This window comes from Panicum virgatum, chromosome 1K (assembly GCF_016808335.1).
Source record: "Panicum virgatum strain AP13 chromosome 1K, P.virgatum_v5, whole genome shotgun sequence".
Classification (NCBI taxonomy): domain Eukaryota; kingdom Viridiplantae; phylum Streptophyta; class Magnoliopsida; order Poales; family Poaceae; genus Panicum; species Panicum virgatum.
In genome coordinates this window covers 16,535,158-16,601,890 of record NC_053136.1, presented here as the reverse complement: position 1 = coordinate 16,601,890, position 66,733 = coordinate 16,535,158, and the positions used below count along the sequence as shown (strand labels likewise).

General features: G+C 41.5%; 3 protein-coding genes and 1 pseudogene across 4 annotated transcripts; 3 read left to right on the top strand and 1 right to left on the bottom strand.

The window, feature by feature from the left end:
* Nucleotides 1-5,250: 5,250 nt before the first annotated feature.
* LOC120651628 (D-3-phosphoglycerate dehydrogenase-like) lies at nt 5,251-9,828 on the top strand. The gene is made up of 9 exons (XM_039929197.1): nt 5,251-5,678; nt 6,835-6,979; nt 7,064-7,191; nt 8,275-8,346; nt 8,454-8,568; nt 8,647-8,750; nt 8,837-8,878; nt 9,038-9,250; nt 9,528-9,828. Exons 1-9 carry the CDS (start codon nt 5,553-5,555, stop codon nt 9,594-9,596), a joined length of 1,014 nt encoding a protein of 337 aa, XP_039785131.1. The 5' UTR covers nt 5,251-5,552; the 3' UTR covers nt 9,597-9,828.
* A 24,893-nt stretch (nt 9,829-34,721) lies between these two features.
* On the top strand, nt 34,722-36,712 carry LOC120697500. The gene is made up of 3 exons (XM_039980754.1): nt 34,722-34,925; nt 35,052-35,170; nt 36,509-36,712. Exons 1-3 carry the CDS (start codon nt 34,813-34,815, stop codon nt 36,526-36,528), a joined length of 252 nt encoding a protein of 83 aa, XP_039836688.1. The 5' UTR covers nt 34,722-34,812; the 3' UTR covers nt 36,529-36,712.
* A 6,298-nt stretch (nt 36,713-43,010) lies between these two features.
* LOC120697488 lies at nt 43,011-47,983 on the top strand (annotated as a pseudogene).
* Nucleotides 47,984-49,342: 1,359 nt separating this feature from the next.
* Nucleotides 49,343-55,903, bottom strand: LOC120697473 (TOM1-like protein 9). 2 transcript variants are annotated; one of them, XM_039980727.1, is made up of 10 exons: nt 55,454-55,903; nt 54,007-54,085; nt 53,336-53,434; nt 53,142-53,255; nt 52,750-52,901; nt 52,141-52,222; nt 51,900-51,985; nt 51,521-51,700; nt 50,608-51,092; nt 49,343-50,245 (listed from the first exon to the last, which is right to left on the bottom strand). In XM_039980727.1, exons 1-10 carry the CDS (start codon nt 55,552-55,554, stop codon nt 49,626-49,628), a joined length of 1,998 nt encoding a protein of 665 aa, XP_039836661.1. In that variant the 5' UTR covers nt 55,555-55,903; the 3' UTR covers nt 49,343-49,625. The 2 variants fall into 2 exon arrangements, with proteins under 2 accessions (XP_039836661.1, XP_039836668.1); XM_039980734.1 differs by having other exon boundaries at nt 49,343-50,239.
* Between the last annotated feature and the right edge of the window lie 10,830 nt (nt 55,904-66,733).

Here is a 66,733-nt window from a genome sequence, read left to right as displayed (position 1 = left end):
ATCATGTGGTGACACTAAGGCAAGCTTGCCGGAGCCATCGAGGCTGTCGTGAGGCTTGTGGCTGCCAAGTCGCTATTGGCGCGTGATGGGATACGAAGAAATCTTATTGCTCTAGTCGGTGGTATGAGAGCGGTGAATAGGTGGAGTCGTGAGGAAGAGATCAAAGAAGATGGCTGTGTGCAGCACAACCATTTGCCGAAAATGCTACAAGTCGTGATTGTAACTCTCCATGGCGTATTAATTGAGCTTCTTCCAACGTCTGATTTCATCCATTTTCTATGTTGGATAGTATACAATGGCCTTTGTTGAAAGATTAGGCAATTATATTATTAAATTCCGAAATAAATAAATCATGAACATGAAAAGATCTAGCATGAACAACTCTGTCATACTAGAATCAAGACACAACATAATCATGATCTCAAAAAATATGATTAAAGAAATGATCAGATCACAGCACACGTACTTAGGGTTTGTAGGTGGAGGGACCTTGACGATCACTACTTGCAGTGGTGCAGATGGAGTGACAATGGTGTTGCCAATGGAGCGCAGCAGACGGTGTTGAAGACAATGGTACGAACATGATTTGGACGGAGGACCAGCCGTGGTGCTGGGTGCTTCCTAAAAACCATATTCTCCCTCTCTGGAGACATGATCTCTCCCATTCACTGGTGTACGCTGACGCTCGGGATGGAGTCGGCTACAACGGCAGCGCAGTAGCAAGAGAAGGCAAAACCCTAGCTTGAGTAGATGTATGTCTGGCGGCAGCCTATGGCTCAGATATATAGGAGAGTCATACTGTCTCGCGTCGCGATCCCTATCTAAACCGATTAGGTTCCCATGTCCCGCAGACTTAAAGGCTAAGTCACCAAAAATAAAAACTGCAAAAGGAACCCACGCCCTTGCAAAGCGAGAGGCCAGATTTCGGCAGACCATGTCCCGCAGACTTAAAAGTCACCAAAAATAAAAACTGCGCAGACTTAAAGGCTACGTCACCAAAAAAAAAACTGCAAAAGGAACCCACGCCCTTGCAAGGCGAGAGGCCGGATTTTGGCAGACCATTCACGCAGGTGTCATGCGCCTGCGCCCTTTGCCCTACCCGGCGAGGTGTGTGTGCGGTGTTCTTCTCTCCCCCATCACATAGCTTGAAGGAGCAAAGACAATCTCCATATTTAAGCTTGCAATTTTCCACTTCCACTAGCAGTATGAGACTAAAGACTTGCACCATTTGCTCTTGCTCACATGGACCTTTGAGATTTACCAGTAGGGTGCACATGCGGTACACACGTGTTTGAAGAATCACTTTGTGATCAGAAATTGCATGAAAATAAAGTAGCACACACAACATTCACCTGTGACTCGATCAACAACAAAAAAATAAGATAGCCCAACATAATGGTAAGTGGATTCTAGTTTAAAATATAATATAATATACTAAAATAATAGTAATAGGTAATTAGATTGTTGATCTCAAGTTAGAAAATATATAAATTTATTTATAAAATTATACCCAATCAAATTACCAAAAACATCAATTGTTTGGCTCTTTGTTGGGCATCCTTTCTGAGTTATGGAATTTGCCTTCCTCCACTGTTGATAATTAATTTCTCCCTTCACTGTTGATATCGGCTTAACTCAAATTTTCTTAGAGGCTAATAATAAAAATAAAAACTTAGACAAGCCCACGCTCGTAATAAATCCTTACAAGAACGGTCATGCCCGCACGGATGCAAAACGTAGCATGCCAGAGCTACAAAGGTTAATCCTATAACAATTTACTAGGCAGCTTCAGTAACTTCGACTCCAACTAAAACCAGCTTGAGGTTCGAACACGAAGAAAAGCTACCGGGCAGACCTGATGGCACGAAAATGAGTCAAAGCGAGGTGAGGCCAATTTTCTTCTTTTTTAATTATATCTATATCTATATCTATAACTATTACTAAAACGAATAAAATTTCCACCCAAATTTTTAGTTTGGTACGTTGGTTTGGTCTGACTATGTTATTGATAGGTGGACCTTAGTCCATCCCGTATGCAAGTCGGACTAACCAACTCTGTCCACGACTCGATCACGTAGATCTCTATAAATTAACACACGGACACCAGTATGTATCCGATACTTACGACAACTTCGTCCGTAGCAACGCACGGACATAATTCCCTAGTAAAATATAATGAGTATATCAAGTATAGTTATATACTAGTAGGCTTTGTTTTAGTTGTATTTTAGCCCAACAAGAGACAAATTGTGGCCCAAAAAGAGGAAACGTCGATCCCATCCGCACGTCGTGCGGTCCTTTCCGCTTCCCCGCCGTCACCGCTCGCCGGGGACCGACGCGAGTCGCGACGCAGGCCTGTCGCGACCGGCGACGTCAGGTTCCCGTTCCGCCCAGGCGACGTCGCAGGCATCGAGCGACGCAGCCGCAGCGGCCTGCATCTCTTACACAATGTTGCTTTTTAATCACTAGTTCCAAGTGCATCTATTTAATTTTGTTGGTTCTATTGTTAGTCATGTCTTTTAGAAAATATCCGTCTAGTAGTTATCAAAAGCGTCAAAAGAAACAAAGGATAGATGAACTAATAATTTAATCTCAGAAAGGGGCAATGGAAAGATTTATTAGAAAGGAACCACAAGTTTCTCCTCCTCTTAATCAGACACTTGATCAGGGCATTGCACCAAATACTAGTGATGCCAATGAACCTAATAATAATGAGATAGACAAAGAATGACGTTCTTCAAGCTAAGTGAAGATCATGCAAAGAAGAGTTGAATAATCAATAGGTATGATAATTTTTAAAATATCTTGTTTACATGCACTATGTTATAACATATATACCATTTTTATAGTAGTTATTACTAGGTCACTAGGGCTCAATTCATAGTTTTGTACATGGCCTCCGAGTTTGCCGGTACGGCCCTACCTCATGGTCTCTCAGGCGGCGGCGGCCCTAGCAACGAATCGCTTGCCACATATTTACAAACGAGAGGAATCGTAATCAACGAAAGAGTGTTTGGCGCTTGCCATATTCCGGGTGGGATTGGGAGGTTGGGTATAGGGGGCGGGTACAATGTTTTACGGCGAAAAAAGGAATGATAAAATCTGGGAAACATTTTAGAAAGAGAGTTTTTTCCCTTGATCACAAAACTTTCGCCTCCCTTCAACATGTCAAGTGGGTCTGTGAGAGGAAAGGATTGGAATATTTAGGTGAGAAGTGTTCTGAAAAGTTTTGGATTTTTATAGTATAGATAGATAGATAGATAGATTTATAGTATAGATTTGGAATAGTTAGGGTATTACAATGGGCCAAGCCCAAATTCAAACAGGCCTACCGTTCACACTTCTCATTTCTCTTTGCTGTTTCAATTTATTTTGTTTTGTCCAATTTTCTAGTTGATTTGGGTTTGATTTTTACTCATTTTTTCCGCTTTGCATTGGTTTAGGAATCGACTGATTTTGTTTCCTATTCATTCAATTTTTTTATCACCAGAAAACTGCTAAGAGGTATGTTTATATTGTTTGCAAAGTCGAGTGAGATAACAACGAAAATCACTCAAATGTTACCTAGTCACTCCACATTTAGTTTAGGGCTTGTTTGGATAGAAGAGGATCGGAGGGGAACGAAGGGGATTAAGTCTTATGTAATTAAACTTGGTTGTGAGGAATGAGACGCTGTCATTACTCCATAAAAAAAAAAAGAGAAAAAGGCTGAGCCCAAGCCCAAGCAAAATCGAACCGGGCTGAAGTCTCTCGTGGAGAAAAACAAGAATAAATAAAAGAAATAGGCCCGTTACAGCTTAAAGGACAAGGACAGAATTGCTTTACTAGTAGTATTCTTCAGGCCCAAAATCACTTGCCAACTATGGCCCTACAACTAAATAGCCCTTTCTACCCAATCGCCAAACAGGAATGTAGCCCTGCAACTGAATTGTCACGACGCCAGTCAATTCGATTTTTGTGTGGAAGAAACAGTCAATTCGATTATTTGTGCTATATATAGATATACATGCACTGTATGTATGGCTCAAGAACACGATCAGCAGTCATAACATCTGACTTCCTTTTCAGAAAAAGTAGCATCTTGACTGACTCCATCCGACTCTCACGCCGGTCGCACGAGCGGCACCGCAGCAGCAGCACATCTGATCGGAGACGCTCGCGCGCGGGGATTCCCCTCTCCTCCGGCAAGCAGGTGCTCCTCGATCTCGCTTTCTTGCTTGGTTGCCTCCCAATGTGGTTGGTGATTGGCTGCTGGTTTGATTTGTCCGGCCCTGGTTGTCCTCCCGATGTGATGGTCATTGCCTTTGATCCTTAATTTGCAACCGCGAGAGGAGTAGGGACCAGTGACAGTGCTGGGAAGGCTGTGGAAATTAAAGATCGAGATCTTCTGGATCAAACAGATGGTGGATCCCGCGTCGTCTCCCTCGCGAGGCGACTAACCCCGCCTCCCACCCACCGCCGCTGCCGGTGATGTGCCGGCAGCGCCGGCCGAAGTCGGCCCCGTTCGCGACCCTCTCTCCCCTCCCAAACCACCGTTTCTTCTTCACAAATCTCAACCTAGCATTGTTAGATTAATCTTGTTGTTTACCCATTTGTGTGAGTTAGTCGTGTCCAGTATTGATTTGTGCTAGTTGTGTACGTGCTCATTATCTCACGTGGTTTAGTGCCCGAGAGGGGCAGCCATGATGTGAGCAAAGAGGTAGCTAGCTTTGCAGGTGTGTGTGTGCGGCCAGGAGCAGGGGCTTGGTCTGTCAAGGCTTGGCGCACGTTCAGGAGCAGGAAGAGGTCAGTTTGTTTGCATGGGTGCATGCATCATCGGTGGATGGAAGCTTGCTGTTAGACGTGTACGAGTTGTTAGCGTGTGTTGTGTCAGTGGTGCTCTACATGCAAGGAGATGTGGCCTGCATGTAGGGAAGTGCATGCTTAGTGGTTAAACCATGTGGTGTTTGGCCGGGTCGTGCGGCTAGACATGGCTCAGGTTGTGCTATTTAAGTCCTGTAATCAGTGGTGTATGGGGGTTGGGGGCAGTGTGGTGAAGTGAAATACAAGTCCCTGTGTTGTGTTGCGCTGGTGTGCAGTGCCGAAATTCCCTTGCGTGCTGTTCATCTTCTTCCTCCGTCATTCGTGTGTGTGTGTCTTCCATTTAGTGAGAAAGCAGAGAGAGTTGTGTGTGTGTGTGTGTGTGTGTGTGTGTGTGTGTGAGAGAGAGAGAGAGAGAGAGAGAGAGAGAGAGAGAGAGAGAGAGAGAGAGAGAGAGAAGCTGATCGGCTTGATCAGTTCCAACAAGCAGCATGTGCCTTATTTGATTCTAGGACAGCTACAATAGTGTTCCAATCAGACAAGATCGAGAAGATCTTTCCAGGACGTTCGTGGGCGTGAGCCCGGTCCATCGGGTTTAATTTGGATAGAGAGCACGAGCGAGGGTCCAACGGCAAGCTCTACATCTCCAATTGATTCGTTGCTCATCTGCCTTTCGTATTGGTTTATGTACGCGCTCTCACAATAGGATTCACACATCTGTGCTCTTTCGTTTTTGAAGGTTAGTTGCTGAAATGGTTGATCCAATGGGAAGCAATGGCTGCAGCCGCACCGTTACCAGGGTGTTATTCTGTGGCCCTTACTGGCCCGCTTCCATTGTCTATACCAGGGAGTATTTGCACAAGTATCCATTTATCCAGGTCAGTTGAGATGTTACGTTTGAGAATGTATCCAAGCATATCATCCATTAAGTGTTACAACTCCAAGATGCATGATTTATCTATTTCGACTAGTTGTTTCTAAGATGGAGTAGGTTCGCTTATTAGCTCAGACATGAGAGCAACCATGTGATGGCCAGACATCAATTAAAAGAACCCGAACAGAGCATGCTGAGCTTCCCCCATTTCAGTACCAGAGCATCTACTGGCATATCAGAGCATCTACTGTTCTGAGTACCAAAGTAGCTTTCCCGTTGTATTTGTGCTCCAAATACAACTATTGGCCATTTGAAAAGAGTTAGAGCGCCCCACCTATCCAATCCGACCATAAAACCCAGGTGTTATAGTGGGAGGGGTGGGAGCCTTTATCCTTAGTCCAACATTCCCCCTACGGCGTGCGAGCCCGGCGTAGCCCGCAGCAGGTCTCAGCACACGAGAGACGCAGGGGAAATCGCGCAGCGGAAATGCGTGGCCGGGAGGGATCGAACCCAGGACCTCGGCTCTGGTACCAAGTTAGAGCGCTCCACCTAACCAACCCGACCATAAAACCCAAGTGTTATAGTGGGAGGGGTGGGAGCCTTTATCCTTGGTCCAACAAAAAGCAAATGACGAGTTGATTCTTCTCCCCCCAGCAGTAGCAAGGTCCAACTGAGTGTCCTCTCTCCACCCTCTTTGTAGTAGATTTCCCCTCGTCAAGTTAACAACTTCGGCTTATCAACTAAAGGAATATTCTGTTCTTTGATGGCATCTTTATTTCTACATGTCCTTACAATGTTATTTCAATGATCTAAATGCATTGTAGGGTTCCGTATTCCACTCCTTTAAGACAAAGCCAAGGGATTTACTTCTCATGGTTGATTTTTTGTATTTCAAAGATTTTACTGGACTGGTTCTTCTTTTTGTCATGCTTACATGGGGTTTTTAGGTGTACTCAGCTGGCCTTTCATTTTAATTTCCTACATATGAGCCGTGGGAAAATTCTCGATTTTCATACTCTAGACTCTAGAGTGGTACTTTGACCATAAATAGTATATGTAGTTCTGACAGTGAAGTATTCAGCTTGTTTATTGAAAGAAATAAAACAAAATGTAAATAAAAAACAAGGGGTATGCCAGATGTGACCCTTTTTATTTTACAGGTTGATGAAGTAGGTCTTGAGCAGGTACCTGATGTTATTCAAAACTACCATATATGCATTGTAAAAAATCGGCGCATAGATTCAGATATCATTGCACGAGCAACACAGATGAAGATTATTATGCAGAATGGTGTCGGGTTAGAAGGTGACTACAGATATGCTATTACAGGATCTCCTTAAGATCTCTTGAAATGACTAGATCCTCATACAAGTGCGCAATTTTCTGCAGGTGTTGACATAGGTGCTGCTACAGAACATAAGATTAAAGTTGCAAGGATACCTGGGTGTACTACAGGAAATGCTGTCGCTTGCGCAGAAATGGCAATCTACCTCACGCTAGGTGTTCTACGAAAGCAAGTACGTTGTATGTCCACCAGTTTACACCACTTGGAAGTTTAAAATGCTCCTCAAATACTCCAGTTATTAAAGCTTCTCTTTGATCAAATTTCAGTGCAACATTCCATTTTCATTCAACCATTTACGGTTGATTTTACATAGTTAAAACTTAAAAGAAATAATTTTCCCAATATAAAAAGTCTAATGCTACCTTGGATCAAAATAGTTGATGTTGTTGACTTTCCATAATCGTCTTGGTCCAACCTGGACTATTATTTTCCACTCACTCCATTTCTAAATGTTTGACACAGTTGCCTATTCATCTTATTCAAAATTAAATGCAAATAAGAAAAAAATATAAGTCATGCTTAAAGCACCCCTAATATCTAAATAATTTACAATATATGATACTTGCATAGTAAGAAAAATAGTCAAACGAAATTTCCAAAAGTCAACAATATTAAACATTTGACAATAGAGGGAGTATTATATATACTTTTAAAATCTAATAAACAAGATTACAAAATTACTCTTTAAGACAAACACATACATATGTTTTTAAGTTTCTAAACTGAATATTTTAAAAGTTGAATGCTCAAAGTTTCAAAAGTTTGACCAGAGTGTGATCAAATAAAGTGTTTCGTATTTATAACCGGTGGTTGTAAATTTTCATGAACATTGTAAAATTCTATGCTCTAGCACTAGGTCATTGTCTGGAAATAACATGTTGCAGTTCCGAGGAGTACATGAAAGCCTTAGATTTTTTTGTAAATATTTATTTTTCATGTCAGAATGTAATTTTATGACTTATCTCCTATTCCATCCAAACTAAAGCAGTTACAGTAAAATATGTTACTCTTCATTCACCGATGATATAATTCCTGAGTACTTTTTGTAATACTTCGATTGACATGTGCAGAAATTTGGTCACAAATGCATGATGACCATACTAATTTTTCTTTCAAGCAGGGTCCTTAGTACATAAAAGCTTATGCCATTGGACTTAAACATGATTCATGAAAAAGTTACCATAAGTAAGCTTAATAAGCCTAAGCTTGTTGTTCTCATACTAATTAATATTTGATTTTGAGTATTACCTTGCAGAAGGTGATGGATCGTGCTGTCAATCAGAGAGAACTGGGCACTCCAGCTGGAGAAACAATATATGGAAAAACGGTATGCACGTAATGTATACGTTTGATCCATTGTTAATCTTTACAAATGGAAAGTGTCTCATTCGTGTTCTTTTGCACTACTTTGCATATTTGTGATTTACTGCTTAGATCTTTGTACTGGGTTTTGGAGCCATTGGCTATGAACTTGCGAAGAGGCTAAGGGTATTTGGAGTTAAAATTCTTGCTACCAAAAGAAATTGGTCATCAAACACGTTGCCTTGTGGTAAGCCTAGGTACTTTTTATGATCATGTTATCATACATTTTGTTGTCTTCCTATGGCTTCAAACATTGCCCATGCAGATACTGAAGTACTAGTTGATAAGAAAGGTGGCCCAGAAGATATGTACGAATTTGCCAGAGAAGCAGACATAGTTATAACATGCATGGCCCTCACCAATGAAACAGTTAGTACTTCTCATTGCTATTTATTCATTAATCTCCTGTTGACTACTTGTATTTTACTTTCATTACTAAGTGACCAAATTTGCAGATTGGTATCGTAGACAAGAAGTTCCTCACAGCAATGAAAAAGGTAAGTGCATTCATTGACCACATTTTTTCTTTCATGCTGTTAGATGATAGTGATTTTGCATAAAAAGTCTTTGATATTGCACTGTATATTATAAAAATATTCGTAAATTAGATGCTATGGTACCTTCATGGAATGTAATAATTCCCCCTTTCCATATAGGGATCATGTCTGGTCAATATTGCTAGAGGACGCCTACTGGACTACAAGGCGGTGCTTAGTCATCTTGAATCAAGTCACTTAAGTGGTTTAGGAATGGATGTTGCTTGGATGGAGCCATTTGATCCAGATGATCCAATTCTAAAATTCCCAAATGTTATTATAACACCCCATGTGGCTGGAATCACCGAGTACTCTTTAAGAAGAGCAGCAAAGGTAGGCAGTATGACAGTATGAACTGCACAGCTAGCAATCTTTTTATATTTATCTGATCATATGTTAATAGTGCTTTAAAATTGAGCAGTATGGAAGCTCCATCGACTTGAGTCAAAACTTTCTAATGCACCTATTTTGCATAAATAGAAGTATTACTGACCCAGATACATTTTGAATTGCTTACTATGAAGTATGTCATTATAAGATACATTATTGTTTCCCATTCTGGACATCTTCATCTTTACCTAGTTTCGCTTTGCCTTGTGGTGTGGTGCAGATTGTTGGTGATGTTGCACTGCAACTTCATGCAGGGGAGCCATTCACTGGAATAGAAATTGTGAACTAGATCCAAAATTGGCAGGTGGATGTCATAATTTAATTAGGTCCCATTTTGAATGTCTGAATGATTTCCAAATCCTAGTGAGAATTCACACACTTTCCACATAATCCTACATCTACATGTCATCTTAGGGCTTTTGTGTCACCAACATGTAGACATAGTAGAGCACATTGAAGCCCTAAGATGACATTGATAATCTTGAAGACTATGAGGACATTGTTACATACACAGAAATAGCCTAGATAAAATTTTGTGGCTACTATTTTGGACTTGTGTCTTTTTGCCTACTTCATCCTTGAGCTTCCAATTTCCTTTGGGCCCAGTAGGTGTCTTGTTGTTTTTATGTTTTACATTCTCCTAAATTTTCTCTTACTATTTCACTTCTACTCTGTTGTTTTTGCTTTTACTATTAATTAGTTCCATATATTTAGTACCACTGACCTTTTTTATGTTGAATGATTGTTCTCTTTGATTCTATCCGAATCTGCTTTGAACAATTGTATCTACAAGTTTAGCCAGTAGCATCATTAAGTCTGGCTACTCCCTCCGTCCTGAAATGTAGGGCATTCTAAAGTTCAAATTTTGTACTCAAATGTAAAGCATCCTAGATAGTAGACCTAACCATCTTAATGGATCTTCTCAATAGAAAGATGTGCATGCCCCCATGTAGGGGGAGGTGCATATGGGGAAGTGCATGAGAATATTTAGTTATCCAAATAGAGTCCCAATGTTTAATAATTAGGGATAGGAGAGTCTTTTCTACACAGCCATAATCTGTCCTAGAAACTCCAAAATGCCTTATATTTGGAGACGGAGGGAGTACGCATAGTAGATAATTGCTCGTAGGGAATCGCCAAGATCAAGAACACGATGGTACAAACAACACGAGGTTTAGACAGTTTTGGGCCACGAGTTGTGTAATACCCTACATCCTGTTTGGTGGTTTGTATTGCCTGAGGTGAGTATATGCTTTGGAGGGGTGAGCCTAAGTTCTTTCTGAGTACTATTTAGGTGGTTTCCTTCTATATCGACTAGTTCTAAATCTATACGAGTAAAACGAGTAGTTACATGATGTATGGGTATAGTATATGCCTCATCTCGTATCTCGTGCCAAACCCTGCCACATCAGGTATCTCGTGGCCCCGGATCCCGATAATAAAAAACCCCGCGGCATGATCCACGCTCACATACGGAGCTGACACAGTACCAATGCATGGTATGCTCTGCAACAGCCAAGTTCAAATGCATTTTTCATTTGCCAGTTCGCCTGTTCTCGATCTAGAATGTTTATGAGCTTAGTTTTATTTTAAAACTCTTTTCCTTCTCTGTCTTCCATATGCTAGATGGAGGATTCGAATTAGCATGTCCTCCAAACAATCACGAATTTTTTTTCGCAGCCATTTCGGTAAGTAATAATCTGACAGAAAAAGCTGGATTATTTCTTTTTTTGAGATTGATCCTAGATCCGATTTGGCCTTGGAGCTTGATGTATCCGTACAACTATTTGGATGCCTTGATACTTGAATTGGGGCTGTTTTATTCATCTGTTCTCATTTTACTCACTTGAGTTGTTGCCTCACCGAGTGTTTGATTATGGCCTAATCATCCACGGTCTCATTGGTGTGGTAACGAGGCTCATTTCTAGTGCCGGTAGCATGGCATGGATATCTATCATTTAGGACTATGAGTACTTTTCAATTTTCACAATTGTTCTTACGATGTAAGCAATGAACGAGAATATAAAATGTCTCCGGCTTTGGGGTGATAAGAACAGTTCAATGGACAAAAGCAATTGAATTATTTTCTTGTTGTATCCAGCTATACCTAAATTGGACATCTAAATCCCTAAACTTGTTAAGTATGTCACTTGAGGTCCAAACCATCCTGATCAGCAAGTAATTACATATGTGACACTCTGATGTGCAGCTTGAGATGTGTTCATGCTCAAGTGCATGTTCAGATTCACTACTAACATCATGTATACCATATGTTACGGTGCTTTGTTTGTGTACCACATAGGGAAATTTGTGCCAATTAGTTGCTCAATAAATTTGAAATTCAAATATGCATTTAAAAGTTTAGGAACCTAGATGATTCCACAAGATAAGTTTAAGTATCCCTAGTGTATTTTATTCTATCTTAAATTAATTTTTTTAGACTTTCTGTCTTAAATTAGTAGTTGCGTATGTTTCAATCTTGTTATGTATGTTTTGATACAATCTTGGAGATTGGGCTGGAATTGGCTCTAGAATGCTAGAAGTGAAATGTAAATGAACAAGTGATTTGGAAACAATTGTTATCTGTTATTGATCTCATGAGTTTTATACATGTGAAGGGTCGCGTCGTACGGACGCGCCTGTACAAGGATATGGAACTGATAAAGAGACATGCCCCTTCGTAGTACTAACTACTAATCTAATCTCTAATCCTAATTGCCTTGTGGATGAGATCGTCAATGAAGGGATGCCTGTTGGTGTACAGTCACCGATTCACAACACTCCCCCTCGATCGAATATTCCTTGAGATCAATGTAGTTGTAAGCTTGGATTCCTCTAAAAACCTTGTGGGAAAAATACGAGGAATATGTATATGTGTGTGATTTAAATAAATCACTATGTCATTGGTATCCCACTAAAAACCCCAGTGGGGAAAAATATTGGAGATATGACATAAAGTTAACTCCCCCAAAAATCTTCCGGGAAAAATATGAGTAATATAAATTGATATGTCGCTAAAACTCCTGTAAAAATCCGGTGGGAAAATTAGGAGAAAGTATGAGGACATATTATTGGTATTGCTTCTTGAATAACCCACATGAAAAACCTTTTCAGGAAAAACCATAAATGAGTTGTGACGGCAATATGTGTCTTTGATATTTCCTACAAAAACCCCGGTGGGGAAAATATAAAATACGACATATGCTTATGTTAATATTACCTCGTTAAAAATTTCAACAAGAAACCTCATGAGTAAAACTTGTTAAAGAAAATAGTATAATATAATCCAGATATAGGTTAGCATCTATGAGATGTCTCCCCCCTGATTCTTGCAAATCTCGAAGTCGTCGCATACCAATATCATGTACAATTTTTTTTGAAATATAGAAGTTAGTAAGGACTTAGTAAAGAGGTCAGTGAGATTATCACATGACTTAATTTGCAAGATGTTTATTTCTCCACTTTCTTGCAATTCATGGGGATAAAACAGCTTAGGAGCAATGTGATTGGCTATATTGCTCTTTATGTAACCTGTTTGCATCTGTGTAACACAAGCAAAATTATCTTCATAGATAATTGTAGGTGATTCGATTGAACCAATACAACATGACTGTTGTATGTGGTTAATCACTTTGAGAAGTCATACACACCCACGTGATACCTCATATAGTGCAATGATTTCAGAGTGATTAGTAGAGGTCGTTGTGAGAGTCTGCTTAGAAGACTTTCATGAAATAGCAGTACCTCCATATAGGAATACAAATCCTGTTTGGGATTTACAATTATGGGGATCAGATAGATAACCAGCATTTGTATATCAATCATATTGGGATCAAGTTTTTTCTTAAATAATAAACCTAGATCCTTTGTGCCATTGAGATATCTGAAGTACTCCCATCCAATGACGCTGAGTAGGTTGAACACTATGTCTAGCTAGTAAATTTACTGCAAATGCGATACCGGGTCTGGTGCTATTTGCAAGATACATAAGTGATCCAATGGCACTGAGATATGGAACCTCAGGTCCCAGTATCTCCTCTCCCTCTTCTCGTGGTTTAAATTGGTCTTTCTCCATTTCTAGAGAATGAACAACAAATAAGGTTTTAGATGGATACGATTTATCCATATTGAATTTCTCCAATATTTTCTGGATATCAGCTGATTGATGCACTAGTATTCCTGAGGGAAGGTGCTCAAGTTGTAAACCTAAGCAATATTTGGTCTTACCCAAATCCTTCATCTCAAATTCTGTCGTGAGGTGATTGCATGCTTCTTCTATATCCTTTGGGTTGCCAATGATATTCAAATCATCAACATACAAATATAATACAGAATCCCGTTGGAGATTTCTTAGTGAAAACACATAGGTGTATGTGTATCCCTTCTTAAAAAGGAACTCACTTAGTCAGTTGTACCACATTCGTCACGACTGCTTTAAGCCATATAGTGACTTTTTAAGCTTTACACAATACATGTTGCAATTTGCATTTCGATTCGGAATTTGGATTCCATCAGGAACGTTCATGTATATGTCCGAATCAAGTTATCCGTAAAGATATGCTGTCACTACATCCATCAACTACATAGATAGATGATTTTGAACTGCCAATGATATCAAGTATCGGAAAGTAATTCCACTCATTACTGGAGACTAGGTTTCATTGTAATCAATGCCAGGTCTCTATGTGAACCCTCATGCTACTAGTCTCGCTTTATATCTCACTACCTCATTGTTGTTTTCATTCTGTTTTAGGATGAAAACCCATTTGAATCCCACAAGAAAGACTTTGGGAGGTGTAGGTATTGCAGATGTGAATACCTCTCTTTTAGTGAGCGAGGCAATCTCAGCTTGGATTGCTTCTTTCCATTGAGTCCAGTCTGAGCGTTTTTGTACTCTGCCATGGTCTTGGGATCTGGATCCTTTAGGAAGGTTTCTACAGTTGTTGCAGAGAAGTATATGTTTACAACAGTAGTCTTACGATCGTATGATTCTCCAGAGTCAATGTAATTGATGGAAATTTCTTTCGCCCATTTTTGTGACTCGTCATTTCCTAAGACTGTGGAGTCAGGGTGTTTCGATGTCCCAGGATCAGTATTTGGGTGTACCATGGATCTGATTTGTGGATTTGGTCCTAGTATGAGATCTGTATCCACTTTTGGGTGTCTACCAACTTTAGGTTGGCTTGTATTTATTGATTTTGTAGATCTATCCGCGGAATCCTCTGACGCTTCATTTGAGCATCATCGTTGGGAGCAGCTGTACTTCTCCCCCTCTTCTTTGGAAGCGGGAGGAGTTGAATGTTTTTGTTCGGTACCTCTACTCTTTCGGGTGCATTCCGTATAGGATAAGAGGACTTTGTGACACCCTTATAATCAGTAGATACTTCTGGCAGATTATTTGCAATATATTGCAAATTTATGATTTTCTGAACTTGTTGTTCAGTTTTTTGAGTACGTGGATCTGAGGAAATGCCTTGGGCATCACAATTGATTTCCTGGCATTCACTTTGGTACTTGTAATTTCCCCCTAATGCCGGGAAATGGTCCTCATTGAATATGTGTTGACACTATTTTTTGACACGTGTCAAGGAAGGTGATATTGTAAAGGAAATGTTGCCGATTTGGAAGAAACCAAAACATGTATAGGGTCAAGATCGGCTGATGGAGTTGTAGCCGATAGGCTAGAAGAATATTCCGTGAAGATGCTGATCCGCACGGTTTGGTGATTGGCCGATGAAGAGTTGCCGATGAATCAGGAAAAGAAAAGGAAATCCGAGTTTTACGAAGATTCTGATGATTCGGTTGTAATTTTTGGTATAGTTTAATTAGGAAGTCTTTATCTTTTAGGTCAAGTAATATGTTTGCCGTAATCGGCTAGGACTTGTTAATGTAGACTATATATATCGGTTGTACGGGACAGGAAAAAGTTGATAAACAATACAACAACCCTTTACAATTTCCTTGAAATTTACTTTTCTATCGGCAACTTCGCTATTTTCTTTTCGGCGCGTTCTTTCAAGTTGATCAAAGACGTCTCACATTCGAGCGACTTGATTTGCTGGTAAGTTTTTGTTTAACCGAGTATATTTGAGCTTTAGTTACCGGGCGCATCGTTGTAGTTATCTAGGCTTTGATCTCGGGCGCATCGCTGTTTTCTCATCTAGATTTATTCACAATTTATCGATATCGGCTACATTTGTAGGTTTTTCCTATATTTTTGGCCATTATCACAATTATCTACTTAGAAACATATTAGATTAGTTTTAGAATCTGTAATAACACCTCGATATCATAAAAGCCGGTTTAGATCTATTTCGAGCAACATTATTTAAGTTACGCATTTGTAGCTTAGATTTTGTTACACACGTGCAATCGGCTGTTGCAAGCTGATCTTGTCGTTTTCCGCATTAGCTGAATCTGCCGATGCGCTCGTTTATTATGCACCCGCCTTTAATATCCTTTTGTCGTTTTCCCTATCGGCAAAGTCTGCCGATACATCTGTGTGAGAGATATTTAGAATCCCAGCCGATACACTCTCGAATTTAACTTTGTTTTTTCTCTTGTCAATTTACAGGTCAAATTGGCTTGCACGCTTGGTTAACTTTCCGGAGCTTGGCGAACACTTGCCCTCGGATTTCAGTGTGTTGATTTTTTCGTCAACACATCTTTTGGCACGCCCGGTGGGACCAGAAGCTTCAACATGGCAAAAATTAGTACTAAAACTGAAGTCCATGAAGACAACTATGTCCCCATCGAAGAGGACAAGCTCAAGGAAGATCAACAGAAGGAGTATCTTGAAGCTGTAGAGAAGTACGAGCGTGAATGCCTCAAGTCATACAGCATCACCAGATCTGGTGACGTGATCAAAAAGTTTGATCTTCCATCCTTCTAGCCATTGACAGAGACACAACATGAGAATAAGATGATAGATGCAGTGTCTCAAGCTGTAGCACAAGTGTTTGTCAAGAGCTCGACAGTCATGGGTACCGCGGTGCACAATGCAGTAGTTAAAACTTTCATGGAGGGTACATTCCCAGGCTGTGTGGGTCCTTATTATATACAGTTAGATCAGATGAACTATGTTCCTCTAGAGGTATCTATGACAGCAGCTCTGTCGGCTCCAAATAGCCAACCAGAAGCGAGTAACAGTCAAGCATCAACGCAGGCTACTACTGCAACATCAACAGCTCCAACGACTCCTATCTATTCAACTCCCAAGCCTACTCCCACAATTCTACAAGGAGGATCTGTATCTGGATTTCCAAAAGGATGGAATACGGCTACTGGATATGGTATGCCACCAGATTTCTTTATTTCATAGCCCAATGCACAGTTTAATGCATCGGTTACTCAACCGATGGTTCCTCAGTCTGATGCATCGGCTACTCAGCCAATGGTCTCCCAGCAAGGTGCATTGGCAGCACAGCCGAATGCTCAGAATACATGGAGTCCACAGATGGCTACACAGCCCAACACATCGGCACCACCACCGATGACCCCACAGCAGCATCTTGCGATTATGCTCTAACCCCAATCTCCTTCAGAAATTCTAACTTCAAAGTCTCCTCATCAGGGTGGAGTCAATTGGGTTTTCCATGATCAGGCAACTGAAATATTGCGATATGTCAACGTGCCATACATGGACTCTACTGGTCAGTAGTCAGCTAGTCCGTCGGCTCCACGGCCGGCGACCACTTCCGCGCTAGCAATGACTCAGTAGTCACCTAATCGGGTGGCTCAGCAAGCACATCAGATGGCATCGGCGGGACGGTCGATGACCCCTATGTCACCGCAACCTACAATGGCGACGAATCCAACGAACATGGTTTCTCCTCAGTAGATACCGGTAGTTGATCAGCAGGTTGATTGGACTTCTAAGATAGCTGAAGTAATGAGGGAGCAGTTTGGATTAAGATCAAAGCAGCAGTCTGTTATGTACAAGACTCCCTATCCTTCGGCTTATGATCAGATTCCTCTCCCACACAAATACAAGATGCCTGATTTCACCAAGTTTTCAGGGCAGGTGGAAGTTTCTACGATGGAGCATATTAACAGATTCCTTCTGCAGTTGGGAAAAGCAGCCAATCAAGATGCACTCAGAGTTTGGTTGTTCTCCTTGTCTTTATCTGGATCGGCCTTTGCGTGGTTTACTACTCGGCCAGCAAATTCCATATTATATTGGGATGATCTAGAAAGGCAGTTCCATCAGTTCTTCTTTTCTAGAATCACCGAGTTAAAGTTGACTAATTTGACTAGCTTGAGGCAGAGGAATGATGAATCGGTGGCTGCTTTCATTCAGAGGTTCAGAGATGTCAAGAACCGATGCTATAGTTTGATACTGTCAGATTAGCAATTGGCCGACACATCCTTTAATGGACTCTTGCCACACATCAAGGACAAGTATGCATCGCAAGAGTTTGAGAGCATCAGCCAGATTGCAAGTCGTATGACAGGAGAGACTCTGGCATACGAGTCTAGAAAGCCTTTTCAGAAGAAAGTAAACTTTGTGGAGTATTCTACTGATCATGATTCTGATGAAGAGCAAAAACCGGTTGCATCGGCTGAGTGGATTCATAACAACAAGAAGCCATTGACATGTCCGTTTGGAAAAAGGGAACCCGAAACATATGGGTTTGACATCACCTTAACTTGTTATTGTCGGAAGGGTTGATCAAGTTAAAGCCATATCACAAGATCCCGTCGGAAGAAGAGCTGAAGAATATGAAGTACTGCAAGTGGCACAACACCACGTCGCATCATACAAATGAGTGCAAAGTCTTCCGACAGCAGATACAATTGGCCTTTGAGCAAGGGAAGCTGAAGTTTGAAACTCCTAAGAGGACGATGAAGATTGACCAGCATCCGTTTGCCACTAACATGGTGGACATGGCTAAGGACAAGAGTTTTCCTCAAGCCAAGATCCTGACGTCATCATCGACCAAAAAATCTGGAGTTGTTGATCCCAAAACACAGATAACGGACGATGAAGTCAAAGAAAAGAGTCCACAAGAAGAGGTCGAACATTCTTCGGCGCCACGGAGGCATGTTACGTCTCAGATGCTATTGAACAAGTTCCAGCGTGACCATGAAAGACAACAGCGCAGAGAAGAGGAGGCACGTCGTGAGAAAGAACATTGGAGGTGTCCTTTCTTTGTTTACTGCTAGGAAGAAGGATTGACATTGCCATCGGCAAATGATTGTCCCGAGTGCAATGGTCAAATCAGTCGATCATATAAGAAGTCACGTCATGGTGATGAGTCTTACGGACGTGAGTGTACTCCTATGCATGATCAGCTAGGAAAAAAGGTATCGGTGCATGATCGACTGGAGGGCAGAACCATGCTACGTGACCCTGCTGGAAGAAGAGTACCTGCGCATGATCGGCTAGAACAAATGGCCGATGACAGGGTGCAAGATGATCAGCCGATGCGTAGAGATCCAGAACGAGAGCCTGATATAGATCGCACTAGTCAACCTCAATGGTGTCCATGGGGTTTGACCAGGTCACAAAAGAGGCATGTTTAGAGATTACGCCAGCTGGAGATCATAGAAGAAGAACAAGAGCAGACTCTAAGCAAGAAAGGAGTCAAAACACAAGTTTGGCGTGTTAAGACCAAAGCCAATGGTGAACATGATGATGGTTCATCGGCTGGTGATGAGTCTACACCGATCCAAGCAGTCGGTTCTTCATATTCTTAATTGATGAGTTCCTAGAAGAAGAATGGAAACTAGGGCATGGGTTTACATCGGCCGATTTGCTAGAAGAGATATATATTGGAGATGGTGATAGACCAAGGTCGACATTTATTAGTGCTAATTTGGATCTCGAGTACAAATAAGAGTTGAAGAATTTGTTAAAAGAGTACAAAGATTGTTTTGCTTGGAAGTATTATGAGATGCTGGTTTGGATAGATCTATTGTTGAGCATCGTTTACCTATAAAACCAGGATATCGGTCATATCAGCAAGGAGCAAGACGGTGCAATCCTAAAAATTTGCCAGATATAAAGGCCGAGATCACACGGTTAATTGAAGCCAACTTTATTCAGCAGTCTCGCTATGCCGAATGGATTTCTAATGTGGTTCCTGTTTACAAGAAGAATGGAAAATTGCGAGTTTGCATTGATTTCAGGAATCTTAATAAAGCCACACCGATGGATGGTTATTCTATGCCGATAGCTGATATGTTGGTGGATGTTGCCGCTGGACACAAAGTAATCAGTTTTATGGATGGCAATGCTGGGTATAATCAAATCTTCATGGCAGAAGAAGACATTCACAAGACTGCATTTAGATGTCCAGGGCATCTTGATTTATTTGAATGGGTAGTCATGACCTTCGGATTAAAGAATGCTGGTGCTACATATCAGAGAGCTATGAATTATATTTTTTATGAACTTATCGGCAAGATTGTGGAGATATACATTGATGATGTGGTTGTGAAGTCAAAGGGGTACCAAGAACATTTGGCTGATTTGCGTAAAGCTTTGGAGTGTACAAGAAGGCATGGCATGAAGATGAATCCAAATAAGTGTGCCTTTGGTGTGTCAGCTGGCCAATTCTTGGGTTTCATGGTGCATGAGCGAGGGATTGAGATTAGTCGGAAGACTATATCAGCTATTGATAAAGTTGAAGCCCCTACGACAAAAGTTGAACTTCAGTCATTGATCGGCAAGATTAATTTTATTCGGAGATTTATATCTAATTTATCTGGAAAAATTCAGCCGTTTAGTTCATTACTGAAGTTGAAGGCCGATCAAGAGTTTGTGTGGGGAGAAGAACATCAAAAAGCCTTGGATGAAATCAAACATTATTTGATGAATCCTCTGGTGTTGGTTCCTCCCCAAAAGCACAAGCCGTTTAAATTATATTTATCTGCTACTGAGCGTGCTATTGGATTGGCCCTTATTCAAGGGTTTGAAGGGAAAAAAAGGGCTATATATTTTGTGAGTAGAAGACTACTGGATGCTGAAACCAGATATTCTCCGGTTGAAAGATTATGTCTTTGCTTATATTTTTCCTGCACTAAGCTTAGACATTATTTATTATCGGCTGAGTGTGTTGTCGTGAGCAAAGATGATGTGATTAGATATATGCACTTGTTGTCGATTTTAAATGGGAGAATAGGGAAGTGGATTTTAGCTCTATCAGAATTTGATTTGAGATATGAATCGGCTAAAGCAGTTAAGGGTCAAGCCGTAGCCGATTTTGTCGTAGCCGATTTTGTCGTGCAACATTGTGGATCGGAACTAACCATGGTAGATCTTGTTCCTTGGACTTTATTTTTTGATGGATCTTTGTGTGGAAATGGTTCTGGAATTGGTGTGGTGCTGATTTCCCCTCGGGGGGCAAATTTTGAGTTCTCATTTCCAATTGAAGCATCTACAACCAACAATCAAGCTGAATATCATGCTATTCTCAAAGGAATTTAATTACTTCGAGAAATCAAAGTCAATGCAGTTGAAATATTTGGGGATTCTATGCTGGTGATTGTTGGTACTTTGTAACATCACGAATAAAATCTGTAAGCACACGGATACCGCTGTAGCTTTCACCCAAGAGTATTCCAGGGTATCATACCCACTGGGAAACATGAGTACACTATCTACGGGTTCAGGCTGTCCAAGGACACACACACTGGTGTAGGAGGATAGGAAAGAGAGAACTTTCTAAGATCAAGAATCTATGCCTAGAAGAACAGATCACGTCGCCGTTATACTTCGAGCTACCGGTTTCGCCAGGCTTATACAAGCCGATAGCTCCAGTAATAGTGTTCTATCCAATATCCTAACGTGGAGGATTACTTAGGCTCGAATAGGGCTGTCACCACCTGCCGGCTACCTCTACAAACCATGGGACTATCGGACAACTAAGTGGTATAGTCCAGCCTAGACACCATGTCTACGTCTTTCCCTACTAACTCTAGAGGCGTACAGGGTTATCCTTTTCTATCCGAAGCCCAACGCTAGAGTCAAATGCTACTCTCTAAACATACACATCAACTAATATAAGGTAGAGATGATAACTTACGATCTAGACTCTAATTCTAAATAAACAGAGAAAGTCTCGAACACTTACAACAGAATAAGCATCCGTCGAGGTACAAGCGGAGAAGAGTGCTGACATGCCCGGCACTTCCCCCGACTCCTCCTCACTCTCGTGTAGAGGTACAAATTGGAGAAGAATGCTATTACCGGCGACTGTCCTGGGTACCTCTACTCCTAACTCCCTAAGACAACTCTCACTCAAGTGAGAACTCAAGAGAAGAAGGTGTGATGTGTGAGTGTGGTGTGTCTTCATTTGAGCCCCATCCCCTCATATATATAGGAGGGAACCACCAGCCATTCGCCCGGGGATTGAGCCAAACCACCATTGGGGACCAACCACACCTCGCCACGTGTCATCTGAGAGGCAGTGGGGCCCGTGGGCCATCACCACTAGGTCGGCCGACCGTGGGCTGGGCCCGTTTGGCCCGGTCTTCGGTCAGATGGCTGCTAGATGGGCCCCCATGTCATGTATATGGGTAAGGGCCTGTCTTAAGTCGGTTTGGTAGCTCTGGTGGGCCCGTAGATCCTCGTGAACGCATCTGATTCGTCGAGAAAGTGTTGCCTCGGATCGATGACGTGTCTCCTTGCTTATGGGCTGCGTCTTTCTCTCATGTGCAGCTGCCAAGTGGGACCTTTTGGCCTTTGGCCTTGCTTGTGTTTGGCCTAGGAATTTATGCCTTGGATAATACGCATGTTATATGCAGTTTTGGCCCAAACAAACCAGCATCTGTGGAATTCGTCAAATAATCCTCCTATGCTAACATTTTTTCCTTCTGATGCTTGACTTTTGCACGATAGTTGACGATCAAAATGGGTTGTTAGTGACTGTCAACAAGATCCCCCACACTTAAATCTTTGCTCATCCTCAAGTAAAGGCAAGAACTAAGGCGGACCTAACTTCATATGATATGATACCTGCATACAGATTATTCTAGGCCTTACCTTTGCCTGTGAATTTTGGTGTGTCTACTATGAATTATTTGGGAAGTTGAAGAGCGGAACGGTGTTGACTTCAATTTCCTTCACTTTCCTGCTATATGGCTAGGGTTTGAAAATATTTTTGCAAAGACCAACCATAGCTTTACTTCTCCATAGGATCTCTCATGTCACTTATTGTGTTTATATCCTCACCAAAGCATTGCTTGTTTTCACCCTACTTCTAAAGATAGCTTATGTGGAGCTCATGTTAGGAGAAATGGAAGCATGCACTTGTGTCACATATATTACAAAATCAAACAATGGATCCATGGAGATGACAAATCAAACAAGTTGATCAAGATTGTGCACATATGAAAGGTGGATGATTTAAATGAAATACTCCTTCTATGGATCTCTCTCTCCTTTATTTGGATAACATGAGGACATAGCTATATTATTGTATATCTCTTTTTTCTCTTTTTTTTCCTTAGACCATTATGTGTCTAATTTTTGTTGGGTCATGCTTCTTGGGCATGCCATCTTTCTCTCTTTTTTTTGATAGCCCATGCCTCATTTGAAAGATACTAGAGAGAGAGATCATTAAACATGGAGTTTTATTTTGTGGATGGATGGAATGGCATAGCTAACTTCTAGTGTAGAAGTTTAGCTGGTGGAGTGCACATGATCTTGATCAAACAAGTATGAAAAGACATCTCACTAGGGTCACAAAGTTTGAAGAAGCTCAAAGCAACAACAAGGCACATATGTGTAAAGATTTGTATCGAGGAGATCAACATGTGGCTTTGGTAGGACAAGCACGTGGAGTTGTAAAGCTATGGAGGTTTTTCCTTTTGATAAAAAGTTCCCAGACACATAAGTAGATAAAGCAAGAATTCTTTCATCAAACCATATCTCACTAGTCAACAACTTAATAATTATGGGTTCCCTAAGATATGATTCACAAGCTCAGGCGCAGGAAAGAATAAAAGGTATGCAAGCCAATCATTGAGAAGCACAGAACCAGAGGATACCTTGAGTTTAATGTTCGTGATTGATCAAGATTTCATTTAAACTCATAGGTTAGGGAGAGTATGAGGGGTAGAGTGCACAAACTGTCGCGATGAAGATGATCGGAGCTGGTGCTAGTCAGCCAAACCTGAGGTTCCACTGCCCAATACTAGCTCTGATTCATCTTGGCTTTTTGCATTTTGGTTCGTTCGGTGTTGTGCACGTGTTGTGGGAGATCTCGAGTGTATAAGCTTGAAAGTTCTGAGAGATCTCCCCCACACTTATTCTTGTACCTGGTGCTTATTCAAAAACAAAAATATGGAAACAAACTAATAGCTCTACCAGTTTTAAGAACCAGGGAGCTCCTAAAATTTATTTGAACTAAAATTTAATCTCACCAAAATACTTACTCAAGCAAGGCTGAATTATGATTGCACCAACATGAGTATGTTGTGCAACATTAATCCAAAACCTTGGCTTACCTTCCCATTTGAATTCAACTCAATGACTCACCCAATTGGATTTGATTTTCCTGCAGGGGTTAGTCCACATATACAACCAATATCTATACAAGTATTAACTTTGAGGTTCATCAGTCAAACTTGACACCATGTCAGTTTGACCGAAGAAGACATTTTAACCCAAGCACCATGCTTGGTTTAAAATGCCTATGAATGTGTTTTCGAACACACATCCAAACTAGAGCATACAAGGACAGATAAAGGAAGCATGGAGCATGATTTAGCATTATTCGAAGAGAGAAAGGCATGAGCATGAACCTGGTGATCCTCGGGCGACCTCCCGGCAGGGCTTTGTTTAATGTCAAAAGCAGGACATTGAGAGTACTTACCACGGCATTTTGTTGACGCAGACTCAATGTTGTCACCAAGGCAACTCCTCTCTTTTTTTTATTTTTTTATAGAGCAAGATGCGAGGACATACACAAATTCCAAGAAAAGATATGAATTGAGAAAAGAACTTACTTTGGGGTACTCACATACCACCCCCACACTTGGAGTTTGCAAAACTTCAAGTGTATGGAGTTCAAGTCTCCTTCTGTAGTTGTTCTTCATCAAGGCATATCGAGGTGTTGTAGTCGGTGTAGCTCTCATGTTCGTAGGTGTTGTTTGTCCGTCATTCTTCTTGATCTTCCCCTAGAAAGGTTAGCAACCAAAAATACCCGAAGGAAAACTATATCCTAGAACATGCTCTTGCAGCCATCATTGGTGATGGGTCTTTGTTTCACCACCAATTGTTGCAGCTAGCTACAAGGTTAGTGCCACAGTGCACCCACGAAATCTACAATGTTTACAATAAACATATACATCTACAACCAACCTTTTGAAAATTTTGCAGAAGAGAACTATAAGGTGGTTGTAGTCCTCATGTGTGTACGGTGCACTAAGCATGCCTGACTCTGGAGTTGCATTGAATGAGCATGGTTTACATGGTATGTCAAAAGTGAAATTCCCATGTTCATTTGAGGAATCCTTTTCATTGATCTGCAGAGTCAGCGCCTCACAAGATTCCTTGGCCCATTGATTCTCCATCTCAAGAGGTTCATCGTGAAAGATCATAGTTGTATCTCGATCAAGGTCGAGAACAACAGATTCTAGGCCAACGGGAAGAGGCACAAACTCGGTCAAGGATAATGATGATCGTTCATCTTCACAAGAGTGAAGGCTACCCTCCGAATCGTATTCTTCATAGGATTCTAGAACTCCCAAGAGAACGGGCTCGGATGGTATGAACGGAGATGTATGCATCATCTCCTCGAGCGGGTTTTGCTCGGGAAGAGGCTTGGTCAGAAGATTTTCTAGATGAGGAGTAGCAGTGGCCGAGCCGGTTTCCCTAAGCTTTTCATCTAGGCTCCCATGAGATGCCAGAAGGTTTTCTAGCGGGAGGGCTAGGAGAAGATCTAAACGCACCTCGATTTTGTCTACTGTGATAAGCACGTCCCTTGCAATCCCCCGACATTCAAAGAACAGTCCGGATGGACTTTTGAGGTACTTGTCGATCGGGGTTAGAGGCTTGTTACCCACAAGAGTGTCCAAAAGGCACTCAGGTATGATGCAAATCTCAGCAGAAGGGTCGTGAAGAGCTTCTATGGCACTTCCCTTCATAAAACAAGGGATGGTCGTGGAGGTTGGGCTAATCCGAATTGCTTCGGAAGTACGTCTTGCCTCTTTCGACCAATCCATTGCAGGTGTATGGCGGAAAAAATCCATCGATGGTCTTATAAAGACACAACGATTTCATAGGCTTGTCATGCCTAAAATGATTCGAGGTATTTTGGATGTTTTTCGGAGGATCATCCTCGAATCGGGAAGATAACTCCGAAGGTTGAATTTCTTCTTTCTTCGGTGTTCGTGGTTCGGGAGAGAGCTCAACAGACGAATATTGGGATGTGGAAGATGAAGGCTCAGATTCGGGTGTTGAGTGGCTCGATGCGGATTTCTCCCGGCGGGATTCACTATAGTCGGTAGCGAAGAAAGAGTCTTCTAGGAAACTATCTAGGATGTCTCTTCCTTTTTCCGGAGTTCTATGTGCGAACCATCCTCCGCTGGCGACGTCAAGCTCTAGGGCAGTTTCCATGTCTAAACCTGAGTAGAAAATGTTCAACGATATTTCATCGGGTATAGACATATCTGGGATAGATGCCAAAAGGCGTGAGAATCTAGCCCATGCTGCACCTATGGACTCCTTCTCTAATTGCTCAAAATCGAGGATGTCGGTCGGTAGGGAGTCTATGCGTTCGGTAAGGGAGAACAAGTAACGAAAGTCATCTCGAAGCTTCTCCCAATCACTGCTCATATTTCGTATCGTGCGGGTGTACCATTGCTCCGCCCTCTCTATAAGAGAGAAGGGGGAATAATTTCCACCGCAAGGCTTCCTATGTCATGCCTAGGATTACTAGACCCGAACACAGTTCCTTGAATTCTTGCAAATGCTCATAGGGATCTTCATGAATTTCTCCGGAGAAGGGTCGCTTCCGAACCATGGCTATGAAGCCAGGGTCGAATTCATGGTTAGATGAGGAAAATGGTGATGGCTCAGAGAACTCGCCCCTTGGGGTAGAGAGCTGTGGAAAGGATAGCTGCTCCATGGATAGCGGGCGTAAAGGTAGAAGGAAAGAAAATGAAAAAGATACGAGGACGACTGAGTCCGAAGATAATGTAGCTGTCGTTCCCCGACAACGGTGCCAGAAAGCTTGTTGGTACTTTGTAACGTTACGAATAAAATCCGCAAGCGTACGGATACCGCTGTAGCTTTCAACCAAGAGTATTCCAGGTATCTTATCCACTGGGGAATGTGAGTACACTATCTACAAGTTCAGGCTGTCTAAGGACACACACACTGGTGTAGGAGGATAGAAAAGAGAGGACTTTCTAAGATCTAGAATCTATGCCTAGAAGAAGAGATCATGTCACCGTTATACTTCGAGCTACCGGTTTCGACCGGCTTATACAAGCCGATAGCTCTAGTAATAGTGCTCTATCCAATATCCGAATGTGGAGGATTACTAGGGCTCGAACAGGGCTGTCACCACCTGCCGACTACCTCTACAAACCGTAGGACTATCGGACAACTGAGTGGTATAGTCCAGCCTAGACACCACGTCTACGCCTTTCCCTACTAACTCTAGAGGCGTACATGGTTATCCTTTTCTATCCGGAGCCCAACTCTAGAGTCAAATGCTACTCTCTAAGTATACACATCAACTAATATAAGGCAGAGATGATAACTTACGATCTTGACTCTAATTCTAAATAAACAGAGAAAGTCTCAAACACTTACAACTGAATTAGCATCCGTCGAGGTACAAGCGGAGAAGAGTGCCGACAAGCCCGGCACTTCCCCCGACTCCTCACTCTCGTGTAGAGGTACAAATTGGAGAAGAGCGCCGTTACTGGTGCCCCTCCTGAGTACCTCTACTCCTAACTCCCTAAGACAATTCTCACTCAAGTGAGAACTCAAGAGAAGAAGGTGTGATGTGTCTTCATTTGAGCCCCATCCCCTCATATATATAGGAGGGAACCACCAGCCATTCGCCCGGGGATTGAGCCAAACTGCCATTAGGGACCAACCACACCTCGCCACGTGTCATCTGAGAGGCGGTGGGGCCCGTGGGTCATCACCGCTAAGTCGGTTTGGTAGCTCTGGTGGGCTCGTAGATCATCGTGAACGCGTCTGATTCGTCGAGAAGGTGTTGCCTCGGATCGATGATGTGTCTCCTTGCTTATGGGCTGCGTCTTTCTCTCATGTGCAGCTGCCAAGTGGGCCCTTTTGGCCTTTGGCCTTGCTTGTGCTTGGCCCAGAAATTTATGCCTTGGATAATATGCATGTTACATGCAGTTTTGGCCCAAATTTACCTACACACATTCTCAGACCAGGATCTGTGGAATTCGTCAAATAATTGTCCTATGCTAACATTTATTCCTTCTGATGCTCGACTTTTGCACGATAGTTGACGGTCAAAATGGGTCGTTAGTGACCGTCAATAGTGATCAACTAGTTAATTGGGGAATATGAATGCAAGGATGATGTTCTATGTTTATATCATGAAGAGTGTCTCCAATTGCTGAAAGAATTTAAAAAGGTGACTATCGAGTATGTCCCAAAATTTCATAATAGTGATGCAAATTGGTTGGCACAACATGCTTCTGGATATCGACTGATAGAAGGGATAATGGCCTTAGAGTTGGCAGCCGATGATTGGAGGAGGGAAATTGTTGATTATCTGAAAGATCCCTCCAAAAAGGTGGATAGAAAAATCAGATTTCAAGCAATCAAGTATGTGCTGTTGGAAGGAGAATTGTATTATAGGACGATTGATGGAGTCTTGCTTAGATGCATTGATAAAGAAGAAGTGAAGGTTCTGATGGGTGAAATTCATGAAGGTATCTGTGGGTCTCATCAATCGACGTCCAAAATGAAGTGGGTGATTAGGAGAAATAGTTATTTTTGGCCAACGATGCTAGAAGATTGTTTCACGTATTATAAAGGTTGCCAAGAATGCCAGAAGTTTGGGAGTGTGCAGAGAGCTCTTGCATCTACTATGAATCCGATAATCAAGCCATGGCCATTCAGAGGATGGGAAATTGATTTGATTGGTCAGATATATCCACCGTCCAGCAAGAATCATAAGTTTATCTTGGTGGCCACAGATTATTTCACTAAGTGGGTTGAGGCGATTCCTCTGAAAAATGTAATGTCAAAGGAGATGATCGAGTTTGTCAAGGAATATATTATTTATCGGTTTGGTATTCCACAAACCATCACAACCGATCAAGGTGCTATGTTCACATCTGGGGAATTTAAAGAATTCGTCACTAGAATGGGGATTAATATGCTAAATTCTTCTCCATATTATGCCCAAGCTAATGGTCAGGCGGAGGCATCGAATAAAGGAGTCATTAAGTTGATTAAAAGAAAAATGGATGAATATCCTAGAAAATGGCATACTGTACTTAACGAAGCTTTGTGGGCATATAGGATGGCAAGTGTCTCCTTATCAATTAGTATATGGGCATCAAGCTGTTCTCCCATGGGAATTAAAGTTTGATTCACGACGTGTCACGTTTCAAGATCAGTTAACAGCCGATAAATATTCAGCTTTGATGAAAGATGAATTGGAAGATTTAGCTGGACATCGGCTGGGAGCTCTTGTGAATGTTGAGGCAAATAAGGCTAGAGTGGGCCGATGGTACGACAAAAAGGTGAAAATTAAAACCTTTGCTCAGGGAGAATTGGTTTGGAAATTAATTTTGCCGATAGGAACAAAGAATTCAAAATTCGGCAAGTGGTCACCAACATAGAAAGGGCCATTCAGAATAAGTCGATGCGTTCCTAGCAACGCGTATATTTTGGAAACGCTTGAAGGAGAAAAGTTTTCTAGGGCTCTTAATGGGAAATATTTAAAGAAGTATTATCCCAGCATTTGGGTGGATGCATAGCCGATTGATCAGAGTTATCGGTTGAATTGTAATGGCCAATATGACATGTATCGCCCTTAGTGCAAAAAATCTACACACATCAGAAATCGGCTACGTTCAGAATTGATGTGTGAATTCAGGTTAGATAATGCAACAAAGAGATTCAGAGAATTGCATCAGAGATTGACAGAAAAGGAATTGATTCATTGATCATGTTTTTACAAAAGCCGATCAGATGATCGGACTGACACATCAAAAGCTACTCCTAGAAATCTAGATGCTAATCCTAGAAGTCTAGTCATCGGCGAAGACATTGCCGATGATTGCCTCTATACTAATATCTTCGGAGATGGATGTGGCTGCCATCTCCATGTCGTCGGCGAGCTCCTCGAACGCCCACCAGTCCTCGCCGCCCAGTGGGACGTTAACTCGTTCCACCTGTAGGAAGTCGTGGCCGGACTGGTACTGGGCTGTGGTGAGGGTCACAGCAGCACCCCGGCGGACCCTGTGTCCGGCGACCTCTTGGACGCGGCGGGAGATGTCCTGCAGAAGGTCGGCGACGGTGTCGCCACGAGCGGTCACCGAGCCGGTGGCGGTGGTGGCTGCGGCGTGGAGGGTCTGGACCTGCGACCCCAGGACTGAAGAAAGAGATCAGGAAAGAAGTCTGAAGAATGAGAAAAGATGTCACTTTGGGGAAGATAACTTACAGGCAACCCTGGATTCGGCGGCGGAGAGCTGGGCCCGGAAAACCGCCCGGTCAGATTGCGCCACCTCCAGCTCGGCGGCGAGGCGCTGAGACCTGATGGTCTCCTGGGAATAATTTTGCCGAGCTTCGTCCTTCTCGCAGAGAAGTTGGCTGATGAATTCCTTGGTGTCTTTGAGGACACCGGGAAAGGGAGGACCCTCCGAATTGGAGGAGTCGGAGGAAGAAGGAGAGTTGTTCCAGCGCAAAGGTTAAAGAAACTGAAGATGAGGATCAAGTAAGATCATGATAATCGAGCATGAGGGAAGAAGCCTTACTCCCAGTAGTGGCAGATCGCCGGAGGGTCGTTGGAAGGACCTTCGCCGGAGTGCTTTGCACCCGCCATTGCTACAGAAGAGGTTAGGGTTTTTCGGCTGAGAAGAGAAGAAGGTAGAAGGCGTTGTAGCTAATGGAGGCTTGTTTTCGATGCCAAGCCAAAGGGTGTTATTTATGGGTTAAAGTGGGGAGATGAATCAGGCGAAAAGACAGAAAATGAATCATCGCGTTGGATTTGTGCGGATGGGAAGCAAAAGGCCAAGGGCAAAGAAGAGTTTTACCTAATTGTACTGAAGCATGCCATGCGCACAAGATACGAGGAATTGCTCTAAATGCTGATTGGAGCGTTGGTACAAAAGAGTAATCATGGATCGAAATAATTTCAGAGCAACAAATAAATTACTACGAAACTGGGGGGCATGTGTGTTGACGGTGCTTAAGTGCCATTTTCACCCGTCCACTATACTCAATAATAAAGGAAAATCATATGCCTTACTCACATATTTGTATCACTAACCTCGCTCCATAGTTGTTTTCGAGTTTTGTACATTTCAGATGAGCAAGAGCGAAATAAGACGAAAACATGCAGCAGACGCAGTACAACTACGCAGAATATCGCATCCAGCGTCACACCCTTACAAAGAGGGCCCACATGTCAGTGGAAACGGGGCCTCCACGCAAAATGCACCAGAGGATAAGGATAAGGATAAGGATCAAAGAATATACCATCCAACAGAAGATCAGCTCGTTTGGCTGACAGGTGGGGTCGGCCGAACCTGGCCTGCAATGCGTCCAAGTGCATCTCGGGGAGGAGTCACGGCCAAGGCACCTGATCACCTTCCATATGTGCATTTGGCGGGAACCGACCTCTAGAGCTATAAATAGGGCCTCTCCCCCTCCCCCCCTCAACACACACACACACACACACACTCATTCCATCATTCCAAGAAGGCTCTCCTCTCTCTTGCTCTCTTAGCTAGGTAGTGGAGCTACGCTAGTTCTTCTTTAGTGAGCAAGTCGTCCTCGGGGTCGTTGAGCAATCCTCGGCTCCCGGTATGGCTTTGTATCTGACTTGTCAGACTTCTATTCATAATATAGAGATATGTCATGATTGGTTTACTAACTTAATAGTTTATCAATTCATGCTTAGTTCGTTCATGAGTTATGCAAAGGTCTTGGTTAGGCCTGATGATCCGGGTACGGATAGAGGTTCGATGTGCTTTTAGGCTTGCTCTAGTGTTTACTTGTCCATCCGAAGGGTGGGAGACCTGGGGACACTGGAGTAGTGACTTCATACACGAGCGTGGTGCTCGGGTATACGGGATCCTTCAGATATGACCGTGCTCCATGGTGTGACTGGGGTAGACGGCAGGTGGTGACAGCCCTATCCATCTAGCGTAACAGCGGTGTTGCGTTTAGCGTACTCCCCGACGTTCGGGTTTGGTGTAGGAGTTCATGCAAAGAGGTAACGGAACTGGACGTTCTCCAGTGCAGGACCTTCTCCCCGCTATCCCATTTTCCTAGCACCTGCAGTCCTAACCATGTCCTAATATAACCCCAACTTTGGATAGAAGCACTAGGACATCTAACCTAGCCTAAGCTCGAGCTGACTTAACGTAGGATAGATTAGTCTCTTTCTTTTGTCGTTTCTCTCTTTTATTCCTTACTCTTGGAGTGTGGTTGTGTGTTGTGTCCTATTACCCTTGCTTATTCTTTACCTGGACTTACCCCTGTTAGAGTTTTGCCTATTGCTTGAGGCACAATGTGCCGCTGCCATCCTTTGGGACACAAATAAATGATGATACCCTTACTCTCCGGGTGAAATGCTACAACGGTATATCCGTGCGCTTGCGGATCCATCTGTAATCGTATTGATTATACCACGAGAGTGGCTTCCCTTGGGTGCAGTTGTTAGAATGGGTTCGGCGCCCTCATTTCTAGTGATTGCACTAAGAACCGCCAACAGGCAATTCTGAGGTTGTTACCAAGGTCATCGCAAACCTGGTATCGACTTAAGAAATGCCAACAATATGTTGACACCGTTTTTTGACACGTGTCAAGGAAGGTGATATTATGAAGGAAAGGTTGCCGATTTGGAAGAAACCAAAACATATATAGGGTCAAGATCGGCCACTGGAATTGTAGCCGATATGCCAGAAGAATATTTCGTGAAGATGTTGATCCACACGGTTTGGTGATCGGCCGATGAAGAGTTGCCGATGAATCAGGAAAAGAAAAGGAAATCCGAGTTTTACGAAGATTCTGATGATTCGGTTGTAATTTTTGGTATAGTTTAATTAGGAAGTCTTTATCTTTTAGGTCAAGTAATATGTTTGGCGTAACCGGCTAAGACTTGTTAGCGTAGACTATATATATCGGTTGTACGGAACAGGAAAAAGTTGATACACATCCAATACAACAACTCTTTACAATTCACTTTTCTGTCGGCGACTTCGCTATTTTCTTTTCGGTGAGTTCTTTCAAGTTGATCAAGGACGTCTCACATTCGAATGACTTGATTTGCTGGTGAGTTTTTGTTTAATCGAGTATATTTGAGCTTTACTTACCTGGCGCATCGCTGTAGTTATCTAGGCTTTGATCTCGGGCGCATCGCTGTTTTCTCGTCTAGATTTATTCACAATTTATCGATATCGGCTAGATTTGTAGGTTTTTCCTATGTTTTTTGCCATTATCATAATTATCTGCTTAGAAACAGATTAGATCGGTTTTAGCCGAAACACTCTCAAATTTAACTTTGTTTTATCCCTTGTCAATTTACAGGTCAAATTTATTAGCACGCTTGGTTAACTTTCCGGAGCTTGGCGAACACTTACCCTCCGATTCCAGTGTGTTGATTTTTACGTCAACAATATGCAATCAGCATACCGGACCGTGAATAGATCCCCTATGAGGGGTTCGAGGTATTTAATAATCGACAGTGATTGATACCCCACATAGATCCCTAGTTTCCTATGTGGGCCAATAGCAGTACGCTTAGGTAGTGAGATCGGTACGTATACTGCGCAACCGAAATTTCGCAGATGGAAAATATTTGGCGTATTCCCACGTACTAATTGCATAGGAGAGACTACGTGATATGTAGTTGGTCGCAATTGAGTTAAGTCTGCACCGTGTAAGACTACATGACCCCAACATGAAGTTGGAAGATTGCAATTTTATAGTAAGGGTCTTGCCATGAGTTTAGTTCTCTTAGTAAGAGATTTTTCTAAACCATTTTGTGTATGAACATATGGGATAGAGTGCTGAACTTGAATTCCTAAAGCCATACAATAATCATTAAAATTCTTTGAGAAAAATTCAACAGCATTGTCCATTCGAATTGATTGAATTTGATGTTAAGGATTTTGTGCTCTAAGTCTAATGACTTGAGCAATAATCTTTGCAAAAACATGATTACATGTGAATAAGACACATATAAGACCATCTAGTAGATGCATCTATTAGAACTATGAAGTACCCGAAAGGTCCATACGTAGATTGTATGGGGCCACATATGTCGTCTTGAATGCGTTCAATGAAGTTTAGTGGCTCATTTTGAATCTTAACGTGTGATGGACGTAAAATCAATTTCTCTATAGCGCATGAAGTGCACATAAAATCCGAAGATTTGGGAAATTTAGCAATAACTCATGACCATTTGAATTGCTGATAATTTTTCTCATCATCCCTACACCAGGATGGCCAAGGCGGTCATGCCAAGTTTTGAATGTATCAGCATTCTAAAAAATCACCTTATACGCAACATGTGGTACGGGTTTAATGTATGTGTAGTACAATCCCGACGGAAAGGAAGGAATTTGTTCAACAATTTGTTTGCCATATCCATTAGTTTTAGTAATGAGGAGAAATTCCTCATTATTGTCATCACCGGTTTCAATATGAAAACCGTTTTGACAGATATCTCTATAACTTAGTAGGGTACGCTTTGAATCGGGATACAAAAGTTATAGAGAGTACGATAGTGGCACGACTAGTGCCAACTATCGTTGCATTGCGTCCCGCGATTATCAAAATATTTCCTTGTTTCTTTATAAGAGTTTGAAAATATTTTGTTTTCCTAAGTATAGAATTTGTGGTTCCATTTTCCACAATGCATAATTTCTTGTCCATCGGATCGACTCCCGTATAAATCGTGGTGTTCAGAGGCAAAATGCCTCTGTGCGGCGTACTCTTTCTCCGTGTCAAGAGGAGCAAAGCGCTGATAACGTGTTAGAAGTGAAACGTAAATGAACAAGTGATTTCAGAACAACTGTCACATCTGTTATCGATCTCATAAGTTTTATATAAGTGAAGGGTCGCATCGTACGGACGTCATATGAACGCGCCTGTACAGGGATATGGAACTGACGAAGAGCCCCCTTCGTAGTACTAACTACTAATCCTAACTGCCTTGTGGATGTCCATTGGTGTACAGGCACCGTTTCACAACTAGAAGATGGGCCGAATGGAAGAACGCAGGGATTGCTGTAAAACCCAAAGGCCCAAAGCCCCAAACCCTCGCTGTCTCCCTTCCCATTCTCGTCTCTTCATCCTCCCTCCCTCCGGAGTCCTCGCAACAATGGCGGCCACGGCCGTCGCCGCCCGATCTAGGGCCTTAGCCCAGGCCGTCTCCTCCTCCCTCCTCCGCCGCAGCTGCCTCCCCGCCTCCCGCCGCGCATCCTGCATCAACAGGTACGCCCCCCCCCCCCACCCTCCCTACGACGCGGAGTATCACACTTCCCACATCTCCTTCTCGCGCGCTCACGCTAGCTGTTCGTACCACCGCCGCCATGCATTGGTGGGCGTTGCGCGTTGCAGGTTGCCCCTGGCGTCAGGCGGGTTGCTCTCCGCGCTGCCGCTCCACAGCGCCGTCGCGTCGGCGCGGCTGCGGTCGGCCATCGCGTCTGAGTCGCGGAGCTGGTGCCTGGTCCCCCAAGGTACGGTCCTTGCTTACCCCGTAATCGTGGAAGGGCTTGCGGTCGTCCATGGGGCATTTAGGATGCGAGGGTCTGGGAAGTGAGAACAGGGGTTGGCTTCGTCAGGTGCTCTGACTTTTGCAGTTTGCACGCTAACTGCAGCTTGGAATTGGGTGTGCTATATAAATGTTTGCATTGTGGCTTGTTCGGATATTTGCTGGTTTTAAGCGTGGTAGACAGGCTGGGCCAAATTACGTGCTTGATTTGATTGGATAAGATCATGTTGTTTTTAAGTTAAGTAGGTTGGGATGGGATTGGCCACTGTAACTAAAAGCACAAATTCTGGCTGTTAGATTGCAGGGGAGGAGGGCATGTTTTGCCCATTTTTTCTGCTCTATAGGCAACTGGTAATTTCAGATGGATATTGATGTGCATCCCTTGCACATTAGGTATCATCTTGAAAATGTTCACTTCCATGCTTTTCCTGACTATTTTACTTAGTAAACTTTGGTTTGTTCTATTTCTATCTAGAAATGGCAGTCTTCGATGTTTTTCATTTATCCTAAAGTAATACGCATGTGTTATGCACAAATGATGAGCATTTGTTATCTTCATATCTTGCACCTTGTGAAAAACACTATGGTACCTCTTTAGTGACTGCTGGTGTTATAGATATCTTTGACATTCCTTGCGCTGATCTCGTGTCAGTTGACGAGCTTGTGGATATAGTGATTAAAAAATGTAGCAATAATTTAGGAGCACATAGCATCTCTAGATTGAACTTCGAAAGTTTGTTTCACTACTGTTTCTGCTGCTTTCCCTGGTTCAATGTGTCAGCTTGGTACTTTATCTTTTGATTCAGCATGGATCGCAATGATCAAATAGGCTAAACTATGTTATACTAAAAACTTGGTTTTGTACACCGGCTTTTCTTGGTACGCAGGGCCAACTCATTCAAACTCCACTTCATTTTAATAACTAGCATAAATGAACTTGAGAGCAAAGAATTTTCATGGAACTAAGAGGATAGCCGAACTATTAGTCATGAATTATTGAATTATGGATGTTCTTCTGAATTAAAGTTCAGTGCAGCTCACTAGCTGCAGTGCTGTGATTATTGTATAGAATGCCTAACAATACTTGTGTCATCCATTACCTTACTGTGGAAGCCATTTGTTGTAAGCACATGTGATTTGCTTATGAACTTAGCTTTAGAGTGCAGCTACATGTTTCAGTTTTTCTTCTCTTCCAGGACTAGTAAAATGATTTGTGTGCATGTTTTTGTATGCCTTTGAACTTTAAGTCTTTAACAACTTACTGTAATGCAGTTCACTTAAACTTGTTTCTTTCTGTTGGCAGGAAACTCCATGCCTTTATGACAGCACTACCACCCTTTTTGTAATGTATGTGTCCAAATAATTTGGGGGCACTTATGCATTTGTTCTTAATGTAAGCTATGAACGATACTATAAGGCCTCTCCTGGTGATAAACAGTTCAGTGACAAAAAATCAATATATTTATTTTGTGTTCAATCCAGCTACTTAATATAATCCTTATAATTTCGTTCCCATGCTCAATTTTATTAAGTGTATTGTGATGTTTAACCATAGCATAAAATTTGGTTAGGCTGCAGCTCGATTTTCTATTATGCTTGTATTTGATAAAATGGAAATTCATGATGATTAGCTTTTTATTTCTTTCTGTGTTTTGTTTCCTAAAGAAATAGCTCTTCAAATCTATCTAGGACCAGTCAAATTCTCAATATATCTCTTTTCTTTGCACATTCCTGAATTTTATTTGGAAAAGTTCATTTTATTACCCTCGCCAATCCACTTTGTTTCTCTAACCCCTTGAAAAAATTAGGTTCAATTTGCTCATCAAATTAATTTGCTTGGTTCAATCTACCCCTTAATGAGATTTGTCTTTGTTTTTTCTCCATGTACGGGTTGAGTTCTAAAATCAAACTTTGCGTGCGGATACTGGATAGAGATGATGCCTTATGTTATAAAAAAAATATTAAAAATGTTTATGGTTATTTTCATAAGTTGGGAATATTTAATACAAAATTGATTCTAGAGATACAAAATTCCATGAAAGTAATTGTGAAAACTTTGTAAATTATTTTTCAAACATAAAATATCACGTTAAAAGTCATCTTGCAAAATTTGGACTTCAATTCAACTCATGCAGTGTCATGTGGAGAGCTAGAAAGGAGAAATTTTAGGAAGAGGTAGATTTGACCAATGGGAATGTTGAGTGAGTACATCAAGTCTAAATTGTGTTCGGGAGACTAAGTGGACAAAGTAAAATGGTGGAGATAGCAACAGTGTCGTCTTATTTCAATATGTGAATAAAGCCTCTTTTATCTAGATAGAAAAATTGAACGATACTATAAGTGTTGGGGGCACTTATGCATTTGTTCTTAATGTAAGCTATGAACGATACTATAAGGCCTCTCCTGGTGATAAACAGTTCAGTGACAAAAAATCAATATATTTATTTTGTGTTCAATCCAGCTACTTAATATAATCCTTATAATTTCGTTCCCATGCTCAATTTTATTAAGTGTATTGTGATGTTTAACCATAGCATAAAATTTGGTTAGGCTGCAGCTCGGTTTTCTATTATGCTTGTATTTGATAAAATGGAAATTCATGATGATTAGCTTTTTATTTCTTTCTGTGTTTTGTTTCCTAAAGAAATAGCTCTTCAAATCTATCTAGGACCAGTCAAATTCTCAATATATCTCTTTTCTTTGCACATTCCTGAATTTTATTTGGAAAAGTTCATTTTATTACCCTCGCCAATCCACTTTGTTTCTCTAACCCCTTGAAAAAATTAGGTTCAATTTGCTCATCAAATTAATTTGCTTGGTTCAATCTACCCCTTAATGAGATTTGTCTTTGTTTTTTCTCCATGTACGGGTTGAGTTCTAAAATCAAACTTTGCGTGCGGATACTGGATAGAGATGATGCCTTATGTTATAAAAAAATATTAAAAATGTTTATGGTTATTTTCATAAGTTGGGAATATTTAATACAAAATTGATTCTAGAGATACAAAATTCCATGAAAGTAATTGTGAAAACTTTGTAAATTATTTTTCAAACATAAAATATCACGTTAAAAGTCATCTTGCAAAATTTGGACTTCAATTCAACTCATGCAGTGTCATGTGGAGAGCTAGAAAGGAGAAATTTTAGGAAGAGGTAGATTTGACCAATGGGAATGTTGAGTGAGTACATCAAGTCTAAATTGTGTTCGGGAGACTAAGTGGACAAAGTAAAATGGTGGAGATAGCAACAGTGTCGTCTTATTTCAATATGTGAATAAAGCCTCTTTTATCTAGATAGAAAAATTGAACGATACTATAAGTGTTGGGGGCACTTATGCATTTGTTCTTAATGTAAGCTATGAACGATACTATAAGGCCTCTCCTGGTGATAAACAGTTCAGTGACAAAAAATCAATATATTTATTTTGTGTTCAATCCAGCTACTTAATATAATCCTTATAATTTCGTTCCCATGCTCAATTTTATTAAGTGTATTGTGATGTTTAACCATAGCATAAAATTTGGTTAGGCTGCAGCTCGGTTTTCTATTATGCTTGTATTTGATAAAATGGAAATTCATGATGATTAGCTTTTTATTTCTTTCTGTGTTTTGTTTCCTAAAGAAATAGCTCTTCAAATCTATCTAGGACCAGTCAAATTCTCAATATATCTCTTTTCTTTGCACATTCCTGAATTTTATTTGGAAAAGTTCATTTTATTACCCTCGCCAATCCACTTTGTTTCTCTAACCCCTTGAAAAAATTAGGTTCAATTTGCTCATCAAATTAATTTGCTTGGTTCAATCTACCCCTTAATGAGATTTGTCTTTGTTTTTTCTCCATGTACGGGTTGAGTTCTAAAATCAAACTTTGCGTGCGGATACTGGATAGAGATGATGCCTTATGTTATAAAAAAAAATTAAAAATGTTTATGGTTATTTTCATAAGTTGGGAATATTTAATACAAAATTGATTCTAGAGATACAAAATTCCATGAAAGTAATTGTGAAAACTTTGTAAATTATTTTTCAAACATAAAATATCACGTTAAAAGTCATCTTGCAAAATTTGGACTTCAATTCAACTCATGCAGTGTCATGTGGAGAGCTAGAAAGGAGAAATTTTAGGAAGAGGTAGATTTGACCAATGGGAATGTTGAGTGAGTACATCAAGTCTAAATTGTGTTCGGGAGACTAAGTGGACAAAGTAAAATGGTGGAGATAGCAACAGTGTCGTCTTATTTCAATATGTGAATAAAGCCTCTTTTATCTAGATAGAAAAATTGAACGATACTATAAGTGTTGGGGGCACTTATGCATTTGTTCTTAATGTAAGCTATGAACGATACTAAAAGGCCTCTCCTGGTGATAAACAGTTCAGTGACAAAAAATCAATATATTTATTTTGTGTTCAATCCAGCTACTTAATATAATCCTTATAATTTCGTTCCCATGCTCAATTTTATTAAGTGTATTGTGATGTTTAACCATAGCATAAAATTTGGTTAGGCTGCAGCTCGGTTTTCTATTATGCTTGTATTTGATAAAATGGAAATTCATGATGATTAGCTTTTTATTTCTTTCTGTGTTTTGTTTCCTAAAGAAATAGCTCTTCAAATCTATCTAGGACCAGTCAAATTCTCAATATATCTCTTTTCTTTGCACATTCCTGAATTTTATTTGGAAAAGTTCATTTTATTACCCTCGCCAATCCACTTTGTTTCTCTAACCCCTTGAAAAAATTAGGTTCAATTTGCTCATCAAATTAATTTGCTTGGTTCAATCTACCCCTTAATGAGATTTGTCTTTGTTTTTTCTCCATGTACGGGTTGAGTTCTAAAATCAAACTTTGCGTGCGGATACTGGATAGAGATGATGCCTTATGTTATAAAAAAAAATTAAAAATGTTTATGGTTATTTTCATAAGTTGGGAATATTTAATACAAAATTGATTCTAGAGATACAAAATTCCATGAAAGTAATTGTGAAAACTTTGTAAATTATTTTTCAAACATAAAATATCACGTTAAAAGTCATCTTGCAAAATTTGGACTTCAATTCAACTCATGCAGTGTCATGTGGAGAGCTAGAAAGGAGAAATTTTAGGAAGAGGTAGATTTGACCAATGGGAATGTTGAGTGAGTACATCAAGTCTAAATTGTGTTCGGGAGACTAAGTGGACAAAGTAAAATGGTGGAGATAGCAACAGTGTCGTCTTATTTCAATATGTGAATAAAGCCTCTTTTATCTAGATAGAAAAATTGAACGATACTATAAGTGTTGGGGGCACTTATGCATTTGTTCTTAATGTAAGCTATGAACGATACTATAAGGCCTCTCCTGGTGATAAACAGTTCAGTGACAAAAAATCAATATATTTATTTTGTGTTCAATCCAGCTACTTAATATAATCCTTATAATTTCGTTCCCATGCTCAATTTTATTAAGTGTATTGTGATGTTTAACCATAGCATAAAATTTGGTTAGGCTGCAGCTCGGTTTTCTATTATGCTTGTATTTGATAAAATGGAAATTCATGATGATTAGCTTTTTATTTCTTTCTGTGTTTTGTTTCCTAAAGAAATAGCTCTTCAAATCTATCTAGGACCAGTCAAATTCTCAATATATCTCTTTTCTTTGCACATTCATGAATTTTATTTGGAAAAGTTCATTTTATTACCCTCGCCAATCCACTTTGTTTCTCTAACCCCTTGAAAAAATTAGGTTCAATTTGCTCATCAAATTAATTTGCTTGGTTCAATCTACCCCTTAATGAGATTTGTCTTTGTTTTTTCTCCATGTACGGGTTGAGTTCTAAAATCAAACTTTGCGTGCGGATACTGGATAGAGATGATGCCTTATGTTATAAAAAAAATATTAAAAATGTTTATGGTTATTTTCATAAGTTGGGAATATTTAATACAAAATTGATTCTAGAGATACAAAATTCCATGAAAGTAATTGTGAAAACTTTGTAAATTATTTTTCAAACATAAAATATCACGTTAAAAGTCATCTTGCAAAATTTGGACTTCAATTCAACTCATGCAGTGTCATGTGGAGAGCTAGAAAGGAGAAATTTTAGGAAGAGGTAGATTTGACCAATGGGAATGTTGAGTGAGTACATCAAGTCTAAATTGTGTTCGGGAGACTAAGTGGACAAAGTAAAATGGTGGAGATAGCAACAGTGTCGTCTTATTTCAATATGTGAATAAAGCCTCTTTTATCTAGATAGAAAAAGTTTACCATGTTCTTAGCTTTGTTCTTTGCCAAATATAAAAAATCATATCAGTAATTGAGCAATCTTTCTGTACGAGAAACCGCAAGGACAATTCTTTCAACGGAGCACGAGAAAAAACACTGAAAACAAGAGAGTTGGTTTTGGAAACACTGATAATTGTTCCATAGAGGTAGGTGTGCCTGCGTACTGCATTTTCAAAAAAAGAAAGGTTGTACCTCATGACAGAAATCCTCCAAATTTCAATATTTTTTGGCTATTTGAAATTCCTGTAACTTATTTTCTTCCAAAGGTGCCTTTTCCAATTGGGATACAAATGAGAACGGCAAAATTCCGTGCTTAAGGCAAAAATTCCATTGGGGCCAAAATGATAGGGATATAAATGGTACGGATATTTTCCGATCGTATTCGAATTCGATCCGGTCTGATATGGTTTTTATCTGTCCGTATCCGGTTCCGAGTATCCAATATCCGTAACCGATCTGTATCCAAATGCTCAAAATTTATATTTTTATGATGTTGATATCCATTACAATTTTATCCGGCAAAAACCAACACTATCCGTATCCGACTCCATATTCGAACACAAATATAAAAACAAATACAATATTAATAATATCCATTCATATCCGATTCGTTTTCCTCCCTGCAAAATATGATTTGGCGCAGCCTTATCTCCTGGCTCCTGCCGTCCAAGCTTCACCCGCACTGATGGCAGCTCTGCCATCCCCATGGCCTCCCTCTTCGCCAGTCGCCACACGCTCCCTGCCCGCTCACCAGCGCAACCTCCTGTTCCCTGCATCCTCCTCGGCCCTCGCCTCCCATCGGCTCCCGCAGGTCTCTCGTTCCTCCACTGCCATGCCGCGCCCGCGAGTTGGTCGACGTAATGCCCCAGAGAGACGACGGCAGGTCTCCAATCCGAAGAACGGAGGAACGCAGATGAGGGTCGGCCAGAGTACGGCATGGCTCAAACGGAGGAACTGTTCGAGACACCACGACCCGGGAGGCAGGCCCGCCGGTACAGAGGGAAGGCAGCCGTAGCGTGCCAAGGCCGTGGAAGAAAGGGGACAGGGTTGTCGTAGAAGAACGTACAGACTGGGTCTCCCAAGAGAAGAACTGGAGGAGAGGCCCGATGCAGACTGGGGAGCAAGAATGGCGAAGGGATGCGAAACGCTGGACAAGAGGCGGAAATGGAATGTGGGCAAAAGAATCAGAAAATGCTGGAAGTTCAAGAGACGTGGGTAGCGGAAGAAGACACATGACCAAGGCCCTGTTTAGTTCTCTTCAAAATTCCAAAACTTTACAAAATTCTCCATCACATCGAATGTTTCAACGCATGTATGAAGTATTAAATGTAGCTAAATAAAATAACTAATTACACAGTTAGATTGTAATTTGCGAGACGAATCTTTTGAGCCTAGTTAACCCATGACGGGACAATAATTATCAAATACAAACGAAAGTGCTACAGTGTTTTACACCCAAATCTTTACGCAACTAAACAAGGCCCAAGAAAAAGAAGAGATCAAAGGGTCGTGAGCAGGGAGGCAAGCTGAGAGTTGAGCTGGACATGTGCTCGAAGAGAGATGTGATGGGAGCAATCTGACTTTATGACTCTGCAGTTGAGAATGGGATCAGATTGGGCCAGCACCACTACAATGTGCTCCTTTACCTGTGTTCTTCTGCTGCTCTTGGTTTTGTCCAACCGGCGAAGAATGGCAATACCGGTAGTGGTATCACTAGTATCGGTCCTGCACAGAAACTTGATTCATCACCCAACAGAAGCTTGAGAGGTTCAGAGGAGGATGCATCTGAAGGTCATGTTCAAGATCAGGAGAAAGGCAAGGCCGATCTGTTGCCTTCAGATGATTTAAATGTGCAAACAGTTGTCATACCAGTAGGAGATGAGCTCAGAGAGTATGCACGCGCACGAGGGTTTGAGATATTTGAAAAGATGTGCGAAGAGAAAGAGAGAATTCAAATGAGTGAGGCTGCTTTGACTGCAAAGGCACGAATGGCTTTGTCAATTGGCGATGGTGACATGGCTTTTGAGATTGTCAAGCAAATGAAAGACCTTGGTATTTCGCCAAAGCTGCGGTCATATGGTCCTGCTTTGACTGCATTTTGCAACAGCGGTAATGTTGAAAAAGCATTTGAAGTGGAAGCCCATATGTTGGAATCTGGAATCACACCAGAAGAAGCTGAGTTGGAGATGCTTCTCAGGGTTAGTGTGGTTGGCCGACGCGGAGACAAGGTGTATTATTTGCTGCATAAGTTTAGGGCTGCTGTCAGACAGGTATCTCCTTCCGCAGCTCAATTATTTGAGGCTTGGTTTAGTAGCCCAACAGCATCTAAAGTTGGGAAGAGAAAGTGGGATGCAGGTGCTATAGAAAAGGCTATTGAGAATAATGGAGGGGGTTGGCACGGGTTTGGTTGGCTAGGGAGAGGAAAATGGATTGTAAGTTTGTAACACGCTCGAACATCAACAAGAACGGTGTCTGCCTTGCTTGTGGAGAGAAGCTGGCTATTATAGATCTTGACCCAAAAGAAACGGAAGATTTTGCCACATTTGTAGAAAAATTAGCTATCAAAAGAGAGAGGAACTCGAACTTTGAGAAATTCCAGGTGATCTACCTTGAAATTTTGCATTTTTGGTTTACTAGGTTGTGCATGATTCAAATGTATGAGTTTGGCATGATACAGAATTGTACAGGATATACTAAATCTTTCCACAACCATTGATTGGTGTAATAGGAATGTGAATAACCCAGATAAAAGATGAAACAAATGTATTGATTTTGAGAACATGCTCATCGATAATAAAATGATAAAAAATAGCAGCAGTATATTAACTCTGCATATGAGCTACAGTATTTAGATCCTACATTGTAGCAAATCTATCAGCAAACTTGCTGCTACTGTCTTAAAAAATGTTATTATTATTATTATCTTCATATCAGAAATTGTATGACCTTTCACTGAGAACATTAGGATTTTGGTAGGACTTCAGTTGTGAACCTGATGCATCAGAAATACTGAAATAGGTATCCTGGATTGTTTCTTCGTCGATAATACTCCTGAATGCAAGGTTATATTTGTGCTTTATAATGAGTGAAATTGAGGTCCACATTGGAGATATTTGCATGGTTTTTGGAATCCCTTTATCCTTCTACTATTTATCTTTTGTACCTGTTTCCAATGTTCAGAGATGGCTTGAAAAGCATGGACCTTTTGAAGCAGTCATGGATGCCGCCAATGTTGGCCTTTTTAGCCACAAACATATTTCCTTGAGTAAGGCATGTACACTGTGCTAAATCTTTCTTGTATATTTCTCATTATTTTTTCTTCTAGTTTTTAAATTTCTCTATCTTTAATTTTCACTTGTCCTTGCTTAACTGGACAGGTTAATGCTGTTGCTGATGCTATAAGGCAAAGTTTTACGTCAAGGAAGTGGCCTTTGACAGTTTTACATAACAGGCATCTCACTGGAGAACGCATGAAAAAACCTGGTAATCATAAATTGATAGAGAAATGGAAGCAATCAAATTCTATCTATGCAACCCCTAACGGCTCAAATGATGATTGATAAGATTTTGAGATATCCCTAGGACGCTTTGCACCAACTATCAATGTGCATATTGAAGTTAATTTGAGGAAATTGTGTTAAGGGTTAGTGGGTCACCAACTTGTTGCAATGGTTCAAGTAGCTCACCAAGTAACTATTTAAACTGCTGCTATGTTTTATCTTGACGATTTAGCCCCACCGTCCCAATTAGTATCTTTTATCTCTAATCCAGCTTCATTGTATCAGGTGACAATGTAATAGGAGTTCATGACCTATTTGAACCATCATGACAAGTTTAGTGGCCCAGTGGAATTTACTCAATTAATTTCATTATTTTCCTTAAAGATACCAATTTATGTTTCTAAAAAAACTCGATTTTGAATTCTATAGCTATATTAAACAGAAAGAACTTGTTTGTGATCAACTTGAAAAACAATTTATTCATTATTGGCTTTGTCAGAGTGGTTTTAACAATTTGCTTCCATCCTTGATTTTGCTTTCTATGTTATTGCTATCCATGAATTATCCCTAATTGTATATGCTGCCTGCTGCAGTAAATAACACTGTGGCCATATAGTTCAGGTACTGGCTATACGCTTCTATCAGATGCAAATGCTTGATCATTACCAATGATGAAATGAGAGATCACACATTTCAGATATTGGAAAAGGATTTCTTCCCCAAATGGAAGGAAAGGCATCAGTTGAGGATCATTTATTTGACAAAAGAGAAGGTTCTCATCTATGGAAGTTGAAGCTAATTCTACTGTTGCTATATTCTACCACACTGTCGCCCTACACTGTTGGGTGCTGAACTTGTGCGTATAACAAGTTAATATTTAGGCAAATAACCATTTTCATCTGAGAATTTAAACATAGTGAACCGGAACAAAAGATTTCATATGTCCTGCATTAATACATCATTAAGAAACAAGAAAGCAGTCCATAGTTTGTGCTTGTTCCTTTAGTTCTTTTGGCCTTTTGAGGCCATGTACAAATTTCCTTATTTCTTTCATATATTTGTATATATTTAACACTACAGTAGGGGTTCCCCTACTGTTTTCTCTTAAATAAAAAGCTAGAAAACCATGAAATGGTAATATAGTTCTATATGTTTTGCAAAATATTTTAGACACATTGGCACGATATTTTAGGACAAAACTAAACATAATAGTAGCACCAGATTTTTCGTAGGCATCATGTTATTCCTGAACCATTGCTTGACTAACATAAACGTCTATCATAAAATGAGTTGTCCTTTGCTCAGTAAAAATATAATTATATTTCATTGCAATTTACAGCAGAGCTTATTCACGGTGTTATTTTCACAACAGGTACGCTTCAGTTATGAAGACAGCTCCATCACATTTCAAATGCCACCTCCATACTCAGTTGTAATTCAGGTTTGAGTTTAGTATGAAATAATAAATCGGTTGTGGAATATATCCATTTCAAGAATCTTTCAACTACTTGACTGAAAGGATAAGAAATTTTCTGGGTGCATAATTATAGTGTTTGAATATGTTCCATTGATTAAGTAGGTTATGTCTAGGAAGATTATATGAACTGAAAAACTTAACAAGAATTATGAATAATAAATAGTCTTGTTAAACGGGTCCTTGAGGCAGTACACCTGCAAAATCTGCAGTTGGGTCTATGCAAGAACCGTTTGTTTCATGGATAGACAAATCTTGTAACTTTATAAAGTTTTTTTTTTCTTTCTCCTGCTGGCTCCTGGTCAGCTGCTTTCTCACTTAGTAATGTTTTTTTTCTTTTGGTTCAATAAGAAACATAAGCGGGGATTCCCATGCTGATCTGTAAAAAAAAGTATCTATAGTTGTACACATTAGTCCTTAGCTCAGAGGGAAAGAAGAAAAATATACATTTTCCATTAATTGAGGGCAAAGGAGAAATATTGCTCCGCTTATTTTTCAGTGCATGTTATAACTCATCGATTAATAAGAGATTAATAAGATCTGTTATGGTTGTATAAGAATATAATATGCCTTCAATAGTACGTATTGGAGTTGTAGAGAATATAACTGTATTTTCAAATGAAATAGTGCGGTTGTGCAGATTAAGTATTTAGCTTATAGAAAACTTTTCGATCAGGTTGATGAGTTTCTTGTGCTTTATACATCTATTCTCTCTGAAATTCAGGAATCTGAGAAAGGCCATTTGCATATCCGTGTCTCAGAGGAAGGATTGCTAGAGGAGGACCGAACCTGGCTATGTGTTACGCGGCGGAATTCCCAGGCACAATAATCATGAAGATGGAGTTGATCCAGAACTTTGATGTGAATAAAATTGAACGCAGATTAACATCCTTGTAAAGTTAAACGTTGACCATCTTTTTATGATCAGTCAGGTCAGTATGTCATTTATCATCTGGTCATTAGTCTATGAAATGTTTTGAATGACTTGTCAGTTATGATGGTCAAATACAAACTGGAGAAAAATGGCATCAAGCTCCATAATGAAAGATTCTAATCATGATTTCTAGATGCTTTCATGTTACAAAATTTCAGATATTATATATCTATCATGTCATGCGGTTTGTGTTGGTTCTATGTTCTCTAATAAACCGGCATAGCTGATAACCTGATTCCCTTCTACTTGAAACAGGATCTCTGCTAACAAGGCAGAGGATTTCCCGCTTTACAAATTTCCCCTGGCCCAGCTGATGAGAGGCTTCCCTACAGGATCAGAAAATGACCACAAGTTGTTGAGATATTGTTGCATACTGACATTGCTTCCATTGGTGAAGTTTTACATCCTTATGACATCCATGGAAAAAGAGCAGACCTTGGGAAGATTTAGTTATTATATGCTAGTGTATCCTCTTGTTGCCTCTTCCTCTTCATACGATTATGTGTGGTGAAATCCAAAATGTTCTGGTTGTTGGATAGTGCATCATTCAGTAACCCATTTGGAGTCTTTCTTAAAACTGCAAAATGGAATGCATGTTTTTTTCTCGAACCACGCAGGAGAACTGCGCGTCATTTCATTAAGGTAGAAAAAATACAAAGGTCTAGACAGACCACACCTGGCACCAATAGAAGTGCCGCTTACAACTAATTACATTTCTGCCACAGGTTATGATGGGAACGACCCAAAGACCCCAGGCTTAGGCCAAGGAGGTCAGCGACCTAGACACCAACTCCTGGAGCCTGGAAGCCCCAGCAGAACACCAAAGGTCCCCTTCCATACTAACAGACCTAAGAACATCCTGAACACTTGGCCTCTTCTTCTCAAAAACACAAGCATTACGATGTTTCCACAACTCCCAAGCCACCAAGATTATTAAGGAATTAAGGCCCTTGCGAGCTTCTCTTGGAGCTGCAGCAGCAGTTTTCCTCTTGGAATGCATGTTGACAATGTCGTCAATATAGGTTTTTCAGATGTGTCATCATCAGCCCCTAACTTATCTGAGAGTATCACTAGCGATCCCTAAACATGCCCAATGGTGTCACCCATGTCCCTAAACTAATAATTTGCAGTCCCTTGTCCCTGATTTTGCTAAGTGGTTGAACCAAGGTCTAAAACCTGTGGTAGATCTTCAACGGCTAAAGTGGACGCTAAGTCACTAACATGCCATGCCATGCTATGATGCTAGGGGATAATATTTGGGTTCTTTGTCATTGCACCAGAGTTAGTTATTATTTGTTAAGAGTTCCACCAGTTGACTGAACCAGTTCGTGTGATCTGCTTACATTCCCATCCTAGACTTGGCCTGAGATTGTGGAAACGAAACGTCCCAGATTGGTATCTTTTTGTACAAACTTGGTTCAATGATTTTGCTTGGATTGCAGGCAGTAAATTGCACATTGCAAGCTGGAATTTTGATTGCGGAAACTGGAATTTGGTCTTCTTTGTCCGCGAGGGGGTCATTGCTGCTTTACTTTGTCATATTACGGATGAAAACTACTGAGAGTAGATTAATTTAATGAAATAATACATAGTTCTCCTGCGTATTCGAGGAAAAATAGATTAACTGGGAACTTCATGAACTATGTGGCTGCTAACAAGGTTTGACTACTTCTCGGCTGCAATGCCAATGTGCAGCCTCTGCTAATGTCGTCATGTTCACTATCGCAAGAGCCAATATATATAGGTTTTCCGTGCAGCTCTTGTATCCAATTATAATGATTACAAATGGCAGCTCCTATATCCAATTATAATGATTATAGAAATAGAAATTGATTAAGAAAACTTACCTACATAACATATGACTAGCCCCTGCATTTCGCACAGATTAGTTACTACCTGAATCAGGCAGTAACTAATAGAGGAAAAGGAACAGGGGTATATGGCTAGGAACCGTGAGACACCAAGGCATTCTCTGTTTCTGCATGGTATTTGTGCATAAGGGAATTATGACAGCATATATTACTACTGAACTCAAGAATTTACATATAAACACTCTTTCTATGAGGCATTGCCATAAGTATACCAAATAGCACAATCTTTAATTTCCAATATGAATTCCTACTCAGATGAGATGACACTGATAAGCTATCTGGCAATTTCTCAAAAAGTGGCAAAAGAACTATGTACTATAAGGAAATGCTTCTGAAGCTTTCAAATAAGGTGAGCCTATGTATCCACTCACTTGCCCCTATCAGCCGCCAACCTTACCAGCTGCAGGTTTGCTCTGCTTCATTTTGGCAATGCTCAAAAGATCACCGAAAAGTGAATCTTCCGGTCTGCTCTGCTTATTTGCTGTCGTTCCATTTGAACCACCATTTTGAACTGAAAGGCTGTTCATCCTCTGGGAAAGCTCATTTGCGCTAGCATATGCATATGCAGCGTTTGGAATATAGTAGCCCCCAGATGGTTGGCCATATCCATTACCAGATATCTGAACACCATACAGCTGCTGTTGGTTCATCCCATAATATCCTCCTCCAAATGCCTGCTGGGGATACATGACCATTCCTTGGTTCATTTGCATAGAAGGGTGCATTAGACCGTACTGCATGTTCAACTGCATAGGCTGTGGCTGTGGAGGCTCCAGCTGTGTGCCACCAACCGGTTGCAATTGCAGTCCTCCTGGCTGTCCCCTTGGCATTGGTTGTGCTGGCATGAATCCATTACCTTGCTGACTGACTTGCACCGGTTGGGGTTGCACGCTTTCTGGTTGTAGTGCTGTCCTAACTGGTCTGTCATCGTCGAATGGGTTAGTCGATCGTTTAATTTCCCATGGCGCTGGAGGGGTATCACCATTTCGATTAGCTGTACCTGTCAAAAAGTGATTTCAAATACTGGAGCTATCTTAAAGTTGATGAGCTAACTCTTTGATAAAACATAGCCCTACACTTTCCTCGGAAAAAAAAAACATTAGCCCTACACAGGGAAGGATGCTTCATAACACTACCGTAGTCACAGCACATTTGAAAATAACACTGAAAAAGAAACAATAATGTGTTACTGTTTATTGTGAAAAGTCTTGTATCTAGCTTGGACTTTATCAGAAAGCAGTGTTTTAATAAATATATGTCTACTAATTGAAGGTATATTAATCAATTTTTTCCAAAATACTGAGAAATAAACACAGGAAAACTATTGTAGAACAAGCAAACGATGGCAAAGAAATATAGTACCATAATATATGGCTTGCTTTTGCTGATTCATTCCATAAGCTGGCTGCCCACTTGATGAACCTGTAGAGTTCAATTGGGGCTGTTGATCATAAGGTACAATGGCGTTGGATGTGGCCTCATTTGGATAAGCGGCTGGAAGCTGAGACAGAGCAGGTCTTACTGGAGGAGGATATGTTTGTGATGATATAGAATTTGAACTTGAGGAACTAAAAGAATTTGGAAGGTTCTTATTGCTCTTGTTGGCAGTATTTTGTTCAAACATATCTGCAAAGGCTAAGACGTTCTGGTCTGAAGCTGAATATTCAGTGACAGGAACAAGAGCCAGGGAGTTTGCAGGTTCGGGTTTGATATAATCATCTCCACTAAGGAGGTCGATCTTAGGAGCTGCTGGCACACGAGCTTTTGAGCTACTGGATGATGGAGGTGCAGGAAGTGCTAAAATCTCAAAGGGAGACTGATTGGTGGTGCTTGTACTCGCCAAAGACCTGAAATATGTAGACAGAAAAAAGCCAAGTTAGGGAAAACTGAACCTAGTTAGTTAATTGTTGTAGGATTAGTGGAGAGGAGAACTACCAAACAATTTTGCATCTAGTTCCAAGCAGCACTCAGTAAACCTATGGGCACCGATCAGTCCATACCAGTTATCACAAATCTTTGTTCGTGTTGAGATTTTGTTATATGGATGATTTATGCCCTAAATGTTTTAGGTTCCAAAGGGATTATATAAACTTGAATGGAGAAAAATGTTTGTCCCCAACATCCAGAAAGCACTAACTGCCCTAATTTTGCTTTGCATGGTGAACAGTTTGATGAACACTGGTTCTAAGAGTTTCTGAGAATCCAAAATTCCATATACACACGAGTAGAATCGTATCCAATGATTTAAACAAAATGCTTAGTATGATGTTCCAACCTTTGAACTGGTTCATTCGCAGTATCTGGCTTTCTTGTTGCAGAACTCTCACTTTGAGACTGCAGGGATTTCGGCTTTTCTACCCGAATTGCTATACCTGCTGCAATAGCATCATGTTTTGCAAGGACACGCTGCATATCATCATTCAAAGAAAGACCCTGGCCGAGCAACTCCTCATTCCTGTTCAAACATAGCATCAATGCACAAGTCATCAGAAAATGTGAAATTTGACATTGGGATGCATGGTGGCAATTAATGAGTTATGGCAAATAGTACACCAGAATTAAATGTGGATCTTCACAATATGTTGGCACCAACATATTCTTATTCTGATATTTTACAAGTGATAAAACTGGCAAGAATCGTCAAGGAAACTTACGAGGTACTGTTGACAAGCTGTACTACTCTTTGCTTGTAGGAACGGCATTGATCCACAAGGTCAACAATGACATCTTGCCTAAGTCCCTGCGTATTCAGTAAAATTTAGAAATCTTGAACTGCAAGTAGATTGATTAGTCGAAAACTGATGAAGCTGGTCAATGGCAGTTTCTTCCACCCATTATATAAAGCACAATTAATTTTCTAAGACCAAAATAGCTACAGATGCATCAAGAAAGTACCTCTCTGTTACCCGGATCCAAAGCATCCAACATCTCTGAAAGAATATCCATGATGCCACGTGCATTCTGAATTTCTGTAAGGCTGATGAAACAACCATGATCATTCCCAAACTCGCATAAAAGCACAGGCCAAGTAATCTAACGGATGGCAACTAAAAGTTCACAAACATCCAAAACATGAACAAAATAGAAAGCAATCGCTCCAGCAAAGAACCACAATAAATGTCAAACTGAGAAACCTTAACATGAAAATAAGATGGCAACAAAACTGACCAACAGAAAGTAAGCACTTCATAAAATTCTGAATATCTTTACCAGACATTATACATGAGAGCATATAATTCAGGGTTTTAGCTATTCACTTTTTTTTCCTTACCGAGTTGTCAAAAACAATTCATGGAAAAGGAACTATACAACATGCATACACTGTCAATTCTAATTTTTAATAATAGTCATTAATTAGATGAATGGCACCATGATAAAGATGTAATAGGAACAGCATATCTGCATAAGCTAAATTAGAAAGAAAAACATAGCACTGTATTCCCATTTTGTTTTACTTCAGTAGTTGAACATGTCGATTGTATAATGAAAATATTTGAAGTTTACCTTAATGCAGGGAAATCCGGAATGGACAACTCAGGTTCGTCCTGCTGAGAAATGCGTAAAGGAGGGGGATAATTTTGTAGAGGCTGAGTCTGTGGAGGAGTAATGATTGGCACAGAACCATTTGATCTTTGAGGAAATACAGCTCCAAGACGCTAGCATATGTATGGAGATTGGAGAAACATTACTGAATCAGTTATGCAAAAGATTGATACTCAACACAGAATATTAATTTGGAGACATAATCATGTTCGTGCATGCTTAACAATTGTGAAAACGTCACTTCTGCAACTGAATTATCAAAACATTGTAGATAGTGTCCATTTGGAAAATGAGTTTCTAGAAATGAAAATGGATAAAAATATTACAATATGTTTGATATGTAAGAATAATACCAAGAGCTCCTGAAATGCTGCAAAGTATTGTGGATATCTTGCACGTTCTCCACCAAAAACTTCTTGCCAAGTGTCTATCAGCGTGAGTATCCTCTCTTTTACATGATAGTCATGCTACAAATCCAAAAGCGAAGACGTCAAGGGTTTTTTTTTTTGGCAATAAGAGTATTAAGGTTTAAACTGTACACACATACCCTTTTCTTAACTATCTTGACCATTTCATGGAGTATGTCTCTCTCAGCAACATGCATATGGACAATGTCCCCACAATTTTTTATCATCGTCTCCAGCACCTGAAATAAAGTCGAACAATTCTGTAATTCAGTAAAGGATTAATGAAATGTGATTACAAATTTCAAGCATGACCTGGAGCAGATTATTTCAAATGCAGAACATCTTCATAACTGATAATCTGATAACAAGAACATTTCCCTGTTATAACCCTTCCTCATAATTTTACTTTCAAGGCCTCCTATATTATGTCTTAACTAAACTTGCTAAGTACAGATCATTCACTGCTGAATCCTGATAGTGTGAGTTATCAAATGCTCTTAATGGTCTCCTTAACTTTCCTTCGTGGGATACATAGGACATACATCATGGAAACAATTCCAGTGGTCAAGTTGGAAAGACCATCAAGAATTACTGTGTCATTACACTACTCATCACAGCTATGTTGTCAGAAACAACTCAATTATATGCATTGGCAAGTAGTCTTTCAAGAAAATTTTTATGTACATATAATATGAAAGGTACAGTACATCGAGGACAAATCAATGGAATCATTCAAAAAGTTTCTAACAACAAATGAAATAAATGATGAACCGAATTCAAGTATCAGGAAGGGTTTCTGAATCATATTTACCGTGAGAGCAAGAAGCTGGACCTTTGGGTTCTTGTGTATAATGCGTTTCTTGAGGGACTTCACCACAACTTTTGCTTGCCTATGTTATGAAAATATGAAAGTCCTTAATACAAAATTATCACAGCACATCAAGACTACTTTGTCAGAATAAGCTGCCTGGAGTACAATAATGTAGATATAGTTTCATGGAAGCTCTCTTTGTCATATATTTAGTAAAACTGACACAATTGACCAATCCAAAGAGCAATTAGATGCTCTCTCTTTATACATCAAAATCGAAACGTAATGCCCTAATTAACTCCACGAACATGCCATGGCACAAATGTGCAATACAGTTCACTAGATAGAAAAATTAAGACAGGCCTAAAAGGTTAAACCAGCAAGACTCCAATTTCAAACAATTTAAAGGAGCATGAAGCAGCGCCTGAGAACCGAGGAGTATGTATGGCTGGCCTTTATAGGCATTCCTCAACTGAGGATCATATCAATACTGAAATTGCAAAAACTGAGCAGAGTTCCCTCTAAATCCACCCCCCTTTTCTTTGATCCGTAACACGCTCACTAGTCTACATGATAAAAACTGACAATCCAAGCAACCAAAACACAGATAAATGACAAGCCCAAGTCCCTATACATACACAAACGAAAACCAAATCAGATGTCAATAAATAAGTCAACGTTTGTAAGTTTTACTTTTACTTTTACTATTGTTAAATATTTTCAAATCAAGGTTTTAAGTATTTAATTAGTAACACCAGCAATGGCAAAGACCCGATCTCTAAACAAAAATTACAAAAGAACTAATACCAATACAACAAATATGATCAAGTTCAAACACTGCCCTTGAGTTAAACGGTTCAATTGATTTAGAAATGAAACATTCACAATTTTTTTTGCAAATTAACCTGCAGAAAATAAAATTAGGAGTCACAAAGACAGATTGTGCACTACTGCACAAAAAATTGCTCTGGAAACCAACAATTCCGATCAACCGCAACATTTGGACACTTGAAGTTTTGCATTTCAGCCAGTGTCATATGAAAGTATAACTCAATTCGACAGGAGCATTTTTTTTCTTTAAAAAAGGAAACAACTTGACAGGAAAGTAACGCAGAAGAATCACATGAATTGATCGATCCAAGAACACACCTCGGCTGAAAAAAATCACAGTGCAAGAATGGAGCAATTAAGAACCCAACGCTCCCGAAGTCTGAACCTCTTTCTCTTGACTCTTTAAGATGAACTGATGACACATATCGACCAAATTCATCGGCCCAGAAAGGTCAACATCTTCCCGAACAAACAATTCAATAGTCAGACTTAACACCCCGCACCCCCCCCCCCCCACCCCCAACAGAAAACCCCAAACATCAGCAATAGAACAGTAAAATAAACCATGAAAACCGCAGGTGAAAAACTCGAAGAGAAATTCTTTGATCGTCCTCACCCGGGTTCGCGATTGAGGATGTCACAGATCTCCAGGTTCATCGCCCAGTCGGGGCCGATGAGCATGTCGCTCGTCGCCCGCTCCACCATCACCGACGACATCTCGGCTCCGTCGGAGCACCACCACACAGAGCCTCACGAAAGCCGGAGCCGCCGGCCGACGCAGAACTGAGGGAGCAGGAAAAATCCCAAAACCGCCGCCTTCTCGCCCACAAAATCCCTCCTTTCTCCCTTTTTCTTGTTCTTCTTGGCCGGCCGGCGCCGTCCTCCGGTGAATAGGCAAAACCCCAAGAAATGGTAGTTTTTGTGGTGGATTCGATGGCGGAGGAAGCGAAGGTCGTCGTGTCGCGTCGTATCGTTCGAGCCGGCTGTCTTTCGGCGAGCGCAATAAAAACCTGACGAATTCTGACGACGCAGATTGTACTTTTCTTATCGTCTCTGTTCGTGTTGGTTTTGCTCCGCCCAGTTTCGTCCCCTTCGCCTTTATTTCTCTCCCTCGATTGCTGTCTTTTTCGTTCGACCTTTACTTTGAGGGGTGAGTCATTCTTCTAACTGCTACGGACATCCATTTGGAATCTGAACCAATCATGTATATCTCATATTACTAATTCTGCTTATATGATGTTGATACGATTTGGCCATTCGTGCATGGAGCCGGCGATGTTTCTTTTTATCTGAATATCATAAGTAATCTTGCTAGTCAATAAAGTCGGATAACAAAAAAGGTTAATTTGATTGGTACCATTACAACTTTCACAAGTTAGAAATATACTACTACAATTCACTATATTGGAGATATACCATCAGTATACCTCTTTTCCCTCCGGAGGCCCACCCGCAGAGTACAACTCCTTGTATTTTTTTTCGTATAGACGTGTATACCCCTCCATCCAAATCCATCAGCTTGTCTGACATTCAAATACAACACAGCTTCCTTCCTGCAACACAGCTTCCTTCTGTGGGCAGAGCAGAACACTGAGCACGCCTAAACCGAGAGCCAAGCTAACGTGGGCTCTGCACTGATCAAATGCAATTCCAGCCGGAACCGCAGTCCAACACTCCAAACTCAGGTGAGCTCCGTGCACACGGCCGCCTCTCGTCGACGATGAGCGCCGTCCGTTTGTTTGGCATGGGTCGCCCGCGGCACCGGTTCTGAATCGGGGCGACAACCTCCTCTAGCAGCCCAGGTGGCGCCGGTCAAGTCTCTGGGCGGGCGGCGGGCGGCGACGCAGGGAGTCAGAGCAGATGGATTTGGATGGAGGGGTATATACATCCATACGGAAAAATACGAGGAGCTGTACTCTGCGAATGGGCCTTAGGAGAGGAAAGAAATATTCTGATGATATATCTCCAATATAGTGAATTGTAGTGGTATATTTTTAAATTGTGAAAGTTGTAATGCTACCAATCAAATTAACCAACAAAAAAGACAAAGAAGTTGGTTGAGGTACTTGCATCACCAACCAATAAATTCTTGCTTAATAAAGCATGATGAAGGTTTCTTTTTACAAAAGTTCACTAGATGCCTACAATTGTGGACTTAGAGCAGGTATTATAAGGGCGAGAGGGTCGGCGAGATCTGACGTCGTGGAAAGAGAAAGCATGAGAGAGAGAAAAGCGCCTCGCGAGACGGCGACGCAAAGTGGGCGAAATGGACAGTAGCAGCTCCTCCTCCAATCCCGTGCGTCCAAATCACAGTTGAGCATTAATTACCGGTAGAGCCCACGAGGTCTGCTGAGCAGCTGGGATGACCTGGAGTCCCTTACAGCCGGCGAGCGGGCGGTATCATAAAGCTTGCTCTTATAGATCCACCCCCTACTATTGATGAAAGACGAACTGAAGCATATATATGGTCTTCTTTGAAAAAGAAAAAAGTCTATATCACACCCCACCTATGAGGGGTGGACTACATAACCCCTCAACCTATAAAAGAGTCTATATCACGCCTTGAACTTTTCAAAATCGATCAAATTACCCCCTAAAATAGTTTCGAAAAATCATAGTAAATCACAGAAAAATCACAAAATGAAAAATCCAATTGTGTTGGACTTCAACTGAGTAGACCTACACAGTGAACATATAATATGGTACGCTTTAGTACATTTTTTACAGCTATGAAGAAAAGCATAGATCTAAAACTACAGCAAATAAATATACTAAAGTATACCATATTATATGTTCACTGTGTAGATCTACTCATTTAGAGTTTAACAAAATTGGATTTTTCTATTTTATGATTTTTCTGTGATTTATTATGATTTTTCAAAACTGCTTTAGGAGTAATATAACCGATTTTTAAAAGTTCAGGGGGTGATATAGTCTGTTTCATAGGTTAGGGGGTTATGTAGTCCACCCCATAGATAGGGGGCTGATATAGACTTTTTCCTAATTTGCCCGATTTTGAAAAATTTAGGGAGTGATATAAACCATTTTATAAGTTGAGGGGTTATGTAGTCTACCCCATAGACAGGGGTGATATTGACTTTTTTCTTGAAAAAAAGAAGGAATGTACATATGGTTAATGGTGAAAATTAACGTATATGGCTCGTCAAATTCTATGAGGATATTTTAGAAAAACAAAGAAAACAATACAATCAAACACATGTATTTTTTGACGCTCTGAAGATGGTTATAAAATGTCAATTTTATTCATATGAAATAGGTTGCCAACAAGCCCCTCGGGTACATTTAGACCACACCAATCTGTACACATCTTCAAGATCAGAGCAGAAGTTTATGTACCAAAAGAAAAAAAAAGAGGTCACATGTAGAAATTAGAGAAGTGGGAATAGTATAACTTCTGCAACCACTACATCCATCAAAATCTGAGTAAAAAAAAATTGCATCCATCCAAACCGTTTTGTGTTAAAAAAGATGTGCGGAGACTAAAAACTTGTTGATTGGCGATAGAAGGCGCCATCAAGCAACCCTTTTCAAGTACACGTCACAAGTCACAACAACTAGTACAATTCTAAAATAAAATCTAAGGAACATGCGTCTCCTATTCGGCTCGAATGGGCCCCGTTGACCTCTGATTTGTTTTAGCCTTCGTCTAGGAAAGACCCCACAAAACCGATTCCACTAAGCAAATGGCAAAAGGCCAAATGGAATGCAATTATGCAGCAAGGCTTTCCTCCTGCCACACGATAGGGGAAAAAAACTCAGCAGACAGCCGGCAACTTCAAAGCATTGTGGAGGAATTGTTGCTATCAATTCAAGAGCACGAAGGTCCCCTTCCGTCGGCTGCAGTTCAAAGCAATGTGGCGGCGGACGGAGACGACGACAGGCACAGCAACCTAATCCACACGGACACGGTGGCCGGCCTCTTTGCTTCGGTGTGGTAGTGGTAGTGTCAGGGTGCGAGTGGGGCCCGCCCGGGAGCTGGACGGCGACGACTGACGACTGGGATGGAAAGGTGTATCATAATGGAGTCCACCGGAGACTCCAGAGCTGCATGCGACTTGTATGGCCGGCAGGCGCAACGGCTCTCACCTCACGGTTAAGGGTGGGAATGTGGAAATGATTATCTGAATTTTTTGCATCTGTATCTATATTCGTAGCTAATATGGATATCCGTATCTGATTGTAATGTGGTACTAAAGTGGATATATCCGAATTCGTTTTTCCACATTTTTCTCTATCCGATTCCACATCCGTATTCGACAATATCCGCAACATCCGTATTCGAATAAGAATGAGCACATAGAAAACTATTAAAAATTATATATATAACTAATGATTAGTGATATATTAGTTTAGTATTAATAATAATGTATTTAGTGTAACTATTTAAGAGTGATCATGAATAAATGACATGTGCTACTAGGTTTAATATTACTAATGACATATAAAGATTAAGTTTAATTAATTTCAATTTAATTAACTATATTTTGATATGGATAGTCATATTGATTTTAATTTACTTTGGTTTATCCACTTATTGATAAAATTATAAATATACTTTATTCCATTTATTCTTTATATCTATTGATATTTCCATTAAAATATTTATCCATTTGTATTTTATATCTTTATATTATTAACTATTTAAATATTTATGGATAAATATATTTTGATGAGATGTCTTTTTCTTAACTACAACGGTTACATATTTTAATCCTTGTTTTATAATTACTTAGCGATACCTTTGAAATATATTTATAATGAATAAAACAAATAAATATAACTATGTTCCAAATCAAGTAAATATTCGAATCCGTATCTGAATTCGAGACATCCGTTTTGCAACATATCCGACAACATCCGAATTCGTATCCGTATCCGAGTTAAAATGTGGTAAAAAGTACTATCCGAATCCGATTCCATGCGTATCCAATCCGATTCCATCCCTACTCACCGTCACGGGGTCGCCGGCGTCAGCCGCCCACTGCTCACTCCGGCCCTTCGCCGCCGTTGATGGGCAAGCTGCAGAGACACGAGTCTAAATAATTAGTTATTTTGTTTAGTTATATTTAATACTTTATGTATGCGTTAAAATATTCGATGTGATAAAGAATTTTATAAAGTTTTGAAATTTTGAAGGGAACTGAACAAGGCCCTAACAAGTACCAGCTTCAATCTGCGGAGAGCAGGCTTCAGTTGACAGAGACAGAATTTTGCTACAACCAGTACTGTTGTCACAAACGCTGCTGATGGATCATTTGCTGTCTGTTCATGCTTCAGTTTGTTCCCTGCAAGTGTTGCAGCATTCTCTAATCGTTGCTGGAGTATTCTTCTTTTCCGTTTTCTTTTTTCTTTCGTGTTCTCAGATAAAACTGAACGTGACATGTGGTTTGGAGGTAGGATCTTTTCGGGATCCCAAACGAATCGGGGGGGGGGGGCGAAAATTTGAATCTACTGACACTACTAAAAAAACAATTTGGAACAACACCTCGAATTTTATAGAGCGGAAAAGTCACACGTTCCTACAAATACTATAAATAGGGTGCAAATATTGTAGCAATTGAGTCGCCCCTAAAAATGACATTTGTAGGGGCGGCTCACCTCCGAGCCGCCTTTGAAAATGGGTGCTATTTTTAGGGACGGCTGGGGGGTGAGCCTGTCAGACTCGGGGCAGTAGGACTGCTCACGGGCATAGAATATTTAGAGTAGGGAGAACTGCATGGGTACTCCATACCTCTACTGTAACTACTCGTACAACAATAGAACTAGACTAAGTACAAGGAAACTACCCGACCCACTCGGAGTAGGACTCTAACCGTACTCGGCTAGGACTTTCCATGTAATCATGTTCCCCCAGACTATATAAGGGCGAACAGGGACCCCTCCAAATCATCGAACAATACCAGAGGGAATACAAACCGCCACACAGGACGTAGGGTATTACACTCCGGCGGCCCGAACCTATCTAAATCCTTGTGTTTCTTGCACCATCGCGTTCTGATCTCGGCGAGTCCCTACTCATAACCACTCTCCTCAGGATACCCCTCGGAGATCCCGACGGTAAAACACCGACAGCTGGCGCCCACCGTGGGGCATCTCGCCAAAGATCAACACAAGAATTCGATGGCATCCTTCGAATTCAGCTTCCCGGCGATCGACGCCGGAACCACCTTCGTATTCGGCTCGTGGGTCTGCATCGCCAACGGTTCAGGAGGTTTTTCGAGCCATCTGATCGACCCCGCGAGCACGGAAACACCCCGACGAGAACAATTCGGCGAAATCACTTCCGCCGAAATCCTTCTCCCTGGAATCGCTAAGGAAATCGAGAGCTTGTCCTTATCGGACCCGACACCAACTCGCTTTCCTTTCGGACTGAAGAATTCCGCCATGTCATATTCAGCACTTTCCTGCCAATGGGACCGGATTGGGACTCGGACTCCTCCCCTGTTCGACTCCTACCCGGATTCAGACGATGACTTCGATCTTGATTCGGGTTCACTCGATTGCCAGAGTCTGACCATCCTAGCTACGCCTCAAAGCCGAGTCGTCTTCTGGAAGAACTCTGAATCCGCCAATGACGTTAACAATGCTCGGATGGTAGCTTGCCTATGGGATTTGCCCTATCAGCTAGGCAGACCTCTTTCTCCAGTCCGAGGAGAGGAAGTTGGCGAAACCGCTCTGGTCGATTACAGCACGACTCACTCGACTCCGGACAGACAAGTGTACGTTTCACTTCATGGAGATGAAAGTGCACTTGGCTCTCAGGCTGATCTGTACGCCAACGAGAGTCTAGATCAAATTTCAGACGATGAGCTGTCAGTCAACGCTCCGCAAGATGGGTCCCAACAAGACAAGGAAAACCGGCGACAACGCAACCGCCGCTGCGCTACCCGCAGAAAAAACGCAACTACTCGAGCTCAGCGCGCTCCGGCTCTGCACGGACCGCGAAACCTGTAGCAAGACCTGGACGAAGCAGCCGACAATGTTTTTGACAGTCCTCTGATCAACCTGGTTGAGGCAGCTATACTGATGCAACCCTTACCGGACACCCCTCAAATTCGTGAAATTCAGCGCTTGACCAGAGATGCCTTGCGTCAGATTGGGAGACAAAACTCGGCCCCATCGGTTTCCCACAACAGCCGGACCCCTGCTAAACAGAAGGGACATCAGGAAGCAAACCAAGGCAACCACCCGCATGGCCAACCCCGGCCTAGGTACTAGGATGAGAGCTGTCACGCTGGTCCTTCGAGAAACCATGACCGATACCCTAATGACGCACGAGACATCATCAACGCCAAACGTCATGGACGACCTGCGGATGAAACTGATCGATTCCCAGCCTTCAGCCAGAACATAAATTACGCCAAGTACCCGACTGGTTTCAACCCGGTAAACATGCAGAATCTAAAGAAGTATGACAGCAAGCAGGATCCCAAACAATGGCTACGGATCTACTCGACTGCTATCGAAGTAGTAGGAGGCACAAATTCTACTAAAGTCATATACTTTCCTATGGCTCTGGAATCCGCCCCCTGACATCGCTTGAAAGCTTAAGACACGACTCGATCCACTCGTGGGAGGACTTGAAAAAGATCTTCATCGACAACTTCCAAGGCTCAATTCATCGCCCAGCCACTCGCCATGACTTACGACTGTGCAAACAGGAGCAAGGTGAAGCCCTGAGATCATACATAAAGAGATTTTTCAATACTCGAGCCACCATTGCCAACATAGAAGACGACGATGTGATCGACTGCTTCCACAATGGCCTCGCTGCGCAACAGCTATATCGAGACTTCGGGAGAAACAGACCCCGCTCGGTCGTAGCATTGCGAGACATGATGCTTGCATGGGCCGACCAAGAAGAACAGGAACGCGATCGCTTCCCCCGCCACGAGGATAACAATCAGAAACGCAATGGGGACTCGCGGTCAGATAAAGGGAAGCGCAACTTCGACAAGAAGCAAAAGCCGGAGGATACAGTAGCTACAATGGAACGAGGACAGAAAGGCAAGAAAGGAAACCCGCAAGACGATTTCTAGAAACTACTTGATAGACCATGCCCTTTACATCGTAAAGGAAAGCACACAATCCTCGAATGCGTCAGTCTTCGCAAGTCTCTCCAACAACGTCAATTGGAAGAAGACAAAAAGAAGAAAGATAAACAAGACAATGAAGATGGCGACAAAGATAGAACCATGACATTCCAGCAACCCGCCAATAGGGTCAACATGATCTACGGAGGAGACTCTTCTTTCAACAGGAGAAACCAGAAACTGGTCTGGCGTGAAATACTGAAGATGGAACCAGCAGTCCAGAAACCACTAAGGCACAGTGAAACACCCATAATCTTCTCAAGGGAGGATCAATGGACCAGCTTTTCCGAACCTGGAAAATTTCCACTCGTCCTGGACCCAGTGGTAGCCGGTTCCATTCTCACTCGGGTACTAATCAACGGAGGCAGTGGACTAAACCTCATCTTCATGAGTACAATCACTAAGATGGGACTCGATATATCTAACAAACTGAAACCAAGCAAAGCACCCTTCTACGGCATCGTCCCAAGAAACGCTTCTTTCCCAGTTGGAACCGTGGTGCTCCCAGTCACCTTCGGTACACCAGATAACTACCGAACGGAACTCATCAAGTTCGAGGTAGCAGACTTCGAGTCTTCATATCATGCCATACTCGGACGGCCAGTATTGGCCAAATTCATGGCAATTCCCTACTACGTCTACCTTCTGCTGAAGATGCCGGGAAAAACATGAGTCCTCACCTTCCGCGGAGACCTTCAAAGATCCTTTGAATGTGAAAAGGAAGCTATAACCTATGCCTCCACAAATCGACTCCCGGATACCGCAGGAGAAGTAATGGCAGTAGCCCAATAGTACTCGGCGTCGGGATCAGAGATCGCTACAAAGAAGATAAACTGCTCTACCTCAAAGCCACCCGAAAACATCGGAGTCAAGGCAATTCAACTGCAAGAAGACGACCCGTCGAAGACAGCCTTGATCGGGACAGGACTTTCTAACAAATAGGAAAGCGCGCTCATCAACTTCCTTAGGGCCAACCGCGACGTATTTGCATGGAAACCAGCCGATATGCCTGGTGTCCCAAAGGAGTTGATCGAGCACTCCTTGAATGTCAACAAAGAGAAAAGAGAAGCCATCAAGAAAGAAATTGCCAAGCTACTCGCGGCTGGATTCAACAAAGAAGTTTACCACCCCGAATGGCTGGCGAATCCAGTACTCGTTCTCAAAAAGAACAACAACGAGTGGAGGATGTGCATCGACTACACAGATCTCAACAAGCTCTGCCCTAAGGATCCCTTCGGGCTCCCTCGCATCGACCAAGTCATCGACTCGACAGCCGGATGCATACTGCTATCCTTCCTGGACTACTACTCGGGCTATCATCAAATAGCCCTCAAGGAAGAAGACCAGATCAAAACGGTGTTCATCACTCCATTTGGCGCATACGCCTACAAGACTATGTCCTTCGGACTGAAGAACGCTGGAGCGACTTATCAGCGCGCCATACAGTTATGTTTCACCAACCAGCTCCATCGCAATGTGGAAGCTTACGTCGATGAAGTGGTCGTGAAAACAAAAGAATTCGACTCCTTTATCCCCGACCTAGAAGAAACCTTCAATAGTTTGCGAAGCTTCAGGTGGAAATTGAACCCGACCAAGTGTGTTTTCGGTGTACCATCCGGAAAACTACTCGGCTTCATTGTCAGCCACAGAGGAATCGAAGCAAACCTGGAGGAAAATTAATGCCATCCTGAACATGGAAGCTCCAGCATCCATCAAAGACGTTCAGAAGCTCACAGGATGCATGGCTGCCCTAAACAGATTCTTATCAAGACTCGGAGAAAGAGGCCTTCCTTTCTTTAAGCTGCTAAAGAAACAAGACAAATTCAAATGGTCTCAAGAAGCAGCCGATGCTCTCAAAGATCTCAAGCAGCACCTCCATTCTCCTCCCACCCTCACGGCTCCATTGCCAGGAGAGGAACTGTTCCTCTATATTGCAACCACCACACACGTCGTCGGCACGGCAATTGTGGTAGAATGCAAAGAAGAAGGTCACGCCTACGGTGTCCAAAGACCAGTCTACTTCATAAGTGAAGTACTCTCTGAATCAAAGGCACGATACCTACTGATCCAGAAACTACTCTACGCAATACTGATCACCTCAAGGAAGCTGCGACATTACTTCGATGAGTACAAGATATCAGTCGTCACGGACTTCCCACTGGGAGACATCTTACACAATCGAGACGCGACCGGTCGCATCTCAAAGTGGGTAGTCGAGCTAGGGGCACTCGAGCTGAAATTCACGCCAAGTACCTACCCCACCATCCATATCAGATCACTGGACCATGTACTTCGACGGCTCATTGAAATTGGGTGGAGGAGGTGCAGGCATACTTTCCATCTCTCCAAAAGACGAGCAACTCAACTATGTTTTCCAAATTCTCTTCAAAGTATCCAACAATGAAGCAGAATACGAAGCCCTCCTACACGGCCTCCAACTGGCCATCTCACTCGGCATCAAACGGCTACTCGTCTACGGAGACTCCCTCATTGTGGTCCAACAAGTAAACAAGGAGTGGGACATCATCAAAGAAACCATGGACGCCTACGTTGCAGAGATCAGGAAACTTGAAAACAAGTTTTCAGGATTAGAAATCCACCATGTTGTCTGCGACAACAATGTGGCTACAGATGTCCTCTCAAAACTTGGCTCCGACCGAGCGGAAGTCCCTCCAGAAATCTTTGTCCATGAGCTTCATCACCCCTCAATCAATATTTCCACCCCAATGGAAGTCGACCCGATTCCCCAAGAAACCAGTCGAGAGGTAATGATGATCGAAGCTGATTGGCACACTACGTTTATCGACTATATCAAGGATAAAGTACTTCCACCGGGAATAAAAAAAGACGACGCAGAAGCAGTACACATCGTCGCAGCAAGAATTACGTCCTCATCGACAACAAACTCTACAAGCGAGGCACGGGATCAGGAATCCTAATGAAGTGCATCACAACAGAAGAAGAAAAAGGAATCCTACAGGAAGATCAAGAAGGCACATGTGGAAACCACGCGGCTTCACGCACGTTGGTCAGCAAAGTCTTCAGATCAGGATCTACTGGCCCACAGCATTATCAGACGCGGAACTACTCGTCAAACGATGCCCAGGATGCCAGTACTTCGCCAAACAGACAAACAGAGTCAGTTGCCTGCTCACAACTTGATAACCATACCTCCATCGTGGCCGTTCGCTTGCTGGAGCCTTGACATGATAGGACCGCTCCCAATAGCGCCAGGAGGCTTCACACACATCCTAGTGGCAGTCGACATGTTTACCAAATGGATCGAAGTCAAACCAATCAAGAAGATCTCATCAGATCATGTAGTCGAATTCATCAGTGAAATACTCCACAGATTTGGTTTCCCCAATACAATCATAACCGATCTTGGATCAAACTTCACTTCGCAAGAATTCTGGGATTACTGCGAGAACTCCAGCATTGACGTCAAGTATGTATCAGTCGCACGCCCAAGAGCCAATGGCCAAGTGGAACGCATCAACGGACTGATAATTGACGACTTAAAGAAAAGGATCTTCGATTCTACAAGCAAGAAAGGAGGCAAATGGCTAGCCGAACTACCAACGGTAATCTGGGGGCTACGCACCCAACCCAGCAAGGCCACAGGACAAACTCCTTTTTTTCCTGGTATACGGCTCAAGCAATACTGTCGGCAGACGTCATGTGGAAGTCACCTCGACTAGAGATGTATGACTCAACAGAAGCCGATGGAAGTCGACAACTAGAACTGGACTCACTCGATGAGATGAGATGCAATGCACTCC

Coding starts and splice junctions, on each gene's coding strand:
- LOC120697500 (XM_039980754.1), top strand. CDS start 34,813: ATGGCGGCCACGGCCGTCGCCGCCCGATCTAGGGCCTTAGCCCAGGCC. Junction 34,926..35,051: donor CGCGCATCCTGCATCAACAG/GTACGCCCCCCC, acceptor TGCGCGTTGCAG/GTTGCCCCTGGCGTCAGGCG. Junction 35,171..36,508: donor CTGGTGCCTGGTCCCCCAAG/GTACGGTCCTTG, acceptor TTCTGTTGGCAG/GAAACTCCATGCCTTTATGA.
- LOC120651628 (XM_039929197.1), top strand. CDS start 5,553: ATGGTTGATCCAATGGGAAGCAATGGCTGCAGCCGCACCGTTACCAGG. Junction 8,751..8,836: donor TGGCCCTCACCAATGAAACA/GTTAGTACTTCT, acceptor CCAAATTTGCAG/ATTGGTATCGTAGACAAGAA. Junction 8,879..9,037: donor TCCTCACAGCAATGAAAAAG/GTAAGTGCATTC, acceptor CTTTCCATATAG/GGATCATGTCTGGTCAATAT.
- LOC120697473 (XM_039980727.1), bottom strand. CDS start 55,554: ATGTCGTCGGTGATGGTGGAGCGGGCGACGAGCGACATGCTCATCGGC. Junction 54,086..55,453: donor ATCCTCAATCGCGAACCCGG/GTGAGGACGATC, acceptor TTCATAACATAG/GCAAGCAAAAGTTGTGGTGA. Junction 53,256..53,335: donor TCAAGATAGTTAAGAAAAGG/GTATGTGTGTAC, acceptor TTGGATTTGTAG/CATGACTATCATGTAAAAGA.